Source organism: Cryptomeria japonica, chromosome 1 (assembly GCF_030272615.1).
Source record: "Cryptomeria japonica chromosome 1, Sugi_1.0, whole genome shotgun sequence".
Taxonomy (NCBI): Eukaryota; Viridiplantae; Streptophyta; class Pinopsida; order Cupressales; family Cupressaceae; genus Cryptomeria; species Cryptomeria japonica.
In genome coordinates this window covers 930,218-1,002,306 of record NC_081405.1, presented here as the reverse complement: position 1 = coordinate 1,002,306, position 72,089 = coordinate 930,218, and the positions used below count along the sequence as shown (strand labels likewise).

Here is a 72,089-nt window from a genome sequence, read left to right as displayed (position 1 = left end):
ATTTGTTTAATTATTTAGTTAGAAGATTCAGCTTGACCATTTGATTGAGGATAGTATGAAATAGAAAATCGATATTGAATATGGTATTTCTCAAGAAACATCTTCACATATTTGTTCTTAAATGACGTACCATTCTCATAAACCAACATGAAAGGTATACCAAATCTAGAAATAATATTGTCTAGAATGAATTGACAAATTACTTCAGCAATAGTGGATCGAAGAGGGGTGGCTTCTACCCACTTTGTAAAGTAATTTTTAGCTATAATGATAAAATTATTTCCTTGGGAAGGAAGGGAAATTTTTCCTATAAGATCCAAACCCCACAAAGAAAATGGCCAAGAAACAACTTGGGCTCTAAGTTCATGAGCAAGAGTGTGGATCAAATTGTTATGTTGTTGGCACTAATGACATTTTTTGACAAAGGGAAAGGAATATTTTTCCATGGTTTTCCAATAGTATCCCATTCAGACCAACCTTTGAACCAAATATTTACCACCAAAATGCCCCCCGCAAGCTCTTGAATGAGCCTCTTCAAGGGCAATGTTAATATCTATTTTGTTAAGACAAATGCATGACAAGACCATTATAACCCCTTTTATAAAGGACATTGGAGAGAATAATGTATCTTATAGTAAGTTTTTGAATTCGAGCTCTAGTGTTTTTACTTTTGGAATCAAGAAAAGCACCATCATACAAATATAAAAAAATATGAGATTACCATTAATCTGAATCTAATTATAACAAGAAACCCACAAGGGTTATCAGAAATATCAAGTGAAGAGAGGTTATGAATGATGAATTGATAATCTATGGAAGGGTCTTCACAGGATATAAGGGAAGTTGCAATTGCCATTGCATCCACATGTCAATTATCTTTTCGTAAGAGAATATCTATGGTGTAAGAATCAATTTTCTTCAACGATGATAAGACTAACTCATGGCATTGAGAGAGTTTAGTTTGTTTAGCTTGATAAGTTCTCATAACTTGTCTTATAATCAATTGAGGATCACCAAAGATACTCAAATGTTGAACTTTAAAGGATAAATCCACTTTTGATCTAGCAATAAGGGCTTCATATTCAACAATATTATTAGTGCATAGGAAATTTAGACGATAAGATAGGGGAATTAGTTTTCTTAGAGAAGGTATTAATATTATAATACCTACACCTAAACCAATCTAACACCTAGATCCATCGAAATATAATTTCCAAGTTTCATCGAGCTCTAAGGAAAACACAATATCATCGAGAAAAGAGTCTTGATTAAATAATTTTAAAGGGGAAGGAGCACCAGCCAAATGATCAATTAAGGTTTTGCCTTTAATCACTTTTTGAGAGATAAATTTAAGATCAATCTCAATTAACAACATAACCCATTTTGCTAATCATCCCAAAAGATTAGTTTTGAAAAAGAGATGTTTTAATAGATCAAATTTCATAATGACATCCAGGTTTCAGCATTGAGGAGATAATGTCTTAACTTTTGAGTTTCAAAAACAAAAGCAAGACATTGCTTTCCTATTTTAATATATTAAACTTCATAATCGACAAAAGTACAACGTATGTAGTACACAAGATGTTCTTTACTATCATCATCATGTGTTGTGAATAAGGTTGCAATATCATTAGAAGAAGCAATAGCGTAAAGAAGGAAGGGTTGATTAGGAATAGCAGGTTGTAAAACTGGAAGATTAGCTAAGTAAACTTTCAAATCCTCAAAAGATTTTTAACAATTTTCATCCTATTTAAAATTAGTATACTTCTTAAGTAACTAGGTTAAGAGAAAAGTTTGATCTGCAAGTTGTGAAACAAACCAATGAATAACTTGAATTTTGCCTTGTAAACTACGAAGTTGAGAGATGTTTCTAGAGGTGGCATGTTAACAGTGGTGTCTATTTTCTTTGTATCCACCTCAATACCACAATGTGAAATAATGAATCCTAATATTTTTCCACTATCGACACCAAAAACCCATTTTTGAGGATTCAAGCGCATGTATTTATGATTTATATCAAATATTTGACGAAGGATCTTAACATGATCTTGGTGCAAAATGGATTTAACTAAGATATCATGAACATTGTCTTCTAAAATTTTATGGATATAATAATGAAAATAAGAGTCATAGCATGTTCATAAGTCGCACTAACATTCTTCAATCCAAAAGGCATGAAAACTGAACAAAACATGCCTCAAGGTGTTGTCAAAGGTGTTTAATATTGATATTTGGGATTAATGAAGATTTCATTATACCCAGAAAATCCATCCATAAAAAATAATAAAGCATGACCACTAGCGGGGTCAACTATCATATCAATGTTAGGAAGGGGAAATTCATCTTTCAAGGAAGCTCTATTGAGATCCTGGAAGTCAGTACACATTCTGATCTTTTTATCAAGTTTAGCCACTGATACAATGTTTGAAATTCAAGGAGAATAATCGATAGGACAAATAAATATAGCTTCCAAGAGTTTTTCAATCTCTGTCTTAATGAGAAATTATATCTTAGGATTCATCTTCCTTATCTTTTATTTAATGGGCTTAGCATTAGGGATCAACACAATGTTATGGGTCACAATCTTAGGATCAATTCCAAGCATATCTAAATAAGTCAAAGAAAATATTTCAGGAAGTTCGTTTTAAAAAAAAGAATTCTCTTCTTGTTCATTATCTTCTAGGCACTTCCCAATTTTAATGATTTTTCCATTATTGTAAGGATCCATTTTGATATCAATAGTATCACCTATAAGGAGATTACTTTTTTGATGTCATTGATTGCTTGAGGGAGTTCTTGGGTCATCTCCTGAATATTACCTTGTAATTCAACTTTTGTTTCAAAGTATGCTTCAACATTTAAACAATAGGGAAATCCACGATTATTATGATATCAAGGAAGGTTATCATAAAATCCTAATAACTCAGCTAAGGAATCATGCGTTGAATTGATGTCAAGTGAAGATGAGCTACGATCGGAATCAATGAGATGAGGATTAACTAGAGAAAGATATTCAGAAGAAAAGATGACACTCGCATTGAGATATAGTCTTATGGATGCTTTGGTGGGCTTTGAAGGATTATAACCAAGTCCAAATGAGGTTTCACGTATGTTATTTTCTAAAGGAACTCTAATCCCTTGTTCATTTGCACCACAACCATTTCCATTGTATCCATTCTTGGCTAGAATGTGGAAACCTAGACCATAAAAAGATGGCATATCGAAAAGAGATAGCAAGGCCTCATACACTTCAATGTCATAATTAGATGAACTCAAAGAAGGTTTTCAAGAATTGTTAGAAGCAACCACAAAAGTGTTACTAAGTTCCTTAGACAAAGTTGACTCTTTTTTGGGCTCTACCATATTATCTTCCTTGGTCTTAGAATCCCTTGGAGGGATTTTATATTCTCCCACAAAGGAAGGTGTAAAATCTAACGAACCTCAATCATCTTCTAAGAGTAACTCTTCAGGAGAAGATTTATCTTTAGGAGGATATGGTGTTTCAACTTCAATTGGAGAAGGAATTGAAGAATTTAAAGGATTTTGAGATTCATATGAAGTTTGCAAGCAAGCTTGTAAATTTGTGTTAGCTTCCAAAGTGTTGGTGTAAATAAATATTCATCATCGATATTATTACACTTTACTTAAGTTAACTTAGGATAATGCATCTCTTCGTAGTTTGGATATGAGACACTTAGGGAAGTGTGCACATAGGGATATAGATTGTAGGAGAAATTACACCTTTTATGGTTTTATTTTGCTGTTACACTCCACATTCGGTGGGTCATCCACCTCTTGTGGAATATTATATTATTTCTCCTACCTACCCCTAGTATTTCTTACCTACCCTTGTTTCTCATTGAGCCACATGTCATGATTGTGTGCTCGTATATCCATATGGTCTTGCCAATATAAGTAGGCTCATATTCATTGTATTGGTTAATTCAGTTGATCATTTGTATATTGATGAGAATACAGTTTGTTCTTATCATTCTATTGTCTCTCTTTATGATTTTAATTGTGCCCTTGATCTTGGCAAAATCTCGCATGGTATCACAGCTATTGGGGCTTCATTGATTGGTTTTGGGAGACATCTTGGAAGGCTTCTATTTTTCGGATCCAAGGGACAGCGCATTTTGGAGGCATCCTAGAGCATTTTCAACCTCACCATTGCGTCCGGGAGGCTGTTTCCATAAAAATTGAGTATAAACTCGACCTATTTTGATGAAAGTCAAATTTTGGGTGTTGGGGAAACTTTTTGCCCAATTCGAGCGGTACAGTACAAAATTTTCAGATTTTTTCAAAAAAAAAATTAAAAAAATTTTTGAAGGTCCCTTCTACCCAATCAGCAGCGCATAGTCAACGCCCAGTCAGCATTTTTTGAAAAAAAAAATTAGACCCCTCTCCATTGAGCAATTTGGATTTTTGGGCCAACTTTGGAGGCTCATAACTTGCTCAATTTTGCTCCTTTTTGGGTGCAATATTTTTTTATTTGGGCTAATTTTTTGTGCTCTTCGCAGTGGTGTGATTATTTTTTGATTTTGGTGCACAGGTTTTTCGAAAAAAAATTATTCTCTCAGTTGTACTTGTCCAATCCTCAATTTTGCAACTTCAAAGGCTTCGTTTGAGCTCATATGGCCTCCTTTTCAGGTGCCATTTTTTTAAAGTGCATATTTTTTTATCTACTTTCATAATCTATGATCAGTTTTTATAGATTTTGAGTGGATATTGTACTTTCATATATTGGTCTTTTTTGGCCTATTTGGTACTTGTAATTTGTTTGGATCTTAGTTTAGATCACTTGCATTATTAGTTTGAGTCTCCTTTGGCCTTATTGAGACAGTTGTAAAGTTGAAATCAAAAGCCCACTTTGCCATTTTTTGCAAGTGGCCCATTGTACACGCACTAAGTATAAAGTGTCAAATCATCATTTTGGGGGGGTTTCTTTGATTGAGTGAATTTGGGGGGGTGTCTTGTGTGATTGTGCCTCTCTTTCCTTGTGCTCTTTCATTTTTTTTTCAATAAGTCCTCATAAATTTCCACCTTTAACTCCACATAATTATGCATCTTGGAAAATTAAAGTATGGAGCAAATTAATGGAAAAAGGTCTCACGCATTACATAGATGGAACAATAGCACCACCACCTGATCCTAAGGTTGATCCTAATGCTCAGTTAGAATGGCTCACTAATAATTGCATGGCTCTTGGAATTTTGCGTGTATGTATCAGATGACCACATTTTTCACATTGAGAAGTGTACTACAATCAAAGAGGCTTGGGATATGTTTCAGAAATTGTATGGTCAAGTTGATGAAATCAAAGATTACAAGATTGACAATGAGCTCACCAACTTGGATCCCAAGAGTTTTGATACAATCCAAGATTATGTCACCAAAGCAAATAAGCTAAAGCAAAGCTTAAGGATTGTGGAATTGACAAAAAGGATGCTCAGTTGATATTCAACTTGTTGGACAAACTTGCACCAGAATATGTAGCATTTGTTTCAAGCTTCCAAACTCATCATTTGACAGTGGGGAGTTCCTACACTGTGCCTTCATTTGATGCTTTCACGGAAATGTTGATATTGGAACAATCTAAGTTGTTAAACATGGGGCTTCTCAAGTCTTCAAAGTCCAAGGCTTTGGTGGCTAATCAAGGAAGTCAAGGGAGTCAAGGCAAAGATTCCAACAAGAAGAAGAAGCAATCTAAGCCAAAGCCACAGCAGGAAAAAGGGCAATCATCCTCTCCATCACAAGGCAATTTTTCATCCTCTTCCAAGAAGGGAACTCCACCTAAGAAGGATAAACCAACTTGTGCTTATTGCAAGAAATATGGTCATGATGAGCATCGATGCCACACCAAGCAAGTTGATGAGTTGACAAATCTTCTTAATAAAAACAACATCAACTTGCCATATGCCTATACAAAGAAGGATTCATCTCCTTCCTCTTCCTCACAGTCTAAGGGAAAAGGGCAAGCATTTGTGGCAACAACAGGTTCTTCACAACAGTGGATACTTGACTCGGGTGCCTCTTATCACATGGGTTCTACAAAAGAGCAGTTTTCTTCATTGGAGCCATCAAAGGTACCTCACATTTACATAGGTGATGATACACAAGTTGAGGTTGAAGGGAAAGATTCAGTTGACATGGATGATGGAACATTTGAGAATGTTCTCTATGTTCCTAACTTGTCTACCAACCTTCTCTCTATCTACCAAATCACTCACTATGGGAATGGGAAAAAGGTTGAGTTTACACCTAATTCAATTGTGGTAAAGGAACTTGATGATGATGCCTTGGTAGCAGTGGGACAAGTCAATGACAACTCAAGGCTTTATTCATTCTCCCACTTTGTGCCAAGTTCTCCTTCTAGGGCCTTGCTTACTCATTCAAATTCAAAAAGTAAGCTATGGCATGAGCGATTTGGTCACCTCAACTGTCGCTATCTTCAGTAGCTCAACACTAAAGACATGGTCACAGGTCTACCTCAAATCGGTTTTTCAGAGGGTGTATGTTCAGGTTGTTCCATGGGCAAGCATCCTGAGGATAAGTTTGAAAAGGGGAAAGCTTGGAGAGCTTTGGAAGTTCTTCAGCTTTTTCACAACTATGTAGCAAGTCCATTTCCAACACCTTCATTTAGTAAGGCCCGCTATGTCCTCACCTTCATTGATGACTACGCCCGCTTCACTTGGGTCTACTTTCTTATTCATAAGAGTGAAGTATTTGACAGATTTCAGGACTTCAAGACTCGTGTGGAGAAACAATCTGGGAACGTGGTCAAGATTCTTCGTACAGATAATGGAAGGGAATATGTGAACAAAAGACTTGAGGATTTTTGTACATTTGAGGGGATTGATCTTCAGCATTCTATTGCATACACTCCATAGTAGAACGGAGTTGCAGAGCGAAAGAATAGAACTCTCAAAGAAATGACTAGTTGTATGATAAATGCACATTCTCTTGATCCCACCTTTTGGGCAGAGGATATCAATTGTGCCACACACATCCAGAATCGGGTTCCTCACAAAGCTTTGCAAGGTATTACTCCTTTTGAGGCTTGGGCTAGTAGGAAACCGATTGTGAGATATTTCAGAGTCTTTGGGTGTCCAGCATGGGCTTGCATACCTCCGCAGAAACACAAGGCATTGGAACCTCAGAGTAGGCCTTGCATATTTGTTGGATATCCTGAGGATGTTAAGGCATATAGATTGATGGATCCTGAGACACATGAGGTGTTTATTGAGAGGAGTGTTCGTTTTGAGGAAAGCTCTCCTAGCTTAGCCTCTCTACCTCCTCCACCTTCCTCCTTTATGGATAGTGATGCTAGCGATTCAGATGATGAGACTCCTTCAACTCTGACTCACAGGGTTACACCTCCGCCGGGTCCACTTGCAGTTGACGAGCCTCGTTCTCCACCTCCACCTAGACCTCGTTGGGCTCGACAGACACTTGAGTCAGCGAATTCTCTTGTTGGGGATACTTCAGATACATGGAAGACTCGATCACAACATCATGACCTTCCACATGCATTCATTGCTATCGCTTTCGATCCACAAACATTTCAGGAAGCATCAGGGGTTCCTGAGTGGGACCACACTATGGAAGAAGAGTATAGTTCCTTGATGAGAAACAACACATGGGAGTTAGTCCCTCTCCCTAAGGGGAGAAATATGGTTCGATGTAAGTGGATCTATCGGACCAAGTTTGTAGCGGATGGTAGTGTGGATAAGTATAAGGCTCAGCTTGTTGCAAAAGGTTTCTCTCATGTTCCAGGTGTTGACTATACTGAGACCTTTGCGCCCATAGCCAAGATGAACTCCATTCGCTTGACACTTGCTATTGCTACAGCTCATGGTTGGGTTGTACATCAGGTGGATGTGAAGAGTGTTTTTCTTCATGGGGATCTTGATGAGGAGATTTATATGGAGCACCCACAGGGTTTCATCCAAGATTCTTCCTTGATTTGCAGACTAAGGAAATCTCTCTATGGCCTTAAGCAGGCCCCCAGGGCTTGGTACGCCAAGATGGATTCCTTTCTTCTCTCAACAGGGTTCACCAGGTGTCATTCTAATCCAAATGTCTACATTTTGCGACAAGATGACTCTCACTTGATACTTGTGCTCTATGTTGATTATTTGATCATCATAGGGAGCACCGCATCCATCATTAGCAGGGTCAAATCTGCTTTGCATGACAGATTTGCTATGACTGACTTGGGTCTTTTGCACTACTTTCTCGGTATAGAGATTTCACAGTCACCTTCCAAGATTACACTATCGCAGCCCAAGTATGCTCTTGATCTACTTGCATGCTTTCATATGGTTGATTGTAAGCCTGCCCCGACTCCCTTTCTTTTAGGATTCAAGCTTGAGGCTCAATGCTCTTCTCCACCAGTTGATGCCACATTGTATTGTCAGCTTGTGGGTAGTCTCATCTGCTTGACTCACACACACCCTGATATTTCATTTGCAGTTGGCATGGTTTCCCGCCTCATGTAGGAACCACATGAGCTTCATTGGAAATCCGCCAAATGCATCCTTCATTACATCCAGGGTACACATCACTATGGGATTCATTATGCAACAGGCATAGGACTTCGCTTGGTTGGTTACACAGACTCCGATTGGGCTAGCGATCTTGATGATCGTAAGTCTACTTCAGGTTACAGTTTTCACCTTGGTTTGGGCCCCATTTGTTGGCAGATCAAGAAGCAACATTCTATTTCTCTCTCTTCGACTGAGGTTGAGTATCGAGGAGCTATTAACGCAGTGACTGACCATTTGGCTTCAACAGATTCTCACAGAGTTTGGGATCACTATTCCATGACCGACAATTCTACATTGCGACAATCAGAGTGCTATTGCCATCTCAACGAACCCGGTCCAACATCAGCGGACCAAACAGATAGAGATCCATATGCACTACATTCGAGAGTTGATTCAGGAGCAGGTCATTTATTTGCAATATTGTCCTATAGCAGAGCAGGTTGCAGACATATTCACCAAACCTTTCACTGAGAGTAAGTTCTAGCAGTTGCGAGCTCTCCTAGGGGTGCAGGCTGTCTCATTAGGGGGGGTCAGCTGACTTCTCCTTCCTCTCTTATGAGGGGACTTTTTCCTCTTTGAGGTTTTGTCCTTCTTTGAGAGTCTTTTGTATATTCATCTCTCTTTTGGGGAGGATTTTTTTCCCACTGGGTTTTCTCCCTTTCTCTGTTTGTGAGAGATTGCATTGCATAGTTTTGCTTGCATTTGCATATTGTACATGGGTACCTATCATGGCCTAGTAGCTGGGACCCATCTTGCATTGTTGACTTGAGTCTTCATTCCCCTAAGTTGCACTTAACGAGGGGTGTTGGTGTAAATAAATATTCATCATGGATATTATTACACTTTACTTAAGTTAACTTAGGATAATGCATCTCTTTGTAGTTTGGATATGAGACACTTAGGGAAGTGTGCACATAGGGATATAGCTTGTAGGAGAAATTCCACTTTTTGTGGTCTTATTTTTCTGTTACATTCCACATTCGGTGGGTCATCCACCTCTTGTGTAATATTATGTTATTTCTCCTACCTACCCCTAATATTTCTTAGCTACCCTTGTTTCTCATTGAGCCACATGTCATGATTGTGTGCTCGTATATCAATATGGCCTACCCTAAACCCTAAACCCTAAACCGTAAACCGTAATCATTGGCTTATTAAGAGTTTGAGAAATTTGAGGATTACTACCAACCTTAACAACGATTATAGGTTTGTTAGGAGTTTGAAAGACATTAGGATTGTTACCACCCTTGACAACAATCACAAGTTTGTTAGGAGTTTGAAATTCTTGTTTATAACCATTCACATGTATCAATTGATTAATATTTGACAAAAGGACGGTTTGGTAGCCTTTGGAGAGGGTTTAGTAGAGATGAAATCATCAAGAGCTTCAACTAACATGGCAAAGTCATTACTACTAAACGGTTGATACTTAGAATCGATCACATATATCTTGTTAATCAATCTTTGTAAAAGGATGGTTTACTAGTCATTAAGGATGGCTTGGTAGACATAAAATTATCAAGAGATTCATTCAACATATCAAGATCATCACTACTATATGACTCATAAAAGGTAACTTCATTATTATCAAATGGGTCATCAAAAGCATGAAAGTATTTTAAAAAGGAATCTGACATTGTTGAAAATAAATGCTAATTATTACAATGAAATAACAAAACATGTAAATCATAATTTCATTAGTTTTGAGATATTGACAAATCGTTGTGATGACTATCCTGCCTATTCCTGGTTTGAATAGGGTTGTCGCAGGTTTGAATGGAGCGGCCACAGGGACTATTGTTGTTGGGTTTGCCATGACAAAACTTCCTCCAGAAGGGGCTGCCACTATTGGGATTGTCGTTGTTGGTCCAACGGCTGTTCTTTCTTTGAATAAGGATATGGACTTCTCTACGGGCCTACCTTGCTCTGTGGCAGATCCTCATTTGCCTTCCCCTCCACCTTCAAATGATGGTGGTCTGGGCAGGGCTTCTGCAAGTGTTGGGGTCCCTCCTCCTGTACCTTTTTTCATTGTTGGTGGGCGAAGGTTTGTTCGTGTGGCCAAATCTGTTGTTGCTCACCCTCCCAAGGGGAAATCGCATCCTCTCCCTTGTGCCAAGACTTCCCCTGTGGTGGTTTGTGGCCAAGATGTTGTAGAAAATATTGATTTCTACCAACATTGCGGGTTGGTGTGCAAATTTGTTGGGTTTTGGGCTTCTCTCCCTAACTTCCATCATTAGGTGAGTGATTCTTGGAAGCCTTTGGTTGTTGGTAGTATTGAGCTTAACCCTTGTGCTAAAGGTTTTTTCATTGCTTCATTTGCTTCTTCTGATGATCGTGACTTGGTGTTGGGCAAGTTGTGGGCTTGGGGAGTTAACTCTCTCTCGATCAAACACTGAACACCTTTTAACCCTCTTACCGAGCCACTCAATGTGCATCTTGTATGGGTTCGCCTTCCCAATCTTCTCCTTCATTTTTGGGAGCATTCTTATTACAAGGCCATTGGTAACTCTATCAGCCAATTCCACATCCTCCATGGGTCATTCTATCTTTGCTCGCATTTTAATCAACACTGACATCTCTATGTTTGTCTTTGGGGATGTGGTTCTTATGGTTGGGGATAAACCATAAACTCAATCGTTGGACTATGAGGGTCTCCCCTTTCACTATCGGAGATGCTTCTCAACAGGCTACTTATCTTTGGATTGTTTTCTCTCATGGTGTTGCTACTTGGTGGAAAGACACTTCTATTGATCATTTGACTGTCAAGGCTTTTGATTATGATGATTCTGATGACTTCTCACATGCAGATGATGACCCCTCCCGGGATGAGGTTGTGCCTCTTACTATTGTTGAGGCATTTGCTAGCCCCCTGGTTGCTACTGGTGTGGCCTCCTCTGGCCTTAAGGCTTCGGCTCTTGTTCTGCAGCAACAGTCTGCTCTTGATGAGTCTGCTCTAGATGTTGTTTCGCAACAATAGTCTGCTCCAGTTGCGAATAAAAATATTGAGAGGATCTCCCTGCTTGATCCTTCTTATGATGTTCCTAATAATAATATTGTCTGGATTGTTATTTGTCACAGGCGGAAAGGTAAGGCAACATGTAAAACTTTAAAAAACTACAATAAGATTTCATAATAATTGGATATTTTAACATTTGTTGTTTGACTCAAAAAAAGTAGCAATGGGATTTCATTTTGTTGACTTCAATCAAGAATTTTAATTCTCTACAACTTAAACCAGATGAACTTCTTAGAATTGGTTGTAGATCCAATCTTTCGATGAGTTAGAATACAAAAGTATGTGATTAAAAAATGTCAAACAAAATATCTATTTGGAGCTTGAAATTGCAAATTCTACTTTATTGAAAAATTATGTTATTGTTTCCAAGGATTGCATAAAATGAGATCAATGTTTTTGTGGATCTTCCTTCAATTTTTCTTCGAGAAATCTCTTATAATTCTATGAGGGATACATTACAAATCACATACTTATAATTTAAACATCTAGTTATAAGTTGGTAGATTGTAAGATGGATCATATTCACCTAATAACAATTGTTAGCCAAGTTATTGAGAATGATGTAACCAAGTAGATAATAGTTTGATGCCTTGTTATTCTTTATCTCATCAAACAAAACTAAAATGGTCAAGTTCGAAAACACATCAATACTAATTAACACACACTTCAAACAATCATTGAAACAATGAACTATATTGAGATACAAATATACAAATGCATCACATCTTTCTTCCAGCACAAATTCCTCCTCATTCTAACGTTCTTGATGGTGGTTCTACTATCAATTGTTAAAATTGAAGAGCTTAATAAGATTTAAATTATGGATCCAACTATCTTCAAATAGATAATATATGGATAAATATATCTCTTACATGATATGTGACTATACAACAAAAGAGCCATCTATTCTCCAAACAAAACAGCATTTGATCAAAAATAGAAAATCTTCAAATCACAACAGATTTTTACGTAATTTCTACTAATTAGATCCTCTTAATCTGTCTTTTCAATGCTGTTTTATAGCAAAAAATATGTTGAAAAACAATTGCATTACGCAAATTTATGTTTTTGATCATCTTGTATGGAAAATAGTCATTGCCTATAACAAATGTATAGGAGTGATTATATACCAAATGTATAAAAACGTAATTAATTAGAATTTGAAACCTTTCCAAATGAATCTTTTCGAAACATCCAACACATTGGAAGCTTATTTTAGTACACTTTTAACAACAAAATAAAGAAATTGTCCAAGCTTGGTCAAGCCAATAGAACTGACATGTTCAAGATTGGTCAAGCCAATTGATGTTTTGCTTCGTCCACATCTTAAAAAAAGAAAAAGAAAGGAAAAGAAAAAGAAGAGTAAAGTGTACTACTTGGACGCAATAGAAAAGTCCAATCTAATATTTTAACTATGTGCTGCTGAAATCAAAAGTAATCTCCACATTTATTCTTAAGCATCTTAATTTTTAAAATAAAGAAAACATAGTTCTAGAATAAAAGGATTCCATAAGTATACCAACTTTAATTATGAGATTATTATAAAGATAGTATTAAAACGAGTATATCCCGTTAATAGGTTAACCGTTTATAGACAATTAGTAGCGAAGTAGAGAGGATAAATGTTCTGCTTGTCCTGGTCAACAGGACTAATAATGAGGATAAGTGGAAGATAGTGATAACGAAATAGTCTCTGGTGCGAGTGAAAACATTTAAACATCTTCTTGTAGAAGACTATTCACATATTGTTGTGAATGGTCTTATAAGGGGAAGTGCCCTAACTGAAAACTATGTAGCTTGTTTAAAAAAGCTACCCTCATCCGCAAAAAATTTGAGCAAGTTTCCTTCTCACTGTTTTCATGAACAAACCAAGGCAGTGGACCTGCTAGCTAACCATGGCATGAATGTTTTCCCTTTCTCGTCACGTATGAGTGGGAATATCGAGGTTTTAAGGGGTTAATGCCATTAAGATCAAGAAGCCTCCTTGATTCGATTTTTTTTAGCACCCTCGAATCATATTGAGAATATAAACAGGGGTTTTGTCAAAGCTCTTTGAATAGTTGCATGTGCTCATGTCCGGACAGCAATGCAGTTATTGTCACAATGTTATTGGCTGCCACATGTGGAGTTACGAGTATAACATGTAGCTGCTTCTTATTCTATTGGAGTTTCTTGAGTTTTATGAGGTGGCCAGTCTGATGTGGAACCCTACTTGCTGTTGTGTGGCTTGTTTCGGCTTCACAGCCGCCGAGATTGGGGTTCTCAAAGTGGGATTTATGGTTCAAAGGAGTGTACGTGGCAGCCATGAGACTTTGTGACAAGGCCTATCTCAATGCATAGGCTATGTAAGATATTCCATGCCCAAATCCAATTTTGCTTAATCTGATCAAAAGCATCCTAGGAGAGGATGGCTTAGGAGATAATGGTACGCCAAGGTCTAATGGAATGATTCTAACAGATTTTAATAAAAATTTGGGTTCAAGTTATCCCATCAATAGATTTCTGGCTATATGGAAATGCTTCTCCTTGCACCTGAGAACACCATGGAAAGGTTAGTGGGCATAAAGGAAGTCTTTCTGGTGCTACTTGTCAGGAGGTAGTAGATATCCAAGCGATGAAAGTTAAGATAGGTACTCTCACTCGGGATATGGAAACACTCACTGGATTCTATCTTGATTTGAGCACAGCTATGATGCATCTTCTGGTATCCCCAGTGCAAAGGTACATTGGAGGTCTCCAGTGCATATTTTATCCCATGTTTGTCTAAAGGAAAGTTAACCAGAGCAGGTAAATAGGCAGAATTGGTTCGCAGTGTACAGTTTGTTGGTATTGACGACCCTTCTATTTAGGGTGATGTAAAACTGATATCTGTTATACTTACAGCAGATGGGTCGACTGCTAAATCTTTCCTCAGGTGACAAAAACGGTTGCAGCTCTGGGTGTTGGCCAATGGGCGTTTCTTAACTTCCGAGGTCTGTTTTTAAGGATTGTGTAATTCATTATTTCTGGCTGGATGGTTGAATTTGTCTGTTTTGCTTTTAGTGCCCGTTATTGACCTGCTCTGCTCCTGCATGAGTAATCCTCTCAAGCCACTTCCATATCTTGTTTGGTTCTCTATTGTTTTCTGGCTTGATGTGCTGGGGCCCCCCATAATAGACCTCCATAAACTAACCCAAAAAAAAGAACAAAAAAGGGTTGCAAGATAAGGAACCACAAGCAATAAAATGACTCGAAATCAAGCATGTAGTGCAAGAGCAAAGCATCAGTTACAGATTGATTAAAGGTGAACATGAGAGACTATAAGACGGATCCATTAAAGTGGCCGAGTACTCCAATTTGTGAAGTGCGTGACTAAGACCCAAAACACATAACAATGAGGTAACTGTCAATACAAAGAACCAGAGTGACATAAAGATTGACCATTTGCATTAGCACAACTTAAGATACAATGTTAAGACCAAGATTTCTTTAGCATTTTAGTAATTTTGTCATAGATTGTTAATACATGCATAAAATTTAACGGTCAAAATTATACAGGGAAAACTGGCCCCTTCTATTTAAGGGACTGCACCTCTGGACATCAATTTAGATCTCTACTGCCTACCCAAAAAATATAATCAGACCATTACAATTTAAAGGGTCCCCTTGGAAAAAGCCTCTATATTTTTAAAAATTGCGTTGATCAAAATTACACGAGCAGAACAGCATTTATACATCCGTCATTCTCTGGGTTATTTGTCACCTGTGCATATTTTCCTGCAAGCATGTGCAAATAAGAGTTTAGATGACAAAAATATACCTCAAACTCGCATCAATGAGAAGAAGCATTTTACTTTCACTTACCCCATACAACTTTGCCTGCTGGAGTCACAAGACCAAGCTCACTAACGTTGACCTGTCAGTCATGTAATATTTTGTCACAAATGTGCCAGATTCAAATACCAGAAGAAAAGAAACAGAGGCATTAAAGCAAAGAACCAAAACTGCTCTTCAACATCAAACTGAAACTCCAGCTCATCTTACCTCAATTATGGATCCCTTTGTGATCACACCAAGTGAAGTATACATAGGACCATTTGGGTTTTTCTTCACACCGATGATATCAAGGTTGAAAGTACATTTCAGTTCAGGATGAGTAACGTGTGCTTTGGTGAATCTTAAACCCATTGGACGAATAAATCGCTCATACTTGGGAGGTTTCCTTGTAAATCCAGGTCCCACAAATGTAACCTTTGTAACCATTCGTTTCCATTGCTTGGCTGCAAAGGAAATCCAAAAGTCACCATATAATTTTTTGATAGATGATTTAATTATAATAAGATTTAACATAGTGAAAATTTGTTTGAAAATTTTCACTATTGTTCAGCCAAAACTAATAAACTAAGAAACATTTATTGTTCCAAAACTAATGCAATTCTCTTATCATTAAATTATTTTTCAGTATTTATGTTCTGCTGGAACATTGTCATTGATGTCAAGATGATTAGATTATAGTTGAAAGAAAAGTTAGTGCAAGGTTGGAAGATATAGAGCTAGTTAAGGGCGTCATTATTGACAAAGATACAAGTCATCAACAAATGCCTCAAAGAGTTAAGAGGATGCGAAGATAGCAAAGGAAGAGTTAAACTAATATTTTACGCAAATAGAAGCCGACCATATCATACTGGCCATATCATTCTGGCCAACTCTCTGCTTTATGAAGTATCAAATACAATATACATTCAAGTCCTATTTGGGCGACTTCACTTTGGAAAAGATATATAAATGCAGAATACATCACCAAAGACAAGTATAAGAAAATCATATTCAATACGCAATGATGAAAACAAGTGGCAGAGATCTATAATGTGAAGGCAGCACTTAAGAATTTGTGGAGTTATTTACAAAGGCAGCATTCGTACTTAATATGCAGCAATTATGATCTTAAGAAGACAACGATTAATTGTAAGAAGGCAAGAGTGCTTGATTAAGAGCATAAGGTTAACAAGGCAGCGACCAAGATTAATGAGAGGTAGCAATCAGGATTAATGAAAGACAGGGTTTGTTAATAAAGGACATGTCCTTTTACAAGGCTGTCTCTATTCAAAGGGATGCCTCTCTTCATGGAGGCATGAGGATATAAGATATGAGTGAGATTTGTGGAGATATATATATGCACACTTGAAAGAAAGAATGAAAGCACAGAGCAGAATTATTTTGAAGCGATGGTATAAAAAGGAATCAAATGATAATCCATTGAATACATGCATATAAGATCAAGATTCTTATAAAGAAGATTGAATTATCCATCATCCATTGTAGAAGCAACATTCAAGGTGGAACTTTGTTTTGAAAGTTGGTGCTTCCTAAAGGAGAGATTGGTGCTTAGCAGTGGGGTTGGTGCCTACAAATTGTGGGGATTGGTGTCTCCAATAGGTTGGTGTCTACAAAGTTTGTAAAAGAGATTTATATAAGCAATATTTTGCTGTGGTTTTCTCCCATAAGGGTTTCCATGTAAATTGTGTGTTGTTGTTAATAATATTGTGCAATTGATGTTATTGTGATTGTTAAGTTGAAAAAGTAAACGATTGTATTATATTGATTCACCCATGCTAACCAAATTGTGTAAGAATGTGATGCAGGAGCGTCCAGGTCCACAAGCGATCTTGCATCAACCAAAAACATTTCAGATTTACTTTTAGTTTCAATTCAATTTTGGGTTGGTTTTTGTTGGTGTTCGGTTGATTTTTGCTAGTCTATTTGTGAAGAAATTTTCAGGATCAATTCAGCCAGGTGAGGAGTGCATCATGTAGAAAGCCCAAATGGGTATCCCTAGTTTTGATTTGGTTGAAAGTGGAGCAAAATTGGCTAAGTTATGGCCAATCAGAGGTTTGGCCTCTCTCAGAAACAAGTTGGAGGAAATGTTGGTCCCAGAACCCCCTAGAACGACCAAGTTTTGAGTTCTACTAAAATCACCAACAAAGAATACTCGGTTGTTTTTGTAAAAGTTATTGTTGCCCTAGGAACCTTTGTGTTGGAATATTGTCATTGATGTCAAAGGACAGCAAGGCAGAAATCAAAGGACAGATTTGGCCCCCACATTGAAAGGACTTTTTTGTATCAAATAAATATATAAAATATAAGACAACCCCCCTCATGGACCGACTCAGTTTTGGGAAATTAAAAATGTAATTAAACATTATTTAATATGGGACAACCTCCTTGAGAGGTGTGCCCTAATTTAAGGGTTGCAATTAAATTAAAATAAGATCTTTGGTTGGGCTGACCTCATGGAGTTAGGCGCCCTTTTTTGGGAGGCAAAATTTAAATTAAATAAAATGTTTTCTGCCTGGGCCAACCAGCTTGTAGTGTGGAAACTGTTGGGTGAAAAGGTGCATATTGTAAGATATAAATAAAGGTTTGTTTGAGGGTTGGAAAGTAAGAATTAATTGAAGATCTTTCCAAATAGTGATGATGATAGGAAGATGATAAATAAAAGAGAAATCTAGGTGACAACATCTAATATGAGTATGACATTATACAAAAGACTCAAAAAAAATATTGAATACTTTATTAGCTATGTAGGGCCAATAAATAAGATAATGCCCAATGCATGTGGAGTTTCTTTGATGCTAGCAATGGTAAAGGAGAGCATAATGGATTTGGTATCATCAATAATATTATCACAAGAATTGTGTCCAAGGATCACCTTAGGCGAATAACCTATGAGACTAATGGAATAGCATATTCAATTGCTATTTTTACAAGCAGCTTTAAAACATGCTAGCTTATGATGATAATATATGAAGTGCTTCTCCAAGTTTCAGGGATGGGGTTTTAAGGTTGACCAAAATTTTCCAACAGCTATTAAAATAAAATAAAAATAATATCTGCAATTTTTAAATACAATTTTATTGAAAAATACTTACGTTTCATACAACTGTATGACCAAGAATACTCATGTCTTTCATTGCATCCTTACGACTACATAAAATGAATTATCTATAAAAATAAGTAATATTCTAAATAATTAATTGGCTAGATAAAAGCCAATAGTGGCATGTTGTGATGGTTAAGTTGTTGTGTTGTTGTTCTTGCCATCAAGGTTCAAGCCCCACCGGTTCATAGCTCCGGGTTAAAAGCGTTTACACCTTAAATTTTAATAAGAAACAAAAAAAAAAAAAAAAAAAAAAAAAATTGGCTAGATAAAAATATTAGATATTATTTTGAATTTAAATACTTATCAACTTAATTATCTATTTAAGTAAATAGAATTTTAACTTTCCAATTTTGTTTCCTAACAAAATTTTGTTATACTTTACATAAAAGGATCAAGCGAAATCATAAATGAGCACAAAAATAATATTACTTTTCTTTTTCCAGACCGGACAACACGGAACATTTCATCCTCTGCAATTGGCCTCACCTGTAACAAAAAACAACCCATACAGGCTATCAATCCATTATCTTGGACCCATGCAACTCCTTTAGAAGTTCTTATGAAAAAAATTCAAAAAACTCAATGTATATTGATAATTCATTTAAAAGAATTAGAAAACCAAACACAAAACGGAAGGCTTTTCTTCTAAGAAGCAGATTTTCCTTATGTGTTCAAATGTAACTCAAACATTTTGCACCAAACCTAACTGTAACATTAATTCCATCCCTTAAATACAAAGATATCATTCATCTCATTTTCTACAAAATTCTGCTTTTTGTGATAAAAAGAAATATAATAGACTAAATAATATTTGCATTCACCCATTAACAGTCCTGGGCAGACTAAGAGCTGGGAATCAGGAAAATTTTGATTATTTTTTACAAAGCATTTGCCTGATAATGAAAAGCTGAACCTGAAACTATAAAAAATCATAATACAAAAAACAATTACAAAAAACTCAGTCCAATAGTTATATGTAATTTTAGTATGGTCCCTTCCCATTAGCATTTGTGCTCCTTGTGATCCAAAAGTTTTTTTATGTTTGTAATGTAATGTGATGGACAGTGATTAGTTTTCAAGGTGATTATCAGAAGGTAGAGTGATTTATGTGTATGGTTGAAAGGATGGCCTATCTAAACCAAATGTAAAAGCATGTAAATCGCCCCATGCTTATTATATTTGTTGTTATTCAAAATTGTTGCATTATTGCATAGTTTTGCATGCTTTCAAGTGGTATCAAAGTCATGGTTACAAATAATAGGAGTTTGAAAGCCTGGCATGTTTTGTTGGTTCCGTATGATCGCTTCAAATAATCAATGTATGCTGCTGCTCCATTTTATATGGCCTTTGCAATTGCTGGCATTTACTTGAGGAAGAGCAATCGTGGTTCTGATTTCCAGCCACAAGTACTCCCTACCGGTGCCATCTCAGTAGTAGTAGTGGTCAGGCATGCACAGTCCATTCCTTGTAAACTTCCAGAACGTCAAAACATGTACGAGACAAGTGGAGCCCAATTTGGCAAGGGTTCTTGCAGCTTTCAGTGATATGCAGCAATTTCATATGTTTTAAAACTAAGTTACCAGGTTTTTCCTTAGGAACCCCTGGGTCCCGGTCCAGTTCCCCCCAGGTCCAGGTCCGGGTCCGGATCTGGTTTTCCCTGGGTTTGGACAGGGTCCGGCCCAAACATTGCGATTTCATCCCTGCCGAACCCAGAAGAACCCAGGAGGAATTTCGGAAGGATTTTGGAGTAATTCTGTAATGTCCCGTTTTAAGATATCTTGGAATATTGGAACAATTACCTTGAACTCTCTGTTCTTGCTATGAATTGCAATGTATGATACCACCTAAACTTATATAATGGAAAGAATATGAACAATGATAACATTATTACACGAATAATGACTAATATCAATACCACTGCTATCTCTGATTATATAATTAGATGTATGCTAAGTGATTTGACCTTATAGATGTATATGTTGCACTTGGTGCAACAATATGCTGATAAACTTTCCCTTTCACCTATATTGATGAAGGATAAAGATTGGATAACAAAAATAATGCTATATCTGATACGATCTTAGAGGGAATCATGCAAAGTTAGGATATTCCAATCTGCAAAGATATAGAGATAGGTGCTCTTCATGATATAGCACTGTGAATTATGCAATGAACTTCTTCCACTGATAATGTGGATATCAAAGGCTATGTCTGCTTCTAATCCTTCAAATCATGCAATCGATAATACTTGCCATGTCTGATATGTCGATACACTTATGCAATTCTGAAAATACTAATATCACTTATAGTGATATGTTGCTGTTTCTGATTGGTAGATGTGTTCTTGCAACTTAAGGCAGTGATGTCTCTAATTTGTGACTGTGTTCCTTATGCAACCAAAAATGCCAAAGGCAACTGCTCGATAGAGCCTATCCAATCTGGATACAAAGAAGAAATAAATACAAATCCAATGATGATCAATGGAGTGGGAAATATCTTGCTTATATATCTCCAAAACTGAAAGGATAGCACCCTTTCATAACGATGAGACACCTCCCTTCATTATCACACTTCTTCAGGATGATTACAAATGCTAACTGCTGTATACCAATCACACTGTTTCATTAGTATTCTAATCACTAAGTCTTCTTACTAAATCGATATCCTTAATCGATATTAGTAATGCTCTTCTTATCATATTATCATCGACTTAGATTATCAATTACTTGGGTAATATCAATGTCAGCCTCCTTCATTAATGTGGTCGGTCAGCCTTGATCATCAATATTCTCTGTAACATCTCTGCATCATAAATATGACTATCTATGCTTGATATCCTCAGTGATATCTTTTTTGGCAAGGAAGTTCGACCTTTGTATTTACTTTCTATCGATTTTCAATACCCGATTATCAATTCTTTAGCTTCTTAACAATATGAATCACTGACCCTTAATGGATTGTATGACGGTGGATGTCCAAGCTGATTATCCACATAGATATTTCCTGATGTATATAATTGTCTCTGCACAAATTGCCTGCCTGATTCATACAATGCCTCGTAGGTAATCATCATTCATCCATGGTCTTGACTCTTGAGTGTGATTGTCTTATTGATGGAGATACTCTCCATTCTTAGTATGATGATCTTTATTTTGGAAACTATCTTAGGAAACCCTCTTATTTATAAGACTTTGCGGTTTCCTCATCTTTTATTCTTTAAGTATAATAACTTCTACTAATTCCACTAACTACTACTGATACTGGTGTCCAAGGACTGCCACTCCTTGTCCACAATTGCATTTGTACTATTCTAAGTTAAAGATGGAGATATTACAATTTCACAAAAAACGTCAAGAATTTGATGGCAAAGTGGATTTTGTTGACTTCTTTTAATTGTTTTTTAATGCCAAAAAGGCAAATCCTGTTGATTTTAAGTAATCAGATTAGCAATATAGAATGGAAAATCAGAATGCAAAGTGAATCATACACATAACACACGTGTACCCTAGGAAAACCTCCCTCTTGGAGGAAAAACCCAGCAACCAAGGATCTAGATTAGGCAATAACCAATTGAGTTTACAATGAGCTTCAACACATGAAGCTGTCAGCAAATATGCACAGAACCCTAGGGCAGATAGCAATCATAAACTTATCTGCAATACAACTGTTGCTGTGACAAAGAGGATGGCAGATTGAGGTTGCTGTCTACAAGATTGATCTGCTGTCACAAGGATGATGTTTCACTGACCCTCAGATGATATTCGCTGCCCCCTTTAGACCAGTTCGCAGTCCTTCAAGGGAGTTCGCTGTGCCTTGATAAGGTCCGCTGTTCTCTAAATGTAATTCGCTAATCTCTGAGTATAATTCGCTAATCACAAAGAAGATAGGGATTGTATTTCCTGAATGTGTGTATCAATATATATATATATGAGACTCTAGCCATCAATTTGCTTTAGGTCGGCTAGGAGTCTAATTACAATGCAAGACATAAAGTGGCGCCAAAATCAAATAACACCACACTTTAGGATAGGGCAGGGTTAATCCACACGTTACATGAACCGCCTCACTTAGGGCACGTTAAACACAAGATGTTTAAGCCTTCTAAAGGCCGCCAGGGCTATACACACACCAGGTGTGCTAGGTCAGCCCTAGAAAGGGGCTCCGACCTAGCTACTTATAACAACACTCCCTCTTAGCTAGGGAGGAGACCTTCACAAGATCTGAGATTCATGGCTGCTCCTATGAACAATGCAAATGAATACAATCATCATGACTACTCCCATGGATGAGGTTCACCATAGCTACTCCCAGAGGGTGAACAAACACAGGTGCATCATGGAATTTCTTCCATGACATCCATCATGCCTACTCGCAGAGGATGGAGGAAGGCTTTCACCTCAAACTTCTCCCAGAGAAGAGTGCATCACCACCATGCCTACTTGCAGAGGGTGGATCCACCATACCAACTTGCAGAGGGTGGAATGAGGGCTCTAACCTCAAACTTCTCCCAGAGAAGAATGCACCACCACCATGCCTACTCGCAGAGGGTGGAACGAGGGCTTTCACCTCAAACTTCTCCCAGAGAAGAATGCATTGCCCAAAAGATGTAGCTTCCTCTGAAGCTGAAAGAAACTGGCTCCCTTTGAGCTTGACAAGCGCCCTCTAAAGCTAAAGATGTCAAGCTCCCTCTAGCATTTCCTCCTTTTAGAAAAGGAAGTCTTCATTTGACCTTTGCTATTCCTGAGATGTCCCTATACCAACTTCGGCAGAAGAAGCAAGAGGAGTAGACCTAAATTTGCTCCTGAGCAAAATGACCATATTTGTCACACTTAAAGCACTGGATGTGAGATAAGTCCTTCCTTTTGATTTAGGGGCAGGATCTAAGTCTTTGTCTCTATCCCACTTCCTTCCTTTGCCTTTAACCATATGTGAAGCAAGGACTTGATTTTCTACATCATAATGATCATGCTCAATTCCTCTTGCTATCAACCGTGACTCTTCTTGTATGCAATCTGCTCTCAAACGATCGAACTTGGGAAGTTCTGATCTTGCACTAATTCCTTGTATGGAAGACTCCCAAGATGTCGGAAGACATTCCCAATGGATGAGAGTTGATCTCTCAAATCAGAAATCCTCATGAAGTATGCTATGACGGATTCACCTTTCATCATCTTGATGTGATGAAGCTGCTGCTTCAAGGCAAGGGCACGGCTAGTGTTGTTGATTTCGTACATCTCTTCCAATGTCTTGAACATTTCGCTGGCAGTCTTCAGCTTGGAGATGGTAGGTACAATATGATCCTTCACGGAGTCAACCAGCATTCTCTGAGCTTGAAAATCTTTCTTCCTCCATTAAGTCTTTTTGTCTTCTACCTTAGGTTCAATGGATGATCTCTCCACAAAGTCTGCAAGATCACTTCCATTCAATGCAAGCACGATTCGGAATCTCCATGACGTGAAGTTGGATGGAAAACCTCCCTCTTGGAGGAAAACCCCAGCAACCAAAGATCTAGATTAGGCAATAACCAATTGAGTTTACAATGAGCTTCAACACATGAAGTTGTCAGCAAATATGCACAGAACCCTAGGGCAGATAGCAATCATAAACTTATCTGCAATGCAACTGTTGCTGTGACAAGGAGGGTGGCAGATTGAGGTTGCTGTCTACAAGATTGATCTGCTGTCACAAGGATGATGTTTTGCTGACCCTCAGATGATGTTCGCTGCCCCCTTTAGACCAGTTCGCAATCCTTCAAGGGAGTTCGTTGTGCCTTGATAAGGTTCGCTGTCCTCTAAATGTAATTCGCTAACCTCTAAGTATAATTCGCTGATCACAGAGAAGATAGGGATTGTATTTCCCGAATGTGTGTATCAATATATATATATGAGACTCTAGCCATCAATTTGCTTTAGGTCGGCTAGGAGTCTAATTACAATGCAAGACATAAAGTGGTGCCAAAATCAAATAACCCCACACGTTAGGATAGGGCAGGGTTAATCCACATGTTACATGAACCGCCTCACTTAGGGCACGTTAAACACAAGATGTTTAAGCCTTCTAAAGGCCGGCAGGGCTATACACACACCAGGTGTGCTAGGTCGGCCCTAGAAAGGGCTCCAACCTAGCTACTTATAACAACAAATCCGACCCCCCCAACCCTAATTTGACCTCTTAAACCACTAAAAAAGTAAAACCTACTTCATTTTTGCACAATAGAATACAAACATAACTTCTTTGCTCCATTGCTGAACTTAGTTTTCTATTTGTCATCGCTCATGGAGATTTGAAAATTGATTGTTGCTTGTTCGTAGTTGGTTCTTGTGCTACTCCTACATAGTTGCAAGTGTAGATCCGTTCTCGAAGACATTGAAGAGTTAGATTTCAACAAAAGATGTAGGTTTTTGTTCTTTTTTTTTCCTTGCATTTTTCTTAAATTGAAATGAACTCTCTAGTTTTGTTTTATTTTTTCATTTTGGTTTATAGAATGGCAAGTGCTTCTAGTACTGGGAATGAACCCCGTTTTAAAACAGACCCAAACTCTCCCCTTTGGAAATACGTGAAAATGGTAGAACAACTTCCAGGTGGAGGAGGTTATCTTTGGATTTGTTCTCATTGCAAAGAACCATATAAGAGCTCATACAGTCAAGTGAAAGCGCATTTGTTCTTTGTCCCTGTTGGTGAACAAATTTGTCACTGCGGTTGTTTATCTGAAACTGACCCTGTTTGCCCAATGAGCAGTGACAAACGTTCCAACAATTGGAGAGATTGGAGTAAACCCACAATCTTCCTCTGCGTTTGAGAGTGGCAGCTCCCTCGTATGATAGGGGTATTTAGGATTTTTGTGTACTTTTAACCTGAAAGTACATAAAGGAGAAAAAATATAACTTAAACAAGATTAATAACATAAACCCTACTAGAAGACATACGAGTACCAAGTAGGATTCCATAAATGATAACAATTCAAACGGGGTTACCACCAAATAGGTTAGTCATGCAACAATGATGAAAGAAGTACAATAAACCTCGACACACAAAGAGATAGGTCATACTAGCACATGCAAGTCAAGATACCATGAAATGATGTGTTCCATCAACAGATTTCACCAATGCATAAGGGGATTACTAATTCAACATACGATAAATTAGTAACGATAACTCATGAATACATTCAAGAGACATGAACTCAATGCATTCTTCATTATTCTTTTTGAAAATATACAAGTTCCAAAACCCCCCTAGGACAAAGGTATGATCATCAAAGTTCGCACTTAGTTCCTCTACAAAATTCTGCAGAGTTTTCCCCTTGTCGTAAAAGTCTCCCCTTTACAAATGCAAAAGCCTTGTATTTATAGGCTTTTCTTAGAAAACTAATTTGTAACTACTTTTTAACCAACTAGCAACTATCTTTGCAAGATTGAGAGAATAAAAATAAGTTACATTTTACTTTGACTTTCTCAACTTTTATGCAAAAAGATCCTAGTTAATAGTCGTTTCACTTTTGCATGAATAAGATCAACTTTCGAACCTTTAGTTACAATAAGTAACATAGGTTACTTTTATAAAAAGACAACTGAAAACACTCGATGAAAGAATGAGCAGGTCGTCGATTTAGTCAAAGTGAGCATTGTGTCATCCTGCAATCTCAGATAACTTGATCTTCAAGGAAAATCACTCCAACTCCAACTTGGAAAGTTGCTCCTTTGCATGCAATTAAGTATCCATCTTTTGTAATTAAATGCATATCAGCACTATGGAAACTGAAACATGTACAGAAATCCATTCAAATTCTTATCGGAATTCTTAAAGCCATTATCCCAAAAGGATTTACAACAGACAAATCTTTAATAGAGGCTATTTTAAATTACTCCTCAAATTGAGATTTTAAATATCATCTCCCAAACACTTAGTGGATGTCACATTTTCAATGTTTTAACCCGAGCACATGCATTGTCGATTTGTTTCAATGTTTTAACTTTAGAAACAACTGCATAAAGGCCGATATCGAACCACTTGATGCAAAGCCTCTTGACACATCAAAATACGATTGAACATCCCTCCATGCATTGCAATCATCACAATAATATCCAAGAGAACTTTCTACCTGAATAAAACCACCCTATTGCCTTATTTTGCCAAGTCAATTCCTTTATCTTTTATGCTTTGATAAATGTCGCCACCTTGATCTGAATCTCCCATTCTAACACGATCTGGATTACTTTCCTGGGGAACTCACCATATAGAACTTGGGGGCAAGCTGGCCCACGATCCGAGTAACCAACTGGGTCTACTCCTTCCACCAAGGGGGCTATAGCACTACCTTTATCTTCCTAGGCCACCGGGGCGCATCTGTTTAGCTTCCTTCCAGTTTCGGAACTAAGAAACTTCCAACCAGGTGAGATGAATCGATTACTGTAACCATCCTTTGTATGAAGGATGCTTGTAAAGGTGGTGAAATTTGGCCATACACCTATGAATTGCATTCCATAAGCCTACGTTTCTTTGAAGCATTCTGTCAGGCAAATTACATGCATCATCTATGCTTCCATAATTTGCATTCTACAACCTTCTGTCAAACACTTCACAAGCTTTGATTATGCTCCACGTTCTGCATGCATTCCATTGTTCCCTGTGCTCCTACCTTTCCTGTTGCTCCTATCCTTGGGTATGTAACGTGAGAAACTCTTGGCGGTACCTAAACTAGATCAACTTATGGTATTGGATCTGCTTCAACGTCTACTGAAACCGGTACTGCCTCTCTTGCCGTGAGTATGCTCCATGATGCATATAAGTCTACCAAAGCGGCTGCAACACCATGGTTAACAAAATTCCTCTATCCTCTACGCTTTGTTGAATACCGTGACTAGTTTTGTGCATATCTTGCGATCATTGCATTAAATGAGACCACATTTCTTTAAGGCATTCAGTCAAGCAATTCAATACATTCCTCGTTCTCTTGCTACGATTGGAGTCATGTTTAACATGATGTACATATTGCAGTCATCTACATGTATCATTCTCTGGGAAGATAGTTTGTTAAGGCATTTTGTCGAATGGTTTGCACCTTATCCACGCCTTCTACATTTTACACACATATCTGCATTTTACGGCATGTCTATGCTTCTATTATTAGCAGCATACGACATTCTATCAAACATTTATCGTGTATTGTCTTTGCTTCCATATCTTTGCAAACATGTCGGCCGGGGCATAAAACATATTCATTATACTTTGGTGGATGTTGATACTCTTTTCAGAGCTTCCATTTCAGCACAGGCAGGGAGGATGTTGGCGTAGGTTGCAAAGGAGTTCATTACCCTTGCCAACTGCAATCATTTGAAAGTTTCAAAAGTCTATTCAACAAATACATTATGTGTGTTCTGCCATTATTGCAACTGTGAGATGAAATCTCTTTCAGAGGCTCCTGTAATTCGCTTTCATGTCTCCAGAGCAGCTGCAACTTCAACATTTGGCAAACTCCCTCTCTTCTTCAATGCATTGATGAATGTTCATAACCTGTTATTTAAAGTTTCTTTTTAAAACTCTTATGGAGGAGGTTAAGAATGCTCCAGAACAGAGCATTTCTAACCTTCTTGACAAAGCAGGCCCACAAGGTTAGGAAATAAGGTTAGAGATGCTCCATTTTGGAGCATTCCTAACCTTTTTGTTCGAGGTTATAAATATGGGTTCAGAATGCTCGAAAACGGAGCATTCCTAACCATTTTTTTCTCAAAGGTTATGATTATGGGTTAAAAATGCTCGAAAATGGAGCATCTTTAACCATTTCTTTCAAAGACTATGACCTTGACCTCCAGAAACCATCGACCACGGAGGAGAATAAAGGAGAAATGTAAATGACGTTTTTAGACAACTTTTTCCATCAAATGACCAAAATATTAAAATAATCTAAAATATTAAATTATTTATTTGAAAAATAATTTAAATATTTTAAATTTAATGCTCATGCTTGAGAAAATGACCATATCTTCCAAATGGTAGGGAGTTAGATCCTGAAATTTGAAACATGCGTCGATGGTAGGGAAACGAGCCAACAACATTATTTACTCCTGATGACGAATCCTAAAATGAGAGATTTTAATCATTTCTAGGCGACAGACACCAAAATTTGAAAGCTTAAAATATGACAAACTATGAACTGGGTTCATGCGAAAATTGGCCACATGACACAGAATGACGATAAGGGCATGTCTATCAAATGATTTCTTTCAATTCTTGGTAATTTCCAAAATTCATCCATTTTTCATATTTTGACTGGCAACAACATTGGACCACGTGCTCACTGCTTACGCATAAACACCTATAGGATCTTTACTCGACACTGAGACCGATTTGAAGTTCAAATTTTAGGTATGCCAAATATGGGGGCAACAGTTCCTCAAAAAGGCATCAAATTTTGTGCAGGAAAGCCAAAAGTTATAGGACTTCTTGCAGAGGCACAAGTATAGGCATATATAGAAGAGTAAAGAAAAGCAGACGAAGCAATTGGGAAAAACAAATTCTCATCCTTTGGTAAAGAATAAGAGTAAAAGTAAGAAAGGATTGATGGCCTCTCCATCACATCTCAATCTTGCCCATACAGAGGGCCATCCATTCTTGTCTATACCTAAAGAACAACCTATTCTGACACATAAGAGAGCAAAGGGTCTATTGGAAACATCATTTCACAATGGGGATAGACAGACTGAGCAAGACAACAACCTCATCCAGCCTTCCTGCCACATTGACATCTGTTATTCTACTTCTTTCAACTCTAGGAGGCATCTTAATACTTTTATCAGACAATCCTGTATCGGTTGGGTATACATTCACAAACTGGATTCAAACCAGGCTTTGATACCAAGTGATGCAATCGAAGAAAGGGAGTCAAATTAATAACAGCTTTGCCCTTGCAGCTGTGCACACAATACACTCAATGGTCACCCACCATCCAATTATGAAGACATTTGAGGTTCCCAAATTATCCAGATTAATACAGAATAGATTCATACAACATACAGCATCATTCAAGATATTGTCTGAACATTAAAGATTCAAACAGATCTGCCAATCAAAACATGCGACAGGCAGTTTTCTATTACAACAGTCACTTCTTGTCTTACTGTCTCACTCCCTCTTCTAAGTTTTCTTTTACCCCCTTTAAAAAGAGTCCCCCATCCTTATTGAAAAGCAATTTAAAAAATGATTTAGCTGGTGTATTTGTCAATGCACTGGAGCTAATGATGATGTAGAGGTTCTCCAAAGCCAATGGAAGAAACTTTTGTCATCTTTTTGTGCCCCGCTATATATGAAGAGAATGTCCTCTGTATCTATCTGAATCTGATCAGTACAAGGACTCCTGAGGCCCCTTCTCTAAGACATATATAACCATTCCTTCTAGCATTTTTAACAAAGCGACCCTCTCCAAACAAATTCCTACTAATCTAAGTCACAAGGTTTGAATTCGAGTTCGAATTTGGCAACAATAAAATTCGGATGAAGTTTGACAAGGGTAAAAAATTCAACATTAAATTTGCCTTCTATAAATTTAAGTTTTTAAAAAATATAAGTAAAATCATTATATATCCACAAAAATATCAAAACAGTTTAACATGACTAAATAAAAAATACTAAATTTTATTTCAAAAATAAAAATTAATATTTAATACTAGATTTTATTTAAATAGTAAATTTGTATACTTACCATTAAAAAAATTACATTTAAACAAAATTATATTTTTTTATTTTTAACTATTAAAAAAACAAAATAAAAATACTAAATTCTTTTATAAAAACATAAAAATAGAAACAATAAACTTTATTTTTAAAAATGTAAAATTAAAATATGCTATTTTTATTAAAATAAAATATAAAACTAATTTTCATTCTACTTAAAAAACATATGTTTATATAAATAAAATAATAAAATATTAAATCATTGTTTAAAATTTCATTAAATATAAAAAACTAAATGGAAAACCTAAACATAATACTAAAGTTCAACTACAAATGTGGCAGCGGACTCTCTCCGTAACTCCCAGTAAGCATTGATGCAAGTTCAGCTTTATCCAGTCATGATGAAAATTTGCTGATGCAGTTTTGTGTAGAGTTCACGACATATGATGTAGGTTCGTTTCATCCCGTGGCGGAAAAAGAATGCTGAATAAAATTTGCTTGCCCTCTTCCCGTCACGAAATACAAACTTGTGCCTTCAAACCTTAAGTCTTTTATCAGTTATCACACACGAGAAATTCATTGTGCCCTTACCACGAAAGCTAAAAAAAAAATCCTTTTTTAACAAACACGCTACGTTTCATGAGGCCGCAATGCTATTTATAACAAAAAACTGGAAATAAAAAATCCTAAAAAAATGCTCCATTAAAGTTTTTTTAATAATACTAAAGATGTCCCTTTCTGTACAAATTTTGAACCGAATTTTAACAAATTTCATGCATTTTTTATAAGTTCGGCAAACCCTGTGACAAAGCTACTAATTCACACTTCCCGCCTTCTTTATGAATTATGATCTTATCAATTTCATCAATATACATATTGCCGTCTGGAGCCACCATAACATTAAACTCAACAGCCATGAGAAGCTCATACAAAATAGACCCCATATATTCTCCTACATACCCTGCCATAGTTAATAGGGTGATGATTAAAAAAACTGCTTTTCTCCATTAGGATTTGCAACTGCAAGATTGTTACGGAATGTAGGATACTACAGAACGTCTTCTATAACAATTGCAAGACCACTGCAGAACATCTTCATGCTTAGCCATTTATACACATTCTGCATTGCCTGAACCCACTTGCAAACATGTTTAAACACTGCCTGCCTCATTATGGTGACTTCAATAGCATTCATTCAAGCTCCAACACAATCAAATGGTCAAAGAAATTTTTTGTTTCCACCTACCTGCACCTGAAAATAAAATTATGCCTATATGACAAAGAATATCTGAATAACAGATTCCATTCCCTAATGCTTTCACTCAAATAATAGACTCCATAGCCTGGATTACAGTTTAAAGCACCGTTACAAGACTCACTAGGACTTGCCCAAACTTGGCAATTCCCATGCTGCGCAGACCAAAACTGAGGCCCACAGACTTGTAACCCAGGTACTCAGCGAGTCTGGTCAAACTTGCTGAACTCGGTGAGTCCCAATGGGTAGACTTGGCCAACTCTAAGAGGAAGTCAAGCATTTTCTAAGTATTTGGAGGACTTTTGGAGGATTGTAGAAAGTGATAAAATTATGAAAAATAGCACATGCTGCCCCTCAACCCACTCTATGCATTCCCCCAGACCCCTACAAGAGGTGCTGCCCCTTGACCCTACTAAGGGTGCTGACCCCAGATAATAATAAAAAAATAAAAATCTTTTTGGGCCATGGTGGATGGAAGAGCAACATTTCTTTATTCTTTCAACTTTTTCCCAAGTTTTCTAGTAATTAAATTACATGTTTAATTATATTGGCTGTGTCAAATCCTATACTAAGTAATGCTCCTAAGGCTATGGCAGCATTTGCAGACTTGTCTGAAATACAAGTGCATTACTCCACATAGAGCTAGTAATGCCTGTATGAGATATACACATTACAATCTCCTTTGTACCATAGTTCATGACTCCATATTGTGGTTTTGGTTTTTGATGCCATACACATCATAATCTATGAATTTTGTACACCTAAAACACTTGACAACTTTTATATGCTTAAAAATGCTGTTTTCTTTAGTTAAAATCTACTTTTTAAACATCTAATCGATGTGTACATGCATATGTGATCAAAGCAGCTTAAATTTGATTGAAAGCAACTGTATCATGAAAAATTGCATGTGCTGCCCCTCAAACCCTATACAGGCATTGCCCCCAGACCTCCACAAGAGGTGCTGCTCCTAGAACCTACAAGGGGTGCTAACCCCAAATTAGAAAAAATGAAAATCTTTTTGGGCCATGTTGGATGGAATAGCAAAAATGAAAATCTTTTTGGGCCAGGTTGGATGGAATAGCAACATTTCTTTATTCTTTCAACCTTTTCCCAAGTAAATCGCTAGTAATTAAATCACGTGTCCTTCTATTGGACAAGTCAAACCCTATCCTAAATAATGCTCATAAGGCTGTGGCAGCATTTGCAGACTTGTCTGAGATATAAGTGCATGACTTCACATAGAGCTAGCAAAGCTGGGTTGAGGATACATATTACACGCTCCTTTCTACCACAGTTCACAACTCCATATTGTGATATTAGTTTTTCATGTCACAGATATCATAATCCACAAGTTTTGTATACCTTAAATGTTGAAATTATAGCTAAGTTTGGATTACATGTAATTATAGCTTTCTATGAATATTGGGCAAGACCTATATAATGTCACTTGTGGATAGGGCAAGACCTATTGAATGTAACTTGTGGATAAGACAAGACCTATATAATGTAACTTGTAAGTAAGCAAGACCTATATGTAACTTGCAATTGTATTGGACAAGACCTATATGAATGTAACTTGTAATCTATAGGTTTGATCCTATTCTTGGCGCCAAAACAATAAAGCCAACCTAGGTAAATTGGGAGGCTATGTCACATATTTATACAAAGCATCATTCATGCTTATTACACATTCATTCCACACAGTGATCTCCTTCAGCGACAGTCAGAGAATACATTCATTCAGCAGTAATCAGTGAATCCATGCAGTCATCAGTGAATACATTCTTATCAGCAGTGAATCATCTTCTATGCTCAGCGAACTGCTTTCTGGAAACAGCGAACTCCACCTTGAGGACAGAGAACCTTATTCAGAGGACAGTAAACTAGATACAAAGGGCAGCAAACCTTCTTGAGGCAGTGAATTGATCTGCAAATGGTGTCTTGAATCAGCATTCAAGTGTACTGCAGATAAGTCATTTCATTACTATGTATGCCCTAGTTTGAGTACTCCATACTACTGTTCACATTCTACAGTTCTGATTGCTTCAAGTGTTGAAGCAGATTTGTTAAGACTCGTACTGATTTGTCATAATAAGATTTGAGATTATAGCTGGGTTTTTCTCCTCCACGTGGGAGGTTTTCCCAGGGTATTATGGTGTTCTTTATGTGCATTGAATTTTTGGTTTTCTGATTTTGCTATCTATATATTACAATCTGATCCTAAAACTAACATGGTATCAGAGTAGGTTCCTTCTATAAAGCCTAACAGCTTGAAGGTAGATCTTGTATTACTTCTTTTGCAGGACTAGGGCTAGCATGAATCAGCAACGAATCTGGACAATATACCTGCTTGTCAAATTGAGGGCATCGATGGGGCAATAACAAGAATATGAAAGGTTCAATCTTTGTATACAATTGTTCTTACTCCTCTACCCTCAGTTGCTTACCTCTGTTAAGAAAGGTTTGGAGACTTGTATCTGCCTGCCTTGTCGTTATTGGTATTAGTTCTTTCCTACAACCCTAGTTTGGGATCTTAACTAGTGCACAGGGTATTAGTTCTTTTGCTATCTATATATTACAGTCTAATCCTAAAACTAACATGGTATCAAAGCAAGTTCCTTCTATAAAGCCTAACAGTTTGAAGGTAGATCTTGTATTACTTCTTTTGCAGGACTAGGGCTAGCATGAATCAGCAACGAATCTGGACAATATACATGCTTGTCAAATTGAGGGCATCGATGGGGCCATAACAAGAATATGAAGGGTTCAATCTTTGTATATGGGGCCATAACAAGAATATGAAGGGTTCAATCTTTGTATACAATTGTTCTTACTCCTCTACCCTCATTCGCTTACCTCTGTTAACAAAGGTTTGGAGACTTGTATCTGCCTGCCTTGTCGTTATTGGTATTAGTTCTTTCCTACAAACCTAGTTTGGGATCTTAACTAGTGCACAGGGTTCTCTTGCTTGTTAACTATTTCTTCAGAGAGTGCCTTCATATGTTAGTTTGTGCACTTGTTTCCTTCTAGCTTCAGATCTTAAGTATTTCTTTTATTCCATTAAGGGCAGTATAATTGTCATCCTAAGGTTTGTAACTATCACCCTAGTTTGAGCTTTGTTCTTGCTTTAAGAATTTGTTCTAATCCTTCGTTTGGATTGTCGATGTTGGTATTTGGATTGTCTTACTCTGTATTTTTGAGTATGTTTATCTCTCATCCTTCCTAATGTGATTTGCTATGATCTAATTTGATGTATTGATCTGAATATATCATCCTTGACACTTAATATTATCAACATTTGTCGCAGATATAAAACTAGGAGTATCCTGACGGATATACCAGCAAGCATAAATAGGAAGATTGAAAGATGAATGAAATTTATAGGAGATTTAGAAATATAGAACATTAGTTGAAAACATATAATGAATAGTGTCCTTTAATCATTGGTGTGATAGGCATGTAAAGGTAAGATGCCTTAGTCATCCTATTCAGTAGATATGCCTAATGATGGCCTTACCATCTTCATATTATGATCTAATCCTTTATGATACTTGCTGCATAGTTCTGATGCACCATATTCTATCTGTCTTCAAATGCTCAATAGTCTTGCTGCTCTGGAATTATATACTCTTATGGTGTGTCTCTTGATTTGCATCAAATCCTTTAACATCATATGGACTGTATTTTTTGTTCTATGAGTGTTTTATGTTTGGATAAGGTTGTCATGTAGGGTTGTGACTGTGCAACTCTTGGTTCTCATCAGCTCTTCGTAAAGCTCTCATGATCTTTGTTATACTTTTATTATAACCTTGCTTTGCTCCTCTTGTGTAGAGGATTGCCTTTAGCTCTAATGCATTTTCTGTCATGGCTTTCACTATCCTCACATAATATTCATTGTGATATTATCTCTTCAATTTGAGCATACTGCCTATTACATTTTTTGAAGTAAGTATTCTCTTAATGATGAAACCTAAGATAAATGAGGTATCTAGCTTATTGAAGTTGGCTTTTGATCATATGCTTATGCTCAACTACAATGTGTATCCTTTTGAGTGGTTGATACTCATATCTGATTTTACACATTGGCTGGAAAGACAATTTGGCTTGTATACCTTGCTAATGGATTTTATAAAATGTTTTTTGAAGTCATACACTTGCCTTAGTTTTCTGATATGATCAGGCACAGCTAACTCTCTGTTGTTCAACTATGGAAAACAATTTTACATTTAAAGAATGTTGTGTAGCTTTAAACTATGATTGAAGTTGACCATAGACTGACAATATCCTTTTGAGCAATCTTGGCATACGTTGTCAATGGTGGAAGTCTAGTCAATAAAGAGATAAGTTATTTTACATGTTAATTCATTCTATTGGGATATTTAATCATGTCGATGCTTCTCTTCAAGAGATTCTTGAATTACCATGCCTTCAAGCTTAAGAGGGAGCTTGGTTTCTTCACTTGAAGGTATGCCATGATCATAATGATTGTGCTATGGGTCCATTTCGTAAAAGTGAAGTAAGGAAAAGATTGGCATTTCTCATCTTTGATTTATGGCTGCTTTCCTTGATTGATTCTTATATTAAGCAATCTTCATGAGACTTGATTACCACAATTTTTATATTAAGAATCAAGAGGGAGTTCCATATGGAAGTTTTTGAGAAAATATGAAGCTAGATGTGTAGCTCATAGTTAGAAGGAAACATTTGCTCTTGCTGCTAGATATACTAATATTAGAACCAGAATAGCTAATGTTGCAGGCTGGAAGTTGGATATAAAGACTGTTTTCTTAATGTTGTCTATATTGAATAACTAGAAGGTTATGAGAATCAAGATAGAGAATCTCATGTGTGCAGATTAAAGAAAAGCTCTTTACGGCCTCAAGCAAGCTTCTTGAGATTGGTATGAGAAGATTGACAAGTATTTCATTAGTTTAGGATCTTGCAAGAATGATGTTGATTCTAACCTTTACTTTAAAAGTTTTTTTTTTGGTGAAATGCTAATTCTGGATGATTTATTTCTAACTGGTGAAAATAGTCTCATCTCTACATGAAGAAAGAATTAGCTTTAGAGTTTGAAATGAAGGACTTAGGCTTAATGCATTACTTTCCACGGTTAGAAGTATGGCAAAATCTAGTGAAATTATTCTAAGTCAAGGAAGTATACTGAATAGATTTGGAATGATGGATTGCGAACCTCTGTCTACTCCTATGGAAACTAACTTAAAGAGATTGAGTTCATTCTTGCAGATCCATCAGAGTACAGACAGTTGATTGGATCCTTGATGCATTTGTTATCAGTCAATTTATGAACAAACCAAAGCATGTTCATCTTGTTGCAACCAAGGATATCCTGAGATATTTGCAAGAAATAGTTGGCTGCGGCCTGAAGTATCCAATCAACACTGTCATTTCCTTGGAAGACTACTTTGATTCTGATTAGGAAGAATGTATTACTGACAGGAAGGACACTTTAGGAAACTGTTTCAGGTTGGATTCAGCCGTGATCTCTTGTGCCAGCAGGTATCAGTCCTCAATTGCATTGAGTACAGTGGAAGCTGAGTACATTGCATCAAGTGTGAAGCAATGTGGCTTCACAGAGCTTCTTGCTACGTTGTTTGGGCAACCTTGGGAACCCACAGTCATTAATTGTGACAATCAGAATTGTATTAAGATGTTTGTTAATCTTGCATTTTAAGACAGGTCAAAACATGTGGAATCTCATTATCACTACATTTGTGATATGATACAGAAAAGTGCAATTCAGCTGAAATATGTCAGCACTATTGCAGCTGTTCTCACCAAGCCTCTTGCTCGAGTGAGGTTTGTGTACTTCAGAGAGAGACTTGGAGTTGTGGAGAACATAGCTTTGGCTGAGAGGGAGTCCCAGTCCTAGTGATGCATTAAGTTGCATCTTCCACCCTCTGCGAGCAATGCAAGGTGGAACCACCCTCTGCGGAAAGCAAGGTGGCAGGTTATTCTTCTCAATAGAGAAGTTTTGAGGTGTAAGACCTCTTCTCACCCTCTGCGGGCAATGCAAGGTGGATCCATCCTCTGCGGGCAATGCAAGATGGATATCATGAAAGAAGTTCATGATGTGTATTTATATATTTGTGTGTATTCATTTCTTGCAGGTGTGCATAATAAAGTTTTGAATCCATCCTTTGTGGGCAATGCAAGATGGATATCATGGAAAGGTCCATGATGATTTGTTATTTGGCTAGAATCCTCCCTAGCTAAGAGGGAGTGTTGAAATTGTAGCTAAGTTCGGATTACATGTAATTATAGCTTGCTATGAATATTGGGCAAGACCTATTGAATGTAACTTGTGGATAAGGCAAGACCTATATAATGTAACTTGTAGATAAGACAAGACCTATTGAACGTAACTTGTGGATAGGGCAAGACCTATGTAATGTAACTTGTGGATAAGACAAGACCTATTGAACGTAACTTGTAATTAAGCAAGACCTATATGTAAATTGCAATTGTATTGGACAAGACCTATATGAATGTAACTTGTAATCTATAGGTTTGATCCTATTCTTGGCGCCAAAACAATAAAGCCAACCTAGGTAAATTGGGAGGCTATGTCACATATTTATACAAAGCATCATTCATGCTTATTACACATTCATTCCACACAATGATCTCCTTCAGCGACAATCAGAGAATACATTCATTCAGCAATAATCAGCGAATCCATGCAGTCATCAGCGAATACATTCTTATCAGCAGCGAATCATCTTCTATGCCAGCGAACTGTTTTCTGGAAACAGCGAACTCCACCTTGAGGACAGCGAACCTTATTCAGAGGACAGCAAACTAGATACAAAGGGCAGCAAACCTTCTTGAAGCAGTGAATTGATTTGCAAATGGTGTCTTGAATCAGCATTCAAGTGTATTGCAGATAAGTCATTTCATTACTGTGTATGCCCTAGTTTGAGTACTCCATACTACTGTTCACATTCTGCAGTTCTGATTGCTTCAAGTGTTGAAGCAGATTTGTTAAGACTCATACTGATTTGTCATAGTAAGATTTGAGATTATAGTTGGGTTTTTCACCTCCACGTGGGAGGTTTTCCCAGGGTATTCTGGTGTTCTTTATGTGCATTGATTTTTTGGTTTTCTGATTTTGCTATCTATATATTACAGGCTGATCCTAAGACTAACATTAAACACTTGACAACTTCTATATGTTTAAAAATGTTGTTTTCTTTAGCTAAAATCTTCTTTAATACACATCTATTTGATGTATACATGCATAAGTGATCGAAGCAGCTTCTATTTGATTAATTTGTTGTATCTTAAAGTGCATGGCTTTAAAATTCCTAAAAAGCTCTATATTTCATGGTTTCTTCAATTTGTCAAGTCTTGGCCAAATCTTGGAAAAATCTGAGCGCTGAACCTAAGTCCAAGTCAATAATCAGCTTGCCAAATCTGAGTCTTGTAACAAAGGTTGATAGGTCAAAAGCATCCCTTTCAAGCAATTTGCAGATTTTGTGGTGCCTGATTCTGACACCCTACGAACCAAGAGGAATGTTCACACCCTTGCAAAAAATATGTTAATATTGTCAATGAGAGCATAGCCTATGATGTGGGCAAAACCTTCATCATAAGAGATGGTATTTCTCTGTTCTACAAAGAGGTTATAATGAAACATGCAACTTTCATTTCAAGTGTACTATGATCTCTGGAGAATAACTAAAATCAATCGGCCTAAATTTTGGGCCTTACTCTGACTCTCCCATCCCTATGAAAATATCTGATGTAGGGGACTCCCCTAACACACCCCAAACACATCCTCCACCCCAAGTTACTCCATCCACTATTCATGCATAGCATAACAAAGAGAACAACACAAATTTGCAAGAAACAACTTTCCTTCTATTACTCAAATGAAATGAATTACAAATTCATCAATTACAAAATATTAGCCTCTTAGGCTTTACAACTCTGCAAGCTGGAGCTACAAGCTATTCTTCTATACCCCTTGACTACTTCTCTTCATCTCTAAAGAAAAGAGCTCAACTCCGAATGATGAAACAACTAGCTCAAGCCTCAATTTATAGCATTTTTTGGTACCTCTTGGAAATCCCACACCCCTTCTTGATGAACAATGCATGGATATCAAGAAAAGCAACACAGCCAATAGATGACTCTTCAACTTCCCCAAAAGAGCACCTAAAGAGGTGTCTTTTCAATTTTCCAAAGTGGGTGCCTAAAGAGGTGTCTTTTCCCATTTCTCTTTACAGCCACCAAGACGTGTATGCATGATTCTTCCCCTTCCCCAAGTGGACACCTAGGTGGGAAATTTCATTATTTTGCCTTATGATTAGTGCTAAAACATGTCCACCCATGAAAATTATAATTGCAATTCAAGATAGGCCACAAATATTAAATATGTTCTACCCCCTATGTCCTCTTGGATGCTTTCCTATGTACATGAAAACCTATAGATGCTTGCATTTATTTTTATTCACCTAGTCTTAACATAAAATTAAAATACCAATATTTTTGGATAATGCAAGATTGCCCTAAACCCCTAGATGCTCCTGCATCTATATCTGGCCGGGTGCTTCCAAACATGGAAGATGGCTCATCGTGTGATCAAGGCAATGCATTCTCCTCCAACAATTCTTTTTTACCTTTGAATTATTATCTCTTTTGTCAGACCATTGGCCGCTTCATTTCCAGTTATAAATCCAGCCTACCATTAAGTGCATCAAATATGGATTTCTGTTTCAGATTATCATTAAAAATTATTTGACTTCAGCTTCAACTTGGATTACAATGTCCTCCTAAATTTTCTCTCTCTCTCTCTCTCTCTCTCTCTCTCTCTCTCTCTCTCTCTCTCTATTGCTCTATGCATGCATCCATGTATATGCATGCCTATATCTATACATCCATGCATCCATACATGCATATGCATACATACATATATACATGCATGCATCCATGTACACACACACACACACATGCATAGACAGACAAACACACATACATACACGCACACACATATGCATAGGCAGACAAACACACACACATACATACATATATATATATATATATATATACATAGCTCCTCTCTGCAAGAAGATCTATATCTAAGATGATGGATTTCTTTAACATTCAGAACAGCTAAACCAAAGTTAATAGTTTTACTGTTGTTGAAGATCGCCATGTAGTGCATGAAGAATAAAATAAACCAAACAAAAACAACTTTCATGGCTTTTATAAGCTTACCTTGGGAAGGGGAACCTCCCATTTACCAGCTTTTTCTTTTCTTTTTTGTTTTATTGTGTTACTCAGCATCTACACAATTAAACAAAACAAGAATTAAATAGCAAAAAAAGTAGATGCATAAAGAACATCTCTTGAACTATAAGTTATAACTCAAAAAAGGCTGCATACATGTAAGAAATAATCATGTACTCTGATTTACAATAAATCAGTTACCTTGGCACGAGTTGTTGCATCACGGTCAAGTAAGTAGGCAGGCACTGCTCCTTCCTGAACATTATCATCCATTTTGCGTCTGGTGGTCTTTTGTTCATGCATAGCAATTCTAAATCCAAAAATCATGGAGGAAGGCAATCAATTAGCCATTGCCACAAACAACCAAAATGAACAACGTTGTTTAATTACATGCTAGCATATCTATCACATGATGTCAAAATACAATCTTGGCATTTTATTTCTCTAAAAGTTGAAACCCTTTTTCAGCATAAGGATTTGACAACAGATATTAACCAAAGCAAAAGACTTCCTAATGTTCACCTCTCAGAAGACAATGAATTTAAAATGATAATTATTAAAACAGATGACTAAATAAAGGGAGTTTTTCAAATGTTAGGACATTTAATCTATGTCTCAGTTGTGCATCTGGCTTCAGGAGTGTGTGTGTATATATAAATATATAATATCTACTTTTATACTATCATGTTTATATTTATATTAATATAAAATATATAATTATAATAAAACATGTGATATGATATATCATATTTTGATTTATAATTTTTAACTTGAAAAAAAATCTAGATTCCACAGTTTAAAATCTTAAAAGACACTAAACAGTTAATTTTAACAATTTAAGTTTTTGAAAACTAATACATTATAAGGAAAGAAACAGAGCTTTTGTAAAAATCAACATTGCCAAACAGCTTTATTTTTAAGAAATATTTTCATGGAAAACAGTGATATTTTTAAGAAATATTGTCATTGCCACAGTGAAACATCAGAACCAATGCTGGTCTTTCTTTATAGAAACAGATGCCAACCCCAGGCTCTACAATCCCAAGGAGTAGACTCCCCATTGAGAAAGAGGGTCAAATCATGTATCTACAAAACTATATGAAGACAAGGACTTTGGTTTCAGACTCAACAGATATACATTCAAATACTGATCAGATCTCTCCATCTCAACTAACAGAAAATATTATCAGTATTTCTTTAAAATATTTTCAATATTTTTTTTAAGGTTTCACCATGGGTAGGACCTAGGTTCGCCGAAGAGGGAACCATAGGGAGACCCTAGCCAACAAAGACTTCAGTTTCAGACTCAACAGATATACGTTCAAACACTGATTGGATCTCTCCATCTCAACTAACAAAAAATATTTTCAGTATTTCTTTAAAATATATTCAACATTTTTTTAAGGTTTCACCATGGGTAGGACCCAAGTTCGCCCAAGAGGGAACCATAGGGAGACCTGTTCGTTCACGTTTTATCATTTACCGAACATTAGAATAAAATATCCAAGGATACTCTACCCTCTCTTGAACAAAATCACTACGTGTGCCAAGATTGCGAGAAAGACCACACGCCAACTCCAAGGTTTATATGTGCGAACGGGCGACTTTGTGTTGGATAGCTACCTTGGTTATGTATGCTGAAATACAACGGGGACTTACGCTTGGCTTGTTCAATTCACAATGAAGATCTAGACAATGAAGCTCTATCATTTGGGTCTTGGATCATTGACTTCACGAAAACTAAAAAAAGAGATAAGGGTTTGGAAGTTCTAATCTATTCTAAGAATTCAAGAGATGGTATTGACTAGGTGAACCTAATAACCACGCTTTGCTTCGCCACGCTAGGACAACTACACAAAGTGGGTGCAATCTTCGAGGGATGTGCTTATGATTTTCACGTCATGAATAATTACCATCATATCGAACAATATTAACCAGACAGAAGTTAAGCATCCACAAAGCTCAGACTAACTTTACACAATGAATAAAAATCATCTGTCCATCAAAAGTATGAGCGGAAGATTCACCATAGCTCGATACTTATCATATCTTGCATTCGTCTAACATACATGAAATAAAATCTAAACTATGATGAGGGTAAAGAACCATGCAAACTCCAAAGTAAGAGAAGTAATCACCATCAATTTGAACAATGCATTACTTATTACTTTGGCAGTCATAAACAACATTTTGCTTATCTTAACATGTTTTGCAACATGTTCCCATGATTTACAAATGAGGGATGAGCTCAATTTATAGGCTCCTCAATTACAATTCAATGGCCAGGATTGATTTCAAATAAATAGTCGAGATTACAAAATAAAACCTAATCAAGGTTTGCTAACTAGCTGCCCCTCGACCAATGAGAAAATTACATTTGAGGACACTTGTCCTTCTTGATAAATATAAACCAATAATAAAATAGAAGATTGTTGCATTGTGAAGTGTGCCTTCTAGAAGCTCCTGGATAAGTCAAGTTCATTGAACCTGGACATGTTGACCTGGAACAATCTGATTGGTTGAAAGATGACGAGGCACCACCTCAGCACATTGGATGTCCTCCCTGAATTCTTCATTTTGTGTCAAAAAATTGTCAAGTATGGAAATTTGTTTTGGAATACTCTTCTTGCCACCATCTGATTCGGATTGTGAGTTTGTCTTTAATTCTTCAGGAAATGAAAGCCTTCAAGAAGGTGCCCTAATTGCTTCAATAGGTCTAGGATTGTAGATGAAATCCTCCAAGAAGTCCGGAATTTCTTTCTATATTTTCGAAAGTCTGAAGACTTTCCTTTCTTGATGCCTTGAAATCCTTTCATGTGCCTTGAATTTGGAGAAGAACTCCCCTGTGCCTACGCCACAATGGAGGAATTTGGAACTCTCTATTAAGTATTTCCCATACTTAGCCAAATTTTGGCTATTCAATTTCATTTTGTAACACCTTCATGTGAACCTTCCAATACCTAGCCGAGATTTTGGCCATCTGTATGCCCAGAGCCTCAGACGCACTTTGCTTATGGATTTGCCCTCAATTCTGAATTTGGCTTGTGCAAAGGAGGACAAACTCCACCCTCAGACGAGGACTTTATTCATTTCCTCTTTACTAATCCTCTTTAGTCGTCTTCTTTCTTCCTATTTTCTTTCCAACACTTAGTCAAAATTTGACTCTTCTTGTTGTGGAAAACTCCACACTTAGCCAATTTTTGTTTCCTCTTGGCAAATTCCAACACTTGGGTTGGCCTTCACACTTGGCTTGGCCATTCAAGCTCCCCATCTAGATGGACTTGGTGCTCACCCTACCAAGGTGGACTTGACTTCATGTTGGTCCCCTTTTAAACTACCAAGGCGGACTTCTCTCATGTTTGGACATTCCTCCATGTGTTCCTTGGCGGACTTTACAAATCTTTTGCCATTGTAGCCTAGGCAAACTTGGAGACTTGATTGGACATCCAACTTGGTGGACTTTATTACTCTTATGCCATCTAAACCTCTTGCATTCTTAGGCGGACTTTGAGTGCCATTGGAAAAAGCAAAATTTATCTTATGTAAGGCCAAGGCGGACTTGGCATTGGCTTAGACCATGTTCTTTCCCCTTTGCTTAAGCGATCTTGAAGCTTGTTTGGACAGTCCTCTTCATGTGCTTGGAGGACTTAACCCCTCCATTGGACGTGCTTTTTAGACTTGGGCGGAGTTTGGAAGTTATTTTGCCATGCTTGATCATTCACCCTCTAGTCATGGGTGGACTTTGACCTGGACATCCTCTAAGCAAGGCGAACTTTGACCTTGCTTGGACAATCTTGCTTGCTGCTGGGCGAAGTTTGAGACTCATGTGTCATGCCAAAGTTGAGGGCAACCTTTAGGCTTCATATGCTATTGTCCTTGCCATAGGAAGGCGGACTTCAAGATTTTTTAAGTGCCATGCATAAGGCGGACTCCATACATGTCCTGCCATATCCTTCACTTCTCCAAGGCGGACTTAACCAATATCTTGCCATCTCCTCTTTGGCATGGCGGATTTCAAGAGGGTTTGGGCAGTCCAAGGGCGGACTTCATGACTAGCTGGCCATCTTTGCCTTGGGTGGATTTGATGCATGCTTGGCCAAAGCGAACTTGGCTTATGGTTGGAACATCTCCTCTTTGGATGGGGGGAGTTCATGCTTCACGTGCCATCTCTTCTAACTTGGCGGACTTTGACCTCCATCGAACATCCTCTAGGCAGGGCGGACTTTACCCTGCCTTAGGCACTTCCTTTGCCATTGTGTTCTCATTCTTTCCTCGGCACAAAAAACTTATAAATAGGCATCAACTTCTAAGCCTCGCTTCATATCACTCTTTAAGTTTCAAACTTAGTAACAACTTGGTGTTGCATAAAATAAGTGATAAAATTGTGAAGATGCCATTCATCGTGAAAGTTTGTGGACTCACGAGGGGTTCTGCCCCCAAACCCCCACAAGGGATGTTGCCTCTTGACCCCACTAGGGGATTTGTCCCCAAACTCCACAAGGGGCACTAACCCTTGACCCTACTAGGGGCTCTGCCCTAAGACTTCCATGTAGGCCTGCCCTTTGATCCCAAATGGGGGATTTGAACCCAAACCTCCACCCACCATTATTAATGCTCAATGCAATCATTGCCATTTTTTAATGTTTAGTAGTTTAAACTTTAATAAGTATGCCAAAGTTTCATTTGTAATTCTTATACTTATTCCTTACACATCTTTTTACAACTAAGTTTTCAACTATTATATGTATTTGTGCCTCGTCCCCTCTGCCCACCCTTTAGTAGTTTAAACTTTAATAAGTATGCCAAAGTTTCATTTGTAATTCTTATACTTATTCCTTACACATCTTTTTACAACTAAGTTTTCAACTATTATATGTATTTGTGTCTCGTCCCCTCTGCCCACCCCCCCCCCCACTTACACGTCTTTTTACAACTAATTTTTCAGGTATTGTATGTATTAGTGTCCCTTTCCCACTATCCATCCCCTACTTACACATCTTTTTACAACTAATTTTAACAGTATTGTATGTATTTGCACCCCTTCCCTCTATCCACCCACCACCTTTGTATAGGAGTTGAGAAATACAACCCCATAGTAGCCTGAAGATCTTCTGCAAGCCGAATAACCTGTTACAAGGAGAAGCAATGAAGCAAAATCTGAAGAACATACAAAACACAGGAAAAATATTCTCCAAAAATGAGAGCTCCAAATCACCAAAAATGTATTGTGAAAAGATAATACAATGAAAAAAAAAAAAAACCTCTAATAGGTCAAGAAACCCTAAAAAGGGAAAACCTTAGGCTTGCACATAATAATTAATTATATGCACCTAATGTTAGCTTAAGTGTAAAAAGATAATTGAGAACTTAAAGAATTAAACAAATATTGTTTAATTAATCAAGTAAAGACCCAATTACTCTAACACTTTGTCCCCAAACTAAAGCCATTGTTCCCCTCATCCACACCCTTCCCTAGTCAAGAAACTCTATTGAACTATGGATCTATACGAATCATCTTGATTACCTAGATACATTAACTAAAGATAGTTTTATTGGAGTTTCTTTTAGCAATTGCTAATTTAGCTATTACAACATGCTCCACTTAGTCTTGTTGAACAATTCTGCCCATTAGTGTGTGTGTGTGTGTGTATCCTATCTACATATTCACAATCAGACTATGATATGATATCATAACAAATTAATTTCCTTCTTGGCTAATGTGCTCATAAAGTTTCTTTGGGAAAAAAGGAATCCTCATGGCAGTCGTTAATCAAGCACTTCTGTAACCAGCATCAAAGCTTGCATGATTAGAAAAAAAATGTCATTGATAAATCAACACCAAAGTAGAGAAGAAAAAATGACTATAATACTGAAGCAAGGGTATTCTTTGATACTTTCAAGTGTTTAGCTATTGTCAATATTTGAAGATGCAATGTGAAAGAGGAAGCCAATGTACAAAAACAGTCAGAAGTGGTTGATTATGAGATTAAACCATGCTTGTCTAAATGAGAACTAGTTTACTAAAAGAACATATTTACAGTTTACCAAATAAAAAAATCATTTGAGCCAACAGACTACAGACCATTGTACCAAAAACCAGACTAAGAACATGAATAATCATGTTTAATCAATGGCCAGCCCTAGAGCCATGCTAAGTCAGAATGGCACAGGTGGATAATTGAAAACCAAGGCGATGCCTATTTCAAACCAGGAAAAAACCCAGGAATTACAGGCATATTTTTCAAAAACCCATGCGTGATTCCGGGGTTTTTCTTAGATAACACACTTGCTTCTTTATCATATATCTTGACAGTGCTCATAGACTTCTGCTTCACATTTGTGGCCAGGAAAGCTAGGTGCCTTGGCCATTGTGCTCTCTAATTTTGTTTTGCATATGTACAATATCAACTGAAAATGATATGCTTAAGGTGAAATCAAGAATAATTAACATTGAAACTTTATATATTTCTCCTATTTGAAGTTTGAATTTTCTTTCTCTATGCACTCTATTTTTCATGAAATAATTACTGCAATTTTTTTCCAGTAGTAATATGAGTATTTTAGCGTTTTTTAATTTGATCTCATTTTCCCATTTTAAACCCATGTAATTGAATTCCATAGAGACTTTCAGTTTGTTGTCCAAATGAAACGCTACTACACTGCAAACTGAATTCAAAAAATATGTGAAGATTATTTATATATGTGCAGTATAATAATTACTACAATGCATGAGCTAAATAATAGTTTTATTTTAGCATCATTTCTTATTGTGTTCTTTTTAACACTCCCCACAGGTTTCCTACTTGTATAAGAACTTTGCTTTTATACTACTAAATTTATTAAATTGATATAATTCTATTATTGCAAGTTTTATGCTTATACGTTTCATTATGCATGTAAAAACAGTCTGCATAGTAGTACCACAAAATGGTTGCTGCTCACACTTCCACTTCTTTGGGTATGTATTACTATCTTTAGTGTCACAAAAACAGCTGGTCTCCACACACAATTTTTTAATAAAACAAGTTAATTGCCTCACTCAATGGCTGGCTCTTGGCTCGAATAGGCATTTGATCACTAAAACTGTTTGTAAAACACACTGACAATCCATAATTTCAAAGCACTTACGTTTTCTTCATCAAAGCTTTCTCCGCATAACGCTTCTTTGCAAACATCTTGCCTTTGATACCAAGAGCCTGTATAAGTAAAAACATTATTACAAGTTAGAAAAGCACTCTAAATGGCATCATCAGATCATTTTCATTATGATCTATTCAGTGATTTCCTGTCCAAACTAAACTCATAATATGACATAAGCATTAAAAACTACGCAATCATGGCATGGAACTTTTTTTTAATCAGATTTTTTATTTCTACCAGCTGTTCGCTGATGAAAGAGCTATTATCCAAATTAAAAAAATGAAAGAAAATTTGTCCATCACATCCATCAAATTTCTTCACACTGATGTATCAAGCCCTCCGGAAATTGCTACATGACAAGGTTTGTTTGAAAATCGCACCAGATCCTTGAGGAAAACCACACAACTAGGACAAGAGGGTTTTTGTGAGAAAATTTGTCTAGGATTTCCTTGTGAAATCGCAAAGCCAAACAAAGGGAGAAATCGCAGATTTTTGTAAAGAAAATCACAACTCCGTGGCAAGGATAAATCATGGCTTCACTTGTTTAAAAAATCACAATCCATTTTAAGTTGAATCACAAGAGACCTTTGAATAAATTTGCACAAGTTTTTTAAAAATAAATCAAGCAAGATTTTTTAGTAAAAATTACGAGTTGTTGATAGAAAAAAATATTTGCAATTTTGTTCAACAAGAAAAATCGTGGCCATCATCTAAAAAGTCATGACTATTTTTTATGCACATAAAAAGATATTGTAGATTTTCTATTTGTTTTCTTTAGCAGGTTTTTGCAAGGGAAGTGGCTAGTTCTTTCTAGAACTAGCAAGGGTCTGTAAGTGTTTGAGCAGCACAGCTAGGGCAGATAAAACCCATGACCAAGGTTTGAAGATTTTTAGCCATTGTTTTATGAAGATTAAGCCCAACACCTAGGGTTTATTAGACCATCACGGAAGGATTTTTGCAATCAAGAACAAGGTTTTGTGAGTAATACAAACCAATAGCTAGGATTTTGAACTAGCAACTAGTAAACACAGCAAACCTGCAAGTTTTTTTCAACAACTAGGGTTTAAGGTGATTGCTAGGGCTTGAAACGACAACTAGAAGTGTGAACTAGGTCTTAGCAAAAAGAAGAATAGTTTTTTTGGCCCTCTTTTTAGAGACTAAAAAATGAAAACTTGAAACGGCAACTAGGGCACAAAGCAAACCATCAAGGGATTTGCTAGGGTTAGAAGATCCTGAAGCAATTTCAAATGGAGGATTACAGAATTATGGCCACACCTATGATCACTAATCTGAAGTGTGTAACATCTTCATGTTCGCAGCTAATTGATCCCATGTTGTACAGGCAACTGATGGGTTCCTTGATGTATTTGGTCAACACCAAACTAGATTTATATCTTGCAGTGAACATCTTGACCTAATTCATGGTAGATCCCACACAGGAGCACTGGGTAGCAGAAAAAACATGTGCTCAAATATGTAAAAGGTGCAGTGGAGTATGGTCTGAGATATTTTGGAGATAGTGAACTGATCTGTAAGGATATACAAACTTTGATCGGGAAAGGTAGTGTAACAAATAGGAATTGAAGTGCAAGGATACGCAGACTTTGATCAGGAAAGATAGTGTAACAAATAGGAAGAGCACCTCAAGGTGTTACTTTAGCTTGGGTTCAAGAATGGTATTCTGGTTCGGTGGGAAGTAGACTTCAATGTCACTAAGCACAGCAGAGGCAACGTATATGGCAGCTAGGACTGCTAGTTGTGAGGTGATTTGGCTTTGCAAGTTATTTGTATGGTTGTTTGATTAGGAGTTGGATCCCAGTCATTTATTGTGATAACTAAAGTTGTGTTAATTTATCAAAGAATCCAATGTATTATGGCAGGTCCAAGTACACAGAGATCAGATATCACTTCATCAAAGACAAGGTTCAAAAGGGAGCAGTTAAGCGCCAATACATTTCCATATATCAGTATGTAGTTGATATTCTGATCAAACCCTTAGCAAAAGATAAGTTTAAGGCCTTTAAAGATAAGCTTGAATTGATGCATAATTCCTTCTGTTGAGTCATTTATCTCAGATAGGAACTCCTGCACAAATTCAAGTGGTTTGAGTTAGTGTACTTTTTATTCACTTTAGTGATAATATTGAAAGTCTTTTATTTAGCCAAATAAGTCTAATAAAGTGTAGATAATCACTAATGATTCAAACTTATCTTTCAATTCATCTCGTGTGTAACATAAGATTTCTAGTTTGGAAGATTTAATTTTTAGCTAAATTAGTATCAAGATACAACCAAAATAGAAGATTGAAAATATTTCATTCAGATTGTCTTTCAAAGGACTGAAAAAACAAGTTTTCCAAAGGATTGGAAATTGGAAGTGTGATACAAGTTGCTTTCCATGCAACCGTGAGTTATATTAGCTGTGGAGGTCTCCTTGTACATTTTTCGAAGGAATGAAAAACAGGTTATGAGTTTTAATAATCTGTGTATGCTTCCGTATCTGAATTCTTCACTATTGTGTGATATATGCAATTTTATTTTATTTTATTTATTTATTTTTTAAAGAGGACCACTTTTGACTTGGAGCTATGAACCCGTGAGGTCACAAATGGGGGACCTCATCCCCATTTACGCATTGAACAATAGCACCCCAATGGGATTTGAACCTTGATGGCAAGAACAACACAACAACTTCACCATCATACCATGCCAATATTGGTGATATATGCAATTTTATTTAGCATTAGGACATAATCAAAAAATATTTTGAACAGTCTGCAAGTCTAATATTCTCAATTGCAAAGAATCCCCCCTTGGTTAATTGGTAAAGAATGGAATTTGAGCGATCCCAATAAATTAATCTAGTTTATAGGAATTCCATTTGCTCTCAATTCTTCCTTCACAAAGACATGGAAGTGGGTGATGAATAAAATAAACAATAAGGTCTCAAAGTGGCAAGGACATTTGCTCTCTCTTGCTAACACATTCCAAGTCCATCAAAAGGTCTTGTCCTCTTACACTATAGTTTCCTCTTGTTTGCTACTGTATTCCTCTCATTTCAACCAGATGAAAATGTTCATCAAGAAAAAAAATTGGGGTCTGATGGAAAAGGTAGTAAGAAAAGGCATGAAGTTGCTTGGGTTTAAAAACCTATTTATCTATATGGAAGACATGGGCTTATGCTAGGGACTTTATTATAGATTGTGAGGTGATTTCAGGTAACAGAGAACATTTTTGGCTTTCAAATCTATTTGCTAGTCTCTTGACAATTAGAATGCTTATTTCGCCTGCACTAGTGGTTGTTCTGCTAATTTGTGTAATGCAAAAGTATTAAAAGTCGTTGATCACATTCTTGGTAAGGAAGGGTCAATTCCTTGGGAGACTCTACAAGAAAAGTTTCATATTCCTAAACAGCACAAGACAACTTACACCCTGTATAAAATAGCTAGAATTGAAAGAATCTAAGAAGAGGATTCTTTGGTTTGATAATGAACTTTTGCCACTGTGAGATGGATTCGAGGAAGTACACTGTTGAAAGCCTCTAATAAATGTTTGTATGCTTTTTGTCCCTTTTCTAATCAATGGTTTCACAGGGTCGATTATCTGTGAAAGTTACCTGATGCAGCTAACATGTGTGCTAAGAGTTTAAAAGAGTTTGGTATGGTGTGTTGGGGCCTGCAAAATCCTTTTTTAAGTGTCTAATGTTGCATCAAAATCTGGTTGTAGGTGCTAATTGTCATTATGTTGATTCCAAAAACGATCTTGTGTGTAGTCAATTGAAAACTACTTATCACTTATTTTATAATTGTTCCTTTTCCAGATTGGTAGGAGTTGTTTTTTTCCTTCTTGGGCTACTTGTTCAGTAAAAAAGAATATCGAATGTTTAAAGCATCATTATTGATAGCGATACTATCAAAAATGATGTTCTTTTGTCCAAATTTTTGTTTATGTTGTTGTTAGTTTGCTCATCTGAAATTTTGCAGTTTATACCGAATGAAATGAACAAGGAGGTTTTCCAAGGTCACAATGCTTCTCACACTCGAGAAGTAACAGTAGCTGTTGTTTCTCAAGTTCACAGGAAGCAGGAAAAAGTCAAGAAGATAGAACCCAACGCTTAACTGATAGAGTTGAAGAGGCTGAATATGGAGTGAATGGGTGGCCAGAGCAGCCTAGTGGCCCTAATTATTCCAGCTGCCCTCCTAGCTTCAACCCTGCCGATGCTGTTAAAGGCTCCAAATCTGCTGTAAAGAAAATGCAATTGATGAAAATTTGGTTCCAAGTTCAGACAAGATTGAAAATGACAATTATACAGACAGTGATGAGATGGATGAAGCATCTACTCTGTGTTGTGCTGTCTCAATTAAACCATATGTTGTCCTCATTTTTGTTTTCAAAAATGATGAACCATTACATAAAAATTTTGTAATAAAATGAAAATTTTACTTTATGGCATGCTTCCCGAGGCAGAATTTCACCATATCCCTGGACTGGACTAATCCTCAGTCCATCCTTGAACTACATTTCGAATTTCATCGCATTCTGTGTTAATTTTTAGTACTTTCAGATTGAATAAAACTCAGAAAATTAGATTTAGATTAATTAATTTATTGTTTTCAGACTTTAAAAATAAGAAAGGAAATGAAATGCTGGAGACAATGCAGAGTTACCCTGGGAAAACCTCCTAGGAGGAAAAACCCAGCCAAAGGATCCTCAGATCTGATTTATGATTTCGAATTCAACAGGAAATTACACACTTATCTGGTTTTACAGCCACCATGAGGGAGGAATAATTAGGTTACAGTCTGATTACAGCCCTTTAATGGAGTCTTCAATGTTGGATGATGATCTGCTGTCTCTAAGGGAGTTCGCTGCCTTCAATGTAAAGTCTGCTGCTGTTTGACCAAGTTCGCACCCTCTTATTTGGATCTGCTACAACATGTGAGGAGGTTCGCTGTTTGCTGGTTGAAGTCTAATGCAATCCTTATGAGGTTCACTGCCACTATATGGAAGACTTTTATCTTGCTTGAATGCATAGGTATAAATTTCGCTCTTCACCAAAGATTGTTTTATCAACATTAAACTTGATATGGTAAATGAGAGGAAAGTGTTGCATATATATAGGTGACATAAGATCCCTAAACATGTCGGCCTCCTTTACTTTAACATTTCATTGCTTTCCTTTTAATTTACCTTGATGGGGTCGGCCCTATCAAGGAGGCATGTTTATTTGAGTGTGTGGCAAGCAACCTTAAGTGCCGAGTGGTGATAGGCCTAGCCCTATATGAAAGGGGGCGGGTTCCAATGTTGCCAAGGCAATAGGAATCCGCTGGCCCTAATTACAACCAACATTCTGGGTTCGTTTGCTATGTCTTTCCTTCGATTTCGGGTTTTTTTTCCCTGATTGCAGGTGGGAAATTTTCTTTAAGTTGCAAGTTTTATGTTTTCTTTTGTTTTAGTCTTTGTAGAGAAATTTTTAATTAATTACAAGTTCACTTTATGAATCAGAACTTGTAACTTACTTTTAATTTCCCCCTTGTTGCTTTTTGGCTTTTTAAGTCATGTAGGAACTTTTTGGATAAGTTACAAGTTAATTTTAAATTATAAATTTAAAAGTCACTTGTAATTCTTTTATAAAGTTCCTCTTTAAGTGATTTTACTTGTAATAGGGATTTTATTTCCCCATTACAAGTTTTTAAAGTTGCTCTTTAGTTGTAATAGGGATTTTATTTCCCTATTACATGTTTTTTTTTCAAGTCACTTGTAAAGGGAATTTTTTTTCCCCATTACAAGTTCTTTTTTAGAGTCAAGTTATGAAAACTTGTTGAGAGGATTTTATTTTCCTCTTACAAGTTTATTAACTTGTATTTTCCTCTCACAAACCCGATTTGCTCTAGAAATGTGTTTGAAGGCATTTTAAACTTGCTAAAGGGTTTTAAAAACCCGATTTTGCCTTGTGCAATGAAAAGTGACATTTTAAACTTGTAATATGAAGAAAGAAACCCTATTTTCATTGTTACATGCAAATTGAAACTTGTTGTTCACTTCCAAGAACCCGACCAAATATTTTTCCTCTCCTAAACCGATTTTGCCACAAATTCTTCTCGATTTTTGTGGAGAAATTCATGGATCAAGGAGGCGATATGATAGCAAGGCGGATTTTGTGAGTTTGTGAACACGTTGCAATTGATTTGATAGACGTTTCATATTTCAATGCTGCGTTTTGACCTCTTCAAAGCCATTTTTGCTTGACACAATTTTACTCCATTGTTGAACTTTAGCTTTGGGTCTCTCCTACGTGGTATTTCCTTGAAGATTTGACCCTTTCTTCTTGCATCTTGAAAACGTTTTTGTTGTTATTAATCAAATCCGAGCTTGCAAAAAAAAAAAAAGTGGCAAGGGTTTGGTGTCATTTTCTATTTAAGAGGTTGATGCTTCCTTTCAAGATTGTTTCATCTCTTGAAGAGGCATCTTGGATAAGCAAGACAAGTTTTCTTTCATTTTTCCTTCTTGTTTGATCTTCCTAGTTGTATATATGTTTATTTTGATAATTCTTGCCTAAAACGGTTTTGTGAGAGAGATTTTCCCCTTTGCAAAGCAATTTGTGAATTGCATTGATCTTCCCCATTTTCCCTCTTTACTTGCATTCAAGATTTTAAATCTCGATTACAAGTAGGATGAAAATAATTGATCTTCCCAAGTGATTAGAATATTTTAATCATCTTTTGGTGAAATTCCAATTCTCTAAGTGGAAAAATACCCATTCTTTCAAAATCGGGTTTTTAGAACCGAATTACAGGTTGAAAGTTATTCCCATTTTCTTGAAGATGACATTCTCGAAATCCTTCCATTTTCATCCATATTCATTGCCATTATCCATACATTCCATTCACACCATTTCCCACGTCAAAATCTCATTTTTCACTCATTTCTCCATTTTCTATTTTACAAGTATACTTGCATTCGGGTTTTAAAAATCCGATTGCATGTTTAATCTTCCCCACTTGTATACTTGTAAAACATTCCCCAATATCGGAAATTGGTCAAACCCAAGTTTCAAGCATTCCCATTTATTTCCCATCTTTCTCTCACAAAGTTGTGAAGCACAAAGGTTGGAGTTCTTCCCATTTGAAGAAGAAAAAATGTTAGTTGCAGCTGATTTTGATGTTGCTTTAACACTTTTAAGTCTTCATCGCAGCATACCAAGTTGTTCTTCAATGTCAGATTTACCATCACCTTCCATTCCAAAGAAGATGAAATACAAATATGACAAATACCAAGACAAGGTTTCTTCTACACAAGTTTCCTCTCCTATGGATCATATCAAGGATACAGAAATTGGGCATGTTGACATATCAGAATTCGTCAAAAGGGTGGAGGATCCACAGGATAGTAATATGCAGCGTTTGTTGGACAGACACATTCACCACACTTCCTCTTTTCCGGTGGCTGCCCTAGAACCTGAATTTGTCCTTGCTTGTGCTCATCATTTTAACAAGGAGACAAGAACCATCAGAAATGATGATGGGGAGGCAATAATTCACCTTGATGTGGATACCATTGAGAAAGTCTTCAGAATACCGTCAGCACCTGTGTATATGGAGATTTTCAAGGATAGTGCAGCTGAGTACTATGTCAAGAGGGAAAAGGACTACAAACGCCACATCAATAAGTGGATTCATGAGCCACGGGCCACTTTCACAAGGTGGGCTAAGTTATATTGTTGTGACTTCAAGTGGGAAATTGGAGACATCATTACTCTCCTCAACAGAATGTTGGGTCTTGAGTTTTCTAATGTTTTTGAGCCTTGGATGTATCAATTTATCATGTTCATAAGGCAGTCCCATCATATTTCATGGGGAGAGGTCATCAGTGATGCTTTGTGTGAACAACTTGCAACAGTCCCTTCCACTATGGCATTTTATATGAATTCATACTTAGTGTATTTGGCAACATCACTTAGACATTTCCCTAGTCTTTCTACCAAGGGTGATCGCTCGCATATACCAGTGTGGGAATACTATGATCAGTTGCCCTTGAGACCCAGCAGATTACATTTCAAGAGGGTTCAAAATGCTTTCTTTGGTTACTTCATGTGCCAATTTGACAAGACTCTGAAGAATAGAAGAGTGTCAGATGAAGCATGGGAAAGAGTGAATGAGTATGGTTGTTTGTTCCTTCAATTCCCGACTTTTACTTATATGAGAGTCAGATGCTACAGTGGGCAGCCATACATGCTTCCTAGATACTCAAATGATAGGATTATTCTTATGGAGTTGGGAAGACAGATCATGGTTGTGCATGCTCATCAATCCGTCAAACATAAGGTTGGGATGGGGATTTCTACAACTAACCCATTGAAGATTGGACGATATTCTCTTGTCACATCCGTCAAAGCCAAAGCCATGGAAGACTGAGATGCAGGAGATTAAACTCAAAAGGTTTAAGTCAAGGGCAGATTTTGACTATCGAGGTATGAAGGAAAGGATCAAAAAGTCCTTCATACATGTGCATCACATTGAGGATATCTGGGTGGATCTCCGTACAGAAAAGGAAGTTTTGAAGATGGACTATTGTCGGCTCACCCTTGAGCAAATCATTGACTTGAACCTAGGGGACATTCCACAAGGGATGATTGATGATGGGAATGTGATTGACCCAAAATATGTCTCACGGAAGGTCGAAGAAGCTCCACTTCCTCTAATTCAATGGTCACACAAAAAATGCACTTCCATTCTTGAGAGATTTCAGTCCATCTTAGCTAACACCAACACTTGGCTCAAAGGTAATGGTGTTAGGCTCATCAAGATTAAGGTTGGAAGGAAAGATCATTCTACATGGCCTCTTGGACGCAAGTCTGAGATTTGGATTGATAACAAGGAAGGTGCATCATCTTTTGGCACAAGGATCAAATTGTGGGTTAGTCGAGCAATGGTGCTTCCTCCTGAGGAGGCGACAGTTCGTGGGAAAGAAAAGTCTCAGCTTCACATTCATGTGATTGATCCTAATGATCCAGAAGAAGGACAGCAATCAGATGATGCTCCTAGGTCACTAGCTTCGAAGTCATCTCATGAGTTTCCTCAGCATGTCGTTCCCATTTCAGCGGTTGAGCCACCTCTTGATCATCAACAAGAGAGTTTGTTGGAAACCTTCGAGGATACTCCTGCATGCATTCATCTATCAGAGATTAATACCTCTACTTCTAGCTTTGAGAAGTTTATGAAACAAACTTCATGTCCTTTGGTTACCGAGCAAGCCAAGGTTGCCATCCAGACATATACTTCCCCCAGGATGACCACGGTTGCTCAAACAGAAACTGCTTCTCCTTTGATTACAGCAGCTACTGAAGGAGAGTTGATGGCTTTACCTCCATGGCTTAGTTCATTCACGCCCAAGAGGAAGAAGCAGGAGATTTCTCCCGATACCTTTGATTACCAACAGCTTAAGCAATCTAGGCCCAAGGTTGCTAAAAGAGCCAAGACAATCTCAAGGGTAACAATTGATGATAATAAGATGAAGGTGGCTGAAATTGTTGAGCCTCTTGCAGATAAGCCACGTGAAGAGATGTCAGCTACTGATTACAAGGTCACAAGGGTAGAATTGGGTAAACAAACACATGAAGTAGTAAAGCATGATGCCCAATACTCTATAGCTTCACTAGTACAGTGGTATGATGAGCTTCTAGCCAAGAAAGACAAGGTAGAAGAGGAGAATAGGCAACTTGTTGCAGCTGTTCGTAAGATCACAAAACCTGCTGTTGAAGTGAGTAATCCTTCAAGTTCTACTGAGGCACGAGAATCAATTCAAGGAGTTGAGAGAGCTGCTCAAAAGATACAAGCATTAGAATCTTGGGTTGATCGGCTTCATAATCTATGTGCACGAGTCTTGAAGGAGGTTTCCCAAATGATGGTCAAATTGAAGATCATTGAAGAACAATTGAACCAAGTTTCTGATACTTTCAAACAAGACTTGGAAAGGGTAGAAGACAGCTCGACCACTTGGCTTAAAATTTCTCAGCAAAAGTTAAGTGTTCTTTTAGAACATCAAGTAATTCCTTCAAGGGTTGTGTACTTAGAATATCAGGAGCTCTTGGAGAACAAAGCCCTTGTTCTCAAGTCACTTATTGAAGACATTGATGATGCTATGAGGCTGCGAATGGAAGTTTTTTAGGATATGATCTCTCGTTGTGAGAAAGCTTCTTGCAACATCATGGGTCATGATGGGGAATTATTGGCAAAAGAAAAGGTTCTCTCGGATCTGCAGTTGAAGATCCGTCAAGAATGGAAAAGTGAACAATTTTCAGCATCCGAGAGAACCAAGATCGTGGCTTATCAAGCCTACTTGCAGGAAACCCAGTCTTCTTTTGAGAGAAATAATGCCACAATCCTCCGTTGCAGCGATGTTATTTTGAAAACCAGGATCATGGCTAAAAATACCAATGAACTGGATCCTAATGAGCTGCAAATGATCATCTGGAAGTTCGAAGGATTCATTTCTCTCGCTGGAACTTAAGTGTTTTTCAACACTTGGTTGCATTTTCAAAATTGTAATCTTTTAGTTGTAGTTTCTCCTTCAACATGTTTACTTGTAAAAACATTTTTGTGAAATTGCAATTTAAGTCATTACTTGCATTTTTGTAATTACAAGTAGACAAGTTACAAGTCAATTTAGGATAGGACTTGTAACTTTGAATAAGTGATAGTTAGTTATTGATTAAGTCTTGGTGGTTGAGAGAATTTCTCAAGTTAGTTGGGATCCTCCCACCTTTTTCTCATGACTCCTCTCCTATAAATACTAGAGGGGGGGCTGTTGTAATTATGATCTTTCGGAAAGCAAGCAAAAACTCTGTCAAATTTGCAGCAAAGAAGTCTTTGAGCTTTTATGTGTGAATTTAAGAATTGAAAGAAATAGAAGAAGATTGCTCAAATGTTAAGTCTTTGTGCTACATTCTTGAGTTTGTGTTCCATATTATCTTTCTTGCAAGTGTTTCATAAAGAGCTTAATCGAATTTGATTTGCAGTCTTTGAGCTACAAGTATTGGAGGTTAATATAAATTAGAGTAAATATTCTTTTGAGGGGAGTTGTAAGACTTTGTGCTTGCACTTGTTCTTAAGAGAGTTTAGAAGTAGATTTTGTAAGAAATAGTTGTGAGTCTTTGAGCTCGTACTAGTTCTTACTATTTTATGTAGAAAAGAATAAGGTATTTCAGTCTTTGTGCTGATATAATTTGTTCTTAATATCATTAATATAGAAAAGGATAGATAGGACTTCACATATTCAAAACTTTGAACTTGATATTGTTGTCCCGTCCCGAAGGAAGTGACGGAAGTCTTTGAACTTTTAGGAAACTTCATTTCCTTTCTCTCATTTATTTTAAAGTTGTTACTGTTGTTTTACTATAAATTGCTATCACTTTCTATGAAGAGAAAAGGATATTAGCTTTCTTGAAAAGGGAAGAAAGGCTATTGTTTCATCCAATTTTAGTTTTAGTATTAAATATAGATAAAGGGAGTCTTCCTTTAATTAGGAGAGTTTTACTCACACACTGTGGTTGAAGCCAGAATTTTGTATATTTCCCCAAGTGTACAAAATTTTCAACCAACACCATACTCGAATTGATGGCTAAGGGAATGTGTTGAGTTCAGGGCTAACACCTTTGAAAAGAAAATTCAAAGTTTCATCAAGAATCTGTATCAGGAAAAAAATGATAAAAAGAGTAGTAAATAAATTGCTACTAACCTGCTGATAAAACATAATAAGAATCTGAAGTGCCTAACTCTTTTTTGGTGTATTTTTGCTCAACTGCTCCTATATGCTCTGTTCAATTGATTCAGCTAGGTGCAAATGTGTTTTCATACGGATATATTTCATTATGCTATACTTAGATATGTTCTCTCTAGGTGCTTTCCTTTGTTTCTTTGATTCTCAGCTGTTTATGTGAGCCATATTTGTACACTTATCCAACTGAAAAAATGGCTGGAGGATATGTAATTGTCCTAATGTACTCAATAGGAAGCAGGTTATATTCACGAAGGGTGATCTCAAACATTAACGTAAAAAATTGATATGCAGCTTTCTCCAAAAGTTCTATTTATTGATGAATATGGACCCTGAATATCTACCTTTCCCAAATTATAAATTATGTTAATGTTCATGAATGATCGAATTAGACAACTTGTGTTGAAAAAGTTCAGCAGGTAACAATATCCGTTGGAATTTCATATGCAGTAGCATTCCTATAAGATTGTTTTCAACAATACAAACAATCATGCTTGAAAGAGAACGGCAAAGTGAGATTTAAATTTCTAACACGAATACGTTTTCTGTGTCTGGAACTAAACATATGTGCAACAACAAAAAACATTTTCAGCTGCATCAATCAAAGGGCACCTTTTGAGCAAAAGCAGATCGCTTGTGCACTTCACGGGCCTCCTTCTTGCGCTTCTTCTCGAAATGATCCAAACGGTATCCATGCCGCTTCCTGTGAAGTTCTATATAATCTCCCTGAGGCTGTGCACACACAAAAAAAATAACAGTCACGTAAAACATGGAAAGGAACATATTTGAGGGTTTAGAAATAATCTTCGCCATTGCAAGTCCCCGTGAAACGAAATTTTACTTCAAAACCGTGTAATTAAATACAAATACAAAATATTATAAATAAATAAGAAACGATTTCAAAACATCATCCAAATTCGAGAAACTGCAGCGGGTCGTTAAACAGTACAAACCCCAAACCCTCGCATAAGTTTTTAAACAACAAAAACTTCATTTGATACGAAGTAAATTTGATACCATTTTGCCGGTTGGCTGCTAACGCTGCTTAGAGAATAGAATGGATGCTAAAGTCTGAGATGAAGCCCCTCCGCTTTGTCCCGTTTGCTGCAATCAATATATTTCCAACTCTGTACCCTATACCCTGGGCGTGAATGGCTGCGGTATCGATTCAGCACAACCTAAAGTTTTAGGTTCGCTATTTAGAGTAATGCAAGATTGCAATATTCAATAGGTCAAAAATGGTATATGGGATAGCAGGTCGACAACTATTGCTTCCGTAATGGGATTTCTAGACAAGCATTTTGGGAGGAAGTTATGTTTGAGCTGTCGTTTTTATATTTGGCAATTGCATCTTCGCATGTAGGGAAATAGCACGAGTTACCATTCATATTTCAATTATCCTTTACTTCTTCCTTACCTAATTTTTTAATTATAAAGAAATTAAAAAATATAAGGGAAAAGCATGAGTAGTTGAGCATGTACCAATTGTTGTGAGGGTTGTTGATACCTTTTGTTTCAAAAATTGAACAAATAAAATTTATTGTTTGAACCATAAAATATCAATTTTTGTAAGGAAAAGTATCAATCATCGTTAGGAAATGTACCAATAGTTGTTAGGAAATGTACTAATATTGTAAAAAGTAACCAATCAAGTGATGTCATATCAGTTGCACAACTATTGGGGCCTCTTTTGCACACCTATTGATCTCACTTTTTTGGGGGGGTGTTTTGAAAACCTTGGCAAAAAGCATGCTGATGTGGCACCATACTTGATGATGTGGTGTTGAAAGCTTAGTTATAAGCAAGGGACTTGCCAAGCAAGCTACTATAAAAAATTAGGAATGATTTGAAATTTCCACGTAGGATTTTGAGAAGTGCAAAGTTAGGGTGCTCAACTACTGATGCTCTTCCCCTAGCTAAAAATTTATTAAGAGATTTTATATGTATCATTAGTTATTTACTTTATTTTTGGTAATTAGAATTTTTGGATTTTAATTTGTTATTTCGATTTTTTGAATTTTAAAAAATAGACAACACTGACAAATTTTACTCAAAATTCATAGTTTTTTCTTTAAGACACATTTTACGAGGTTCAAAACTCATATTTGAAGAGCTTTTCTGGGTTGGTCTTAGATTTTTTTGGGGTGCCTCGTTTTTCATGCCTCGATTTTTGTGCCAACAAATTTGCCTTGGAATTTAAAAACAGTTCACAATTTATGTTATTTCTGTGGACGTTGGGATTTTTGTTGTTTTTTGGCACCATTTATGATGTTTTAAGTGTGCAAAAAAAATTTATTTTTAGGTTTCTTCCAAACCTCGAAATTCATGCCTTGGAATTTGTGCCAGAATTCTCCTATAGGGTTTCAGTTTTTTCAGCAGCTGTTTCTATTCTGATTTCTTTAAAAATCAAATTCTTCTGTCTCTTGCTTTCACTTAGTTGACCTCGATCAACCTCGATTTCTGTGATGGCATCATTAACCAACATCATGTTGGAACACGGTCAGAAGTTCAATGGTCGCAACTACAACACCTGGAAATAGCGTATGCTTACCATCTTTGAGTATTGTTGCCTTGATCAGCTTGTTTTGGGCAAGGAATCTCGTCCTACAACAGCAAGTGATGATCAAGACAAACATGATGTGAAGAATCGAGAGGCTGTCATGCTTATCAAACTCTCTATCACAGATGATCAACTCCCACAGGTGCCTTCAGGTAAAACAGCAAAAGAGATCTGGGATCTTTTGAAGGATCTTCATGAAACGTACGACAAGAGCCGAGCTTTCTTTCTAAAGAATATGTTGTTTTCTATCATGATGGATGAGAAGTCATCTATCTAGACACATCTTACGAAGATCAAGGACATTCGTGATCAGTTAGAAGCTATAAGTCAAACCATGGTGGAAGAGGATATGGTAGTGATCACGCTGAAAAGCCTTCCCAGATCCTACGTTCATTTCATTGATACGCTCAATATCTCCTCTGCTAGTGTTGATTTGAAGTTTCCTGACCTTTACAACAAGCTGCTCCAACAGGATCGATGGAAGCAGCAGTTTGGAAGCAACGCTAGTTCATACACTGAACAGGCTTTCATAGCCTTAGCTTCGCATAAGTGCAAGGGTAAAGCTCTGTCCTTCCAGCAGAAAGGATAAGGTCAAGGTCAACCTCAGCGATCTTCCAAAAAGAAGAGCTTATAGTGTTCCTACTATCATATATATGGCCATTTGGTGAAAGATTGTCGGAAATTGATAGCATCCTAGCAATCCAAATAGGGAGGGTCCAAGCAGAAAACCAATTCTGCCACGCATCCTGATCAGAAGGAATCTGCCTTCTATGCGTTCATGGCCCAAACCTCCTCTGATGATGTTCAATCATCAGCCTGGTACATTCATTTTGGAGCCTCTCGACATTTCACACATCGTCGGGATCGGTTTATAGAGTACATGTCTTTCACTGATTCAATGATCTTTGGTGGAGGTGAAGCGTATACTGTTGTCGACAAGGGCAACGTTTAGATTTCATCTGGTGGGAGGGATTTAATATTCCTCAATGTATACTTTGTACCTGGTATGAAGCTCATTCCCCTAGCTCCACTTGATGGGAGGGATTTAGTTGACTCTGAAGTTGTGGGGTCTCCCAAGCATGACATTGCACCCCCTTACTTTCCTCGAGATCTTCTCGATCCACATCCAGAGGAGCTTTCTCTAGATATTCCAGGCACTCTTCATCCTACAGCAGATGTTGGTACTTCTACTGTCTAGCCTGAGTGGTGGGACAAGACCATTGGTGATCTTCATGATGATGAGCTCATTGAGGGTAGATCCGTTAGAGGTAAGAGCCAACAACACACAGTTAATTTTGCTCTTATGGCCAACATTCACAGTATTTATGAGCCCCAAACATATACAGAGGCTAAAGGTGTACCTGAATGGGAAAATCATCAGCGGGTGTGTTTGTAATTGTTGTCCAAGTTTTGGTTAGTTTCAAGGCTTTCATTTTCATAATTTTTTGTGTAATTTCAGGTCTTGAGTCAAGCACTGCAAGTAGGAACTTTTTATTCTAATTGCAAGTCAATTGTTTTTACTTGCAGTCAGGCTTCTAGAACTTGATTATAATTTATCTTGTTTTTATGTGATGTATTCATTAACTTACAATCGAGTTCCAGAAACTCGAATGCAAGTATGTTCATCGCATTTATGCATTGCAAGCTTAACCTTTCACTTGCAATTGGGTCTCAAAACCCCGATTGTAAGTGACTTGGCCAAGTTCGTTATTTGCTTATTATCTTTTACTTGCATTTGGGGTTTCAAGACCTGATTGCAAGACACCCATTCTTTGAGTGTTGCATTACATGCACACTTGCAATCGAGTCTCAAAACCCTGATTGTAAGTTTGTATCACCCTTGCTAATCTCTTTCACTTGTAATCAGAGCTTTGAGGCTCGACTACAAGCTTGTTACTCCCATTGTTTTCTTATTGAAAGTATGCACACTTGCAATCAGGTCTTCAAGACCCAATTGTAAGCTTATACCAAATCATCCGAAAGGGCTTACTTGCATTCAGGTCTCCAAGACCTAATTGCAAGTGTAAGTTTTAGTGTCTTTTCCCCAAATTGCATTCTTCCACTTGCACATTCCAAGTTCACTCCACTTGCATTCCACCTTCCAAGATCTGAAATTTGCCTTTGTCTCCACATAATCTCATTCCTGCTTCTTTCTTTTGCAAAATCAATACTTGTAGTGGGGTCCCAAAGACCCAATTGCAAGGGATTTCAATGCATGTAAGGATAGCAAGCAAAAGTCGGTATTGTCATATGTTGATAATAGTAATGATGTAAAATAAAAAGAGTGTGTTATCATATATTTACAGAGAGGATCAAAATATCATTAACCATGAAGCAAAGAACTGTGGCTAAGTCAAGTCCTATCTAAAATCGGGGATGGTCTAGTTCTAGTCTCACCATTGGGAATATTTTCTCTCCTTTACAAATGAAGGACTAATGCATTAGAAGAATGTGTTGTTGCAATGCATTATAACAGTGCCATGCAACAAAAAGTAGTGATTTTCACTATCACAATGGCCAATAAAGAATGTTTATTATCTTCAAGTTCAATGGTTGATCTTCATAAGGTCACTGTCATCATCATTCATGGTCAAATGATGCAAGTTGATGTTCCTAGATAAATGCCTTCACTGATCTTGAATACTTCAAGCGTCAGCATTTGGTAGCAACATAAAGACCTCGTAGACAGAGGATGATGTAAATAGAGTCATGTCTCAGACACTTAGATTAGTTTCAATTGTGCATTTGCAATTTAGTTTTGACAATTTGTGTTTAAAGTGAAAGGTTGTAATTGCAAGTAGTCACATTACTTGCATTCTTATAACTTGCAATTACATGTAAACAAATTATAAGTTGAAAGTCAATAGGGCTGTAATTTGGAATAAGTCATAGTTAGATGTGGAATAAGTCTTAGTTAGTTGGACTTCTCCCATCATTTTCTCTTAGCTCCTCTCCTATATATTAGAGGGTGCTCTGTAATTTTTTTCTTTTTAGCCAGCAAGAAAACTCTATAGAAATTTATTGTCATAAAGACTTTGTGTTTTATACTTGTAAATTGATTTCTCAAGTATTATCAAGAAGGCATTTGAGTTTCAAACTTTGTGTTGAAGCCTTGTTCCTATATCCATTGTGTTCTTATGTCATAATGGTATATTTTTCTGCATATACTTGAGATTCTGGTTATATTATTAAAAGGAGCTTTAATCCGATTTCTTGCAAACTTTGTGCTGCAAATATTGAGGGTTAAATTAGTATAGTTAAATCTCAAGATAGGAAGAGGCTACGAGATTGTGTGCTTGTACTTGTTCTTATTCAATAGCAGCTAAGAGTGCATTATACTAACAGACTTTGAGTTGTTATATGTTGTACGTTGTTATCATACTAATCATTTTGGAAGGTAGATAGGATAGTAGAAACAAAGACTCTAAGCTTTGCTTCTACATTCCTGTCCTGGGGAAGTGACGGAAGAGAGTGCATTTTTATGGAAACTTCACTTCCTTTTATATAAGCATCTTCGTAGTTGTAGTTTTCTTAAGTTTTTGTATTTGTTACTCTAGTTGCAGTTTCTTTTCTGAAAAAAGAGAAAAGGATGTTGTCTCACCCAAGTTAGATTGTTGTTATATTTGATTTGTAATGGTAGAAAAGTGGGGAGCCTTCCCTTAGAATTAGGAGAGTTTTAACTCACTTGTTGTGGCTGAAACCACAATTTTGCATGCCTCCCTAGGTGTACAAAATTTTCAACCAACATAATTGAAGGAATTGTGCAATTTTATTGGTACATATAGTACACAACTATTGGGCCATTTATGCATAAGTATTGGTCATTTTTGAGGTGGTTGTAGTACACGGTTATTGGGGCATCTTTAAGTAGATAGTGGATGACACTTTGAAATGACCACTCTTTGACCCTTGTGTGCATAACGGATCCCACAATGTGCATCATTACTACCCAAAAACTAGAACAATAGTTATAAGTATTTAAATCACATATGGAGACAACAACGAAAAAAAAATTGAAATCCAATGTACCATTTAAGATTTGTGGGTTCTTGAAGTTAGCTATAACGGCTATTAGTACGCTTCCCCTAATGCGGTGATTGGTTATTTGGAAGAATTGTGGAAGGTTGATTAGTGATTCTGTATTTTTCTAAATGATGTTGTGTGTAAACAAGATTTTCACGAATAAATCACAATTTCAGTTACATAAATTTTCTATATTATTTAATGTTTAAATTTAGTTTTCTACGTACAATGTCCTTAAATTACACAAAAAATAAATAAAGTTATTATATTTTTAAAATATTATCTCATTTTGTATGTATTTCTCTTTTGGGGGGTCAACATTCTTCTTACTTGTGACAAAATGAGAGATTTAAAATAGCATAGATTTGATTATTGCAAAAGATTTTAGTGTTAATCTATATTGTATTATATTTATACTAATATGATTTTGTGATGATAAAAATGGAATCTTCTTTTGTAAGAAGATAAAATGTTTATATTTTTAAATACACTGAATTATGGTTGATTGATGTCTCAATAGATATAAATTGAAATAATTATCTATCAAGGTATACATGATATGCACATATATTAGAAAAAACTAATATCAAAACAACTTTTAGAAAAGTAGTGGCCATAAAAGCAGATCCAACTTGTTGTTTTAAAGAGAAAGTGTTTGTTCATTATTGCAAAAGATTTTAGTGTTAATCTATATTGTGTCATATTGATACTAATATGATTTTGTGATGATAAAAATGGAATCTTCTTTTGTAAGAAGATAAAATGTTTATATTTTTAAATACACTGAATTATGGTTGATTGATGTCTTAGTAGATATAAATTGAAATAATTATCTATCAAGGTATACACGATATGCACATATATTAGAAAAAACTAATATCAAAACAACTTTTAGAAAAGTAGTGGCCATAAAAGTAGATCCAACTTGTTGTTTTAAATAAAAGTAGATCTAACTTGTTGTTTTAAAGAGAAAGTGTTTGTTCACTATAAATTTCACATTTTTTATTTGTCGTTATTAAAATCCACGCAACATAGAGAGGGGAATATACAAAGAGAGATGGGGTGAGAAGGTGGGGGAGAGAGGGGATGGGAGGGAAATAAAAAGACAAAGGTGGGGTGGGGGAGATAAAAAAGATAAGGGATAGAATTAAGAAATAAAAAGCATTTAAGAGATAAGAGAAAAAAGAGATTGATTTTCCATCAATTGTTTTGTGTCAAAAAATATATAAAGATGGCAAATATTCATAAGTGTTATAATTGGAATTTAATTAGATTTAATTATTATTAATATTTGGATATAATTTGATAGGTTTAGAATAATAACTAATATGTTGACCAATGACTCTTTAATTATTCTGAAATTGGATTGTGGTTCAACTAATCATTACGTATTATTTGAAATGAGTGTTAATTTTAATGTTGATTAGGGGTTTATGTGTTGACTTATTAATGTGAATTCTAGTTCATGAGTGGTTGACAGGTGTGAAGGCAAGAATATGGTCCAGGCAAAGGTTACCTAGCCTTGGTAGCAGATGGTGCGATGGAATATGCACACACACACACACACACACACACACACACACACACACACACAGTTTATCACGAATGCATAATTTCAATTAAATGAATGAAGTTTGGTAATAATTTTGATAAAGTAAATAAACAAATATCTTTTCTCATGAATTTGAGATAATAAAATAAATATTGTTAGATTTTATTGGAAAAGTCCATTTCATGATTTGGGCAAAGCTTAAAACACATTGATCCAAAATATAGTTTTTTTAAATTTTAATTATGGGTACATTAATAACATAGCTAAAAGAAAGTAAAAAAGAATGGGGTCCCAATGGCCTCTGCTACGACGGCCATGGTGGGAGAATAGATTTTCGCAGAATCTGGATTGTAATTGGAAGGGGAGCGAGTTGGATTTGACATACACTCAAGAAAATGGTGTCGCCTCTTGAGCTAACTAAATTCTGATCAGTGTTAGATGGCCTCAAGATTCATGATCTCAAACTATGGCAAACCCTAACCAGAGGTTTGACAACTTTCAGTCCAGTTGAGGGTTTAAAGGCTGAAGGAAGGTCTTCACATATTCATTATGGGTATGGGAGGAATAAAAAAATAAGAATCCAGATAGGTTTCAAAAAGGAACATAGAAATAGAAACAAAAACTTTCGAGGGATGGAAGCTTGAACTAGACCCAACTCATAAAAGGAGCCAAGCTTAAATCAATTTTTTCGGTCACGAAAATTGGTAGCAAAATGGTCATCCTGCCTCCAAACTTATTGAAGTCAACTGCAAAACAATTAAAGGATAGGGATTTGTCTGTCAAATGGTGTGGGATCGGCGATTCGTAGGACGAAATTATAGATTGGTGGAGGTCATCCTTTCCAGGCAAGTTGAATATTTGACCCCTGCAAAAAGGTTTTTTCTTGATATAATGTATGGATTTAAATATGAAAATGAAGCTTCTCCATGGGATTCTGGTTTTTTACAAAAGGCTTTAGCTTATATAGACTAAACTGGAACCCTAATTTTGATCCCTCTAACATGTTTTCAATAAAAAAACAATTTTGGATTAGCTTAATTGGACTCCCAATGGAGTTTTGGAATGAAGAATCCATAGTTAGGATTGGTGATGCTCTGGGAGCCTTTTTAGGCATTGAGGAAGATTTTTTAAATGGAAATCGAGTGACATAGAAAACCTATATGTTGAAATTGACTCAGACATGGGCATTTACAAGAGGATAGAAATTTTGTCCGAGTTTGGTAAATGTATACAAAAAATTGAGGTGATGATGAATAAAACCCCTGGTAAATGTTTGATGAGGGAAGCCATGAAAAGTGAAAGTTCTACTAATAATTTTGGGAGAGATGATCCCATATCCTTAGAAGAAGCTCAAAGAATGAATATGGACATAATATTTAAGGGGAAAGGAATTGATTTCTCAGATGGAGGGCAATCATGAATGCTAGGTAATTTGGTTGTGGATAAATCTTAGGGCATCACAAGGGTTAAGGAGAATGAGTCTATCATTTAGTCTGTTCAAGAGGTTGTGTTCAGTTAGATGACTCGAGGGGCTAGTCTAGAGGGGGCAAAGAAGATAGGTAGAGATGTCAATGGTTTTGTTGAACCTTTAGAGGCTCCAAGGCAAAAATTGAATCAGGATTTGAAGAATAATGAGAAGTCCTTGCTAGAGGATGATCAAAGTATCATAAGGGTGACGAGCCTAGAGGAACTCAATGAATTAAAGAAAGATAGTGAGGCACTAAATGAAGAAATCATTCTGCAATTGTCTCTCCTCAATGGGAATGGAAGATTAGGATCAAACAATCAAGGGATTATGGTCTTTGTAGAGTATCAACATAATGAGTCGAAAGAGAGTCACAAGACTAGAGAGACATCATGAGACCCCAAAGAGAGCCAATAGATCTAGAGAAGACAAGCAAGAAACTGTTAGGAAATTCAGGATTCGAAAATCATCCCACAGAGTTAGAAGCTATATATGAATTTTTAGGTCTATCCCCATCAGGAAATTTTAATTCAATAGAGCTTAGGGAAGCTAACTTCAAGATGGTGAAGAGTGTATTAGAAAATGCAAGGATTGAATAAATATAACAAGATTTTCCTCTAGATAGAGAGACCACCCTTTTGAGGGAGGAGGAGGAAGGCGAGGAAGAGTGTTTGGGATTATGTCAATGTTTCCCTCAAAAGGACAAACTGGACTGTGGGAAAATAGAAGGGAAACGTAGAGGGATAAATTCTTTAGCTGAAATAAGGCTAAAAGATGGATTTGCCATAGATCAAACTAAGATAACTTCAATGTTAAATGCAAGGAAGAGGGAGAACCTATTAGAGTATTCGGGTATTTACTTGATTAATTAAACATTTTTTTCTTAATTATTTAAGTTCCCTTTATCTCTTTTACACTTAAGCTAACTTCAGGTGCATAATAATTAATTCTTTTGTTAATTATTATGTGCAAGCCTAGGTTTTCCTTTTTAGGAATTCTTGACCTATTAGAGGTTGGATTCTTTTCATTGTATTGTGAGGATTATCACATTACACATTTTTGTGAATATCGAGCTCTCATCTTTTTGAGCATATTTTTTGTGTATTTGTTTTATCTATTATTTGCTTCCTTGCTTCTCTTTGTAATAGGTTATTCAGCTTGCAGAGATCATTTTTGGGCTCTTGTGGTGTTGTGCTTCTCAACTCTCACATGGTATTAGAGCAAAAGCACATAGTGTTGTGGAAGGAACTCATACAGATTAGAGTCTTCTCTACCTAGTCATGTTCTATTTCAGTGGAGGTTCTTCAAATCAGCAGTTATTCTTTGACAGTGTTTGCAGGTTCTTCATGCTTCAATGATTCTTCTAATCTTCTCTTGTTCCTATCTTTTTGGAACATTCTTGCTTTGAGGCTTTTTTAGTCCTTCTTCTTGCCTTTTCCATCTATGTTTGGAGTAGAGTTTTGTTCCCACGTGGTTTTCTCTATTTCTCTAGTTCATAGAGATTTGGTTGTATTTGGTTACCTGATCAGGCCTTGTTGTCGGGACCCATCTTTCCTACTTTTAGTAGCTGGTCTAGGTTTTAGCTTCTCCCTAAGTCTAGCTCAAGGGGGGGTGTTAGAGTATTCGGGTATTTACTTGATTAATTAAACAATATTTGTTTAATTATTTAAGTTCCCTTTATCTCGTTTACACTTAAGCTAACTTTAGGTGCATAATAATTAATTTTTTTATTAATTATTATGTGCAAGCCTAAGTTTTCCTTTTTAGGGTTTCTTGACCTATTAGAGGTTGGATTCTTTTCACTGTATTGTAAGGAATATCACATTACACATTTTTGTGAATATTGAGCTCTCATCTTTTTGAGCATATTTTATGTGTATTTGTTTTATCTATTATTTGCTTCCTTGCTTCTCCTTGTAACAAGTTATTCAGCTTGCAAAGATCATTTTTGGGCTCATGTGGTGTTGTGTTTCTCAACTCTCGTAGAACCTTCTTGAGGATTCATGAAGCTACTAACTTGGAATGTTAAGTACCTCAATGCCCCTATTAAGAGGCGCTTAGTAAAGCGTAGAGTTAAAAGGATCCAAGGTAAGGTTATTTTATCACAAGAAACAAAACTATACAAAGAGGAGTTAAATGGATTTAAGAAGAGTTTAGGGATTTGGGAAGTGTAAGCAGTTCAAGTAGTGGGAGATTCTAGAGGTTTAGCTATTCTCTAGAACCCTAGGAGAGTAGATTTTGAAATTTTGATAAAAAGGAGCAAATGGATGTCAGGTTTTGGTAAGAGCATTAGTAGCAGTATTAGATTTATATTGATAAGTGTTTATGGTCCCTCTCCAACTAATAAAAAAAGGGAACTATGGAATGACATCAATGATTATGTCAACAACAATGCCTTTCCACATACACTCATGGGAGGGGACTTTAATGTCATCTTGTATCTTTTAGAGAAGTGAGGTGTAGTGCATAGGGAATTGCAACCTAAAATTGACTTTAGAGATTGGGTCAATAGGAACAACCTTATTGAAGTTAGGTCAGAAAATGACATTTATACTTGGAATAACAAATGGAAGGGTTTTAGCTATATTGCAGAGAGGTTGGATAGGTTCTTTTTTAGAGGTGATCTTTTATCCTTTCAGGTGGAAATGAATTCTTCAGTAGTAGCTCAAGCAAGTTCAAATCATTTCCCAGTTTTATTATCCATTATTGAGGAATAGAAGCCCTCCAATAGCCCCTTCTCAAATTTGAGAATATGTGGATGAAGGACAGTAGGTGTTTTGAACTTATTGAAATATGGTGGGAGGAGGAGAGCTTTCAAGGGTCCAAACTCTTTTGCTTTGTGTCCAAAATAAAGAGCTTGAAACAAAAACTATTGAAGTGGAACAAAGAACACTTTAAGAATATTTTC

At 36.6% G+C, this 72,089-nt stretch overlaps 1 protein-coding gene across 1 annotated transcript; it reads right to left on the bottom strand.

The window, feature by feature from the left end:
* Positions 1-15,016: 15,016 nt before the first annotated feature.
* Positions 15,017-60,889, bottom strand: LOC131036652 (uncharacterized). The gene is made up of 10 exons (XM_057968589.2): positions 60,599-60,889; positions 60,194-60,313; positions 47,796-47,863; positions 40,869-40,977; positions 40,656-40,724; positions 18,914-18,970; position 16,252; positions 15,589-15,824; positions 15,409-15,460; positions 15,017-15,321 (listed from the first exon to the last, which is right to left on the bottom strand). The coding sequence occupies exons 1-10, from the start codon at positions 60,599-60,601 to the stop codon at positions 15,254-15,256; spliced, it is 783 nt and encodes a 260-aa protein (XP_057824572.2). The 5' UTR covers positions 60,602-60,889; the 3' UTR covers positions 15,017-15,253.
* Between the last annotated feature and the right edge of the window lie 11,200 nt (positions 60,890-72,089).

Bases quoted from the DNA above. Each gene is read 5' to 3' on its own strand.
- LOC131036652 (XM_057968589.2), bottom strand. The intron at 47,864-60,193 runs GTGCCCTTTGAT...TTACTTATACAG, and splicing joins GATCTGCTTTTGCTCAAAAG to GCTCTTGGTATCAAAGGCAA. The intron at 15,461-15,588 runs GTAAGATGAGCT...CATGACTGACAG, and splicing joins CAAAGGGATCCATAATTGAG to GTCAACGTTAGTGAGCTTGG.